Source organism: Impatiens glandulifera, chromosome 9, assembly GCF_907164915.1.
Source record: "Impatiens glandulifera chromosome 9, dImpGla2.1, whole genome shotgun sequence".
NCBI lineage: Eukaryota > Viridiplantae > Streptophyta > Magnoliopsida > Ericales > Balsaminaceae > Impatiens > Impatiens glandulifera.
Window position 1 is genome coordinate 10,576,699 of NC_061870.1, and position 72,089 is coordinate 10,648,787.

Sequence of the window (72,089 nt, forward strand, 5' to 3'; positions counted from 1 at the left end):
TAGCTTCAGAATGATTTAAGGAGGGTATTTATACTACTCCTAGGTCGGTTGGAGAAGCCTAGTGGCCTGAATCAATCAAAATCCATTAATGGCTTTTGACTATTCTTGACTTGTAGTCGTCGGAATAGGTCGTGACGAGGCCTACGGTTTTAGTTGATTCGGTGGACCAACGAGGGAGTTCTAAAAATCCAAAATCAATACGGCTTCTTCATGCTTATCCTTGCGACGTCGCGATAGAGAAGATGATCGGAGCAAAAACCGACGTCGTCTCGTCTGTTTTTGGCGTTCCGTTGGCGACTTGTTAGCGGTTGGGTGTTCCGTTAGCGTTTTGGCTAACGGGACTAACGTTCAATTAGTTGTTCCGCTGTGACCCGGAAGTGCGCTCCTTCGGTTACATCCGTCTACACGGAGCACTCTAGCACATTGGATGAAGACTGGGCGTTCATCCGTTGGTCATGAATCCTGCTGCAACGAATCTTCCGAGTTTCAGCTGCACTAGATTACTGATTTATTTTTTTATTAAAACCTTAAGGGTTAGTTTGAAATTAATTTTTCTTTCATCCTTTTGGCTTTAATTTTGATATTTTTAAATACACAAAATATTAAAATAACTATTACAAATATTATACCAGTTTATTTTTTATATTTTTAGGATTTAAATAAATAATTCTTTTAGATAAAATGGATACAACAATTCATCAAAATTATTTATTTTTGTTCTTCAATTTTTCTAAAACTATTTTGAGAAATTATGAATAAAATATTTATCCCAAATAATTTTATTTTTTATTTTAGTCTTAACTCTTAATTAATTTGATTAATTAGCCTAATAACTAATCATAATTAATTATTTAAAATATGTTTTTGACCATAAGATAATTATTTTGATCTTATTTATTTAAAAATAATTAAAATAATTATTTTAATATTATAAATTGAAATATATATTTTTAGTATATATATATATATATATTATTATTTTTATATATACATAATTATTTCAATTATTGTTTGACTTTAAAAATTATGTAATATATTTTTTCTCTTTCAAAAAGTCACTTTCTTATCTCGAAAGTGTGTCTCACTTCTCTTTCTATCATCTAAATTTAAGTTTGTGTAATGTTTTTATTCGGTATCCTAAATAGTCGGATTGAAATTTTATTGTTGAATTATTGTAATCTAAAATAGTACTCTCAAATCTCAATAGTTTGAGGTTGTTTGTTATTTGTAACATATTATTGTATTAGTGATTTTTTTATTGAGTTCATCTATGTCCTCTTTTTTAGCAGTAAAAGAGACGATTAGACGAAAAATCGAATCTAAAATTATTTTTATTTTTTTAATAAAGAGTTATTAGAATTTATAATTTACATGAAGATTTTCTTAAATGCATCCTTCCATGATTTGGATAAGTTTCTATTTATTTTAATGGTATAGGTAAATAGTCCATTTTCATTTGACAAATTCTTTCAACATTATTTATCAATTTTGGTTAAAGAAAATTTTAATTGTTGTTCATAATTTATAAAATATCATTTTATTAGTACGTTTCGGTTTGTTTTACTTCTATACTCATCGCTTAAAACTCAAATGAGTTTATTTTTTGAGTGACTCAACAAATTGTTTAATTGTTGGATTTTTTATTGGAATTTTTTTTAAAATTGTTTATATAATTTGATATATAGATTATCAATTATTCATTTTTGTATTATTTATTAATTAATTTCTTGTGTATTAAAAATTAATTCTTTATATAAAAAAAAAAAATTCAGTTGTTTGTCTAGTACTCTTATAACAAATCATTAAAGTCTAGTTAGAATTTCTAAAATCAAATTGTGTAATCTTCTTGTAACAAATCAAAACCTATTCAGATATAACTTTTTTTTCTCTCTTATTATGTGGAAATTAAAGAAAAACTAGCATTACCTTCCACAAACATGGCCCACTTGCTTAAACCTAAAATGCTTTCCAGATTGAATCGAACTCGTGACTTTTCGAAAAAAAATCATATTATATCAAGACACCAAGGTATAAAATTGTATGATTTTTCCGTAGATAATCACATTTAAAGACATTGAAGATAAAGGACCATTAAAAGTAGTTATCACAAATTTTATAAAGGGTTAACTCAATAAATTAAATAATAATTCCCAATAATATAAATTCAAATCTAGATCTTATTGTTGATGAATATCATTTTCCTTTTCATATAAAATCACACACTATAATAAGTCAATAAAATGTGCTTAATGTAATTGATTTCTCAATCTTATTGATAATTTACAACATGGAATACCAAATGTAGATCACTGTATAAATGATTTGATCACATATAAGTTTTCTCTCTAATTAATGTATAATTTTTCCTAAGACAAATTAATACAAGAAAATGCCAGAACACATTAGTTCAAATCAGGCATTGAATTTATAGGAAATAGCATTTTCAGTTATACAATTTGACAGACTTGTGAAATTACTATATCTTGTGCGTTTTCCTTTCATCCTTTATAGCCTCATAAGAGCACATCACCTCTTTGAACTTCGCTTCTGCAAAATCTGCAGTAGTAAAATCAAAACCAACAGTTTATAGCTTGTGAGAAAAGCCTAAATCAATCTTGATCCAAAGGTCCTCCACTCACCCTTGTTTTCCTGATTCTGATCTGGATGGAACTCCTTAGCCTTGACTCTGAAAGCAATCTGGAGTAAACAAAAATATTCATTTTCTTCGTTAGCTCAGAACAATAGATATAATAAAAAGAGGTGAAAAAAGCACTTAAGATGCTTCAACAACTATTTTTCAAGCCATGAACCATCATAATCAGCATACAGCATCAACATTTTCCTTCCACATATTTGGAAACACTTTTTTTTTTTTTTTTTTATATTTATGTATTTTGATCCAGATTCAGATGCGTTTCGAAACTAAACTTAGTGAGAGACAAATTAAAAGAAAGTATTGGTTGTTTCTCATTTGAATCTGGATCCGGAAACAAAAAGTGTTTCCAGGACATCATTGTCTATCCTAATAGATGAAAAACACAGGAAACTTCTAGAAGCAGCCAATAGATCCCCATGCATTTTTCATTCTCCAATTCATGATGCAGACAAATTGTATGGTAATCATGTTATAATCATACCGACATCTTTCTATAGGTTTTCAGTAAAACTACAAATTGGAAGAACTTGACTTATGAAATCAACTAATTGATAGAAAATTAACAAAAAGAAAAACCATCTGTCCAAAGCTACTTGTCGCTCATTTTGTACAACTGAACTAACATATATTATGCATATAATAAGAGTTGACTTAAAAGACCAAAAGACGGGTTCGATTCCAAATGGAAGTGCTTTGTGTTGAAACGAAGGGCCATGGCTGTGGGTGTCATGCTAGTTTCCTTAATATATATAATATATACCCACTGGGATAGCTCAAGTGATAATAGTCGACGTCTAAGAGACCAAAGATCACGGGTTCGATTCCCACTTATAATATCTTAATCTGAAGTGGGTCATGCTAGCTTCCCAAATTCAAAAACTATATATATATATATATCCAAAAGGAAAAAAAAAGGCTATTCCTATTCCTTCTCATAAACGTTGCATGGGTGCTCTAGCTTATTTCCTATCCGAAATATAGCCATTTTACAACATATGAACCTTCTAAATAAATTAATATACATGTCATCATTACATAGATTCGTTTCAATTTCCAAATCTGAAATTCAGAATCAGCTTTTGCAAGCAGGTTCTGGTTGAGTTTACTTCCATCTTTAACAGAAAACTTCTCTTATTTTCAACACTTGCATTAATCATCTCAAGCAAAGTATCGTTTACAGTTAGTATTAATTTTGAAGGTAACTAGATAAATGCAAATCTTGAGACATGGACAAAAGATATAAGTTAATGTTAGTTTCAAGAGCAACAAGAATTTTTCCAGTATAATATGAATTCTTGCTATCCATTGATTCATGAAAAGAAAATGAAGTACCATCTGTTTAGGTGCATAAAGGTGAACTTTCTGAAGTTTAACTAAATGGTTAAACAAGATATCAATCTGCATGGCTTAAGTCAATTTGCAACCAACAAGGTTAATAGAAAAGCACTCACAACAAGAAAAGGGAGAAGAGGATAAGGAGAATGTTTATGATGAGAGAAATTGTACCTTGATTTCCTCATCAGTGTACGGTTTTGTCCTCGACCTGTAGCATTCAAAGAAAACAATTTAAAGTCAAGACAGTATACATAAAACCATTAAAATAAAGTTAAGGGGAATATCATATCTTCATTTCTTCAATGTGAAATATACTAAACTATGTGTCAAACCTACAACTATAAGAATAATGGCACCTCTTAACCCAAAGCTGGCTACGAATTCAACCCAACTAAGAAAAATGATCAACAGTTAAATTTAGTCATTCCCCATTCAGATTTTGAGAACATTACGCAGCAAATTTACTCATTTTCTCACAAGACAACTATATAGACAAACCAGCCCTTACCTGTCAAGACCTAGAACTGTGTAGTGATGAGATAATAGATAGTTCCCACTTGCTTGAGGGTTTTCCCTAAACCTTGATTTGTTGTTTCCATATGAGGCCTCTGTCTTCCAATACCAATCGTCCCGTTGAAAGTGTTGATGATATTGTCCTGGACCATTTTCTCTCCAGCCTTCATAATTCTTTTTGAATTTATTTCTTTCTCTATTGAAGACACTTTGCATGCGTCTTATGCGCTCCTGGAGAAAGAACAACCAGGGCAAGTGTAATTGATTAAGATGTGGCCTATACAATTTCATAAGAACATGCTCACTATACGTGGTGAATATCAATTCCAGTGAGAGTCCATGATAAATGCTGCAGGACATTATAGTTTTGTCTATGGAAAAGAGTGGTGTACCCAAAGTTAAGCCGGGCAACAAAAATTACGAAGAAAACAAAATGAACAATGCATTTATTGAACTATAAATGTACTTAAAATTTCGATAATCGATTGACATGATTCATTCATGTTCTTTTTACATTTCAAGGGTCCAACTCATACATTTCAGAAGGAAATGAATGCATGGGGCTGTTATTATAAAAATTATTCATGTTCATCATGATCCTAGAAAATTTACATTTGTTATGTTTGCAAACAATGATCTATAACATAATATGATCATAATGGAGAAAAATATTTTACATCAAAAGAAACAAAAACTTGCACTATAATTTGAATCATGATCTAATACTGATTTGTATACCAAATGAAACAACAAAAATCACATTGTAATTTGGATCAAGATCCAAAAGATAATCTAATCATGATCTAAAAAAATCTTATATCAAAAGTAAAGATAAAAAAAAAACTATTATCAGTTTTAACTTTAGAAATTGTTACAAAATACTAGTTTCCAAATAGATTTCCTCCCTTCTATGTTTTCCATTATAACTTTATGATCTCCAATGAAAAATAGAACTGAGTAGTAGTGCTGAATTCTCATGCCAAAAAACTATTTTTGTTTCTTTTACAGTTTCAAAAATGGATTTCAGGCATTTTCAACACATCCTTTGTTCTACTGTCTGTCTTTGGGACAAAATTCCTAGTCTGTGTCCAAGTTATAACTTCATTTCCAATATGAACTATTTTTTCCTACTTAACTTAATGTGCGAAAAATGTCATTAAATGTATCAAAGATTTCTTAGTGGAGAGATCTGTATGATTAAAATGCCTTTTTTTTACTGTTGAACAGTGTTTGAAAAAGTTGTCAATCTTGAAGTAAAAGATTTTAATTTCATTGAAAAGTGATCAAACTTGTTCCATACTGAGATAAAATGAAACAAAATGAAATCAGATGTATATGATATAAAATAGGCAAGAGGGAGTAATTTGCTTTTTCTGTAGCTTGACTTCCAGGAGTAACAGAAAATGTATTCAAATGAAATGAAAGGACTTTGCATGAAATTGTACTTTTGTTGAAGATATGCAAATCCTAGCAAAACAATATCTAAGGCCTTGTTTGATGAAGGTTATTTGTTTAATCCAAAGAAACCCCTTATCTCATTATCAATCACTCCATTCATCAAATCATTTAAATCACCAATGACCAACCACAATACCAAATTACTCTTACTTTAAAAATAACGTTTTAAATATTAAAACTAAGGATATGCTAGTCATTTAAATCAAATAATCCATTTTTTTTTATCAAACATGTTTTTATTTTCCAAAACAATTGGTGTATTTAGTAGGAACAAAACCATCAAACAAGCTCTAAATTTCTGCAAATCTTCATTTCTTATAAATGAGAAAGTAGAAATGTATCTTCCTTTCAAGAGGAGTAGAGGTTGTATTATTACTTTAATCATGAAAACTGGAGAGGTTGCAACCTAGGAACAGAAGCAGATTGAGGTATCCAATTCCAATACAAACACAACTACAAGCACCACATGGTTAAGTATCCTGTATATAATTCTACTACTATCGGATGTTATACAAAGGATAAACCGGCATATAAAACAAAATGTAACAGTGATATAGTAAGGATCAGACAAAACTCACAACTCTTTCCATCTCCTCTTCGTACTCCTCCTGCATCCTGCGTTTGTATCTTTTCCATGCTTCCTCCTGGTAATTAGACCGGAAAGATCGACCAGCTGCACCTTTTGATGATGATTGTGATGTGGTAAACTATTTTCATGAATGAATACACTCATTACACATTCCAATGAAAAGGGAACATTCTCGTTAAGCAAATGGACACATGCAATGATATGCTAATTTTGACAACTTATAAATACATGACATAAGATCTTTAATTCCTCACAACAAAATGTGGAAGAAAGAACTTGCAGTTTTTGGGAAATTATAGCTTCAAATACTAATTTTCATGACCACAAGAAAATAGCAAAGCTATTATGTTTGTCAACAATCCAACCATGTCATAGAAACTTAAGCAACATGATACAAGGGGAAATAATATTAGGGCTATTACACTATGGTGGAAGTGACAGTTATTGATAGAATGGTATAAATATAATATTAGTTGTTAAGAATGGTTATGAAATGATTTAGTTAAAAATTCTTGTTAGAATTTCTCTCCCTCATCCCTATTGTATTCACCCTAGTAGTTAGGGTTCTATCTCCTTCTTTCATCAATTCTTCACTACTCATCTCAATATAATTCTTCTATCCTTTTATGTTCAAGATGTATACCTAATTCTACTACAAGGTATAACACTGGTATCAGAGCTCGATTCTGGCAAATTAATGAAGTGTGTGGTGAGTTATTAGCATATCAGTTGATCGGAAGGGAAAAAAGGAAACCTGGATTGAAATCCATCTGGAAACGAGCTAAATCCTAGTTCATGGTTGTCACTTATCGGATTAGAATCGGAAGAAGAATCAGCCGTGATTGCAATTGATCATCAACCTCGTAGCAAATCCCGGTGATCTCGACAGATAAGTTCGACAATTAGCAGTGATTTACGTATTAGAGAAGACATAATTGAGGTCAGATTTCAGTGATTTTCATTTCTGAAATACATCTGATACTTATTGAAAGGCGAGAGAGAAACAGGATGTTGTGCTATTTCAATTCGAACTATGCTGTAGAATTTGTATTTCGATTATTGAAATTCTAGAATCGATCGGTGAATTTGAAGAGAAAGCAGTCATCGAAGAATAACAAAACAGAAGAAGACGAAGCAGGAAAAGAAGTGGTGCGGTGGAAGAAGATCGTCGTGGCCCTTGCAATAATTAGTACGGTCGAGAAGTTAAGGGGAAAAGATCTGGACCAGTGAACGTTGATGGTGCATGTGTGAGTCGTAGATATACAGAAAAACATAAGAAATCGGAGTTGGAGTCGGATTTGCGTGAGGAAGGATCAAATAGGATATCGTCAACGGTGAGTGATTCTCTGAAACTTACCTGGTTCGTCAAATCTTCATCTTAGAGACAACCGAAACCGGGTGAGACAGTTGGGATTTAATGTCAGAAATTGATTTCCAATGCCAGATAGTATCCTCTCGCTACTAGAGAGGAGGGAGAAAGCATTTGTCTCTTAATTAATTGAAAGAGGAGAAAGAAGCTGTATTTACTCATTGCACAATCAGCACAGATAATCTGATAAATTTTGGAACCTGACACCTGACTATAACTAAATTGGTGAAGCTACTGGATTATATTTTGGGGTTAAGGAGTGATCATCAAGTTTTTCTTTTCAGTGGAAATGGTGGAACTCGAGACGGAATATGAACTAAAAGAGTTGTGTTTGAAGTTCCAGGAAAGTGATCAAAAATTGGATCGAAATGATCAACGACTTGACCGAATGGAAGAAATGTTGACCTCAATGCAGAAAGTGATTACGCAATTAGAGAAAAATGTGAAGGGCGAAACTCTTAAACAATCGTTGGTTGTTTTAGAGAAAAAACAGAACTATGTTGACAGAAGGAAGACCTCAAGTCTGGTTCCTCAAGTCGCCCAACAAACAAGTGTTGATGAAGAAAAAGTGGAGACTCAAGTGGAATGCGAGACGAAATGCGACAATTTTGAGTTTGGAGAAGAGATACGCGGTACTGCAAAATTGTCGATTATTTCCTTGCAAGTCCCAAAATTAGTCTCGGAAAACGAGATGCCACTAAAGGTGATTAACGAACAGGAAATGCAATCGACATACATTGATACATACGATTATGATCAAGTTGATCGAGGCATAGCTCAATTTGCATTGACAATTGGTGCATTTGAGAGTCTCGAAGACCGAATCTTGGCCAACGACCCTCTGTTTCAATCATTTCATGATTTAAGACAAAAAGTTGGATACGTTTTGTGGTTTGAAGAACCACCGGATGATAAAAGTTATATTCGAAGAACTTTTGGTCATAAGTCGTTAATGAGTTGTAAATACTTTCTATGGTTTGAGGAACCACCCGATAGTCTAATGAAGCAATTTCGGCTATTCATATGGTTCGAAGAGCCATCAGATATTTTTAGAGTTTCAACGAAACTTTCGACTATTGTCGTTCGCGGACGAACGAAGTGAAGGAGAGGGTAATGATACAAGGGGAAATAATATTAGGGCTATTACACTATGGTAGAAGTGACAGTTATTGATAGAATAGTATAAATATAATATTAGTTGTTAAGAATGGTTATGAAATGATTTAGTTGAAAATTCTTGTTAGAATTTCTCTCCCTCATCCCTATTGTATTCACCCTAGTAGTTAGGGTTCTATCTCCTTCTTTCATCAATTCTTCACTACTCATCTCAATATAATTCTTCTATCTTTTTATGTTCAAGATTTATACCTAATTCTACTACAAGGTATAACACAACACAGCACTACTTGGAGGCAATGCACATTGTGTGAATTATAACTAAGATATTTTTCAAATTCACTTCTTTTATGTGTTTTGCTATCTATATTGAAAATTTTCAATTGCAAAACGTTTCATTATGGTTGTTGTTCATGTTTGTGTGAAAACAGCTTGTGTTTTCACTTTCTTTACAAAAATTGCTTCTAAAGACTTTGGAACTTTATTTAATAAAATGGCATGAAGCCGTTTCCCAAAAAAACATTGGCAAAGTATAGGCAGCGGACATACAGTTGACATGAGACAATAAACAAATTAGAATCTTAAAAGTAACACTAAATTGTGATGGGTTGCAGTAACCAATTGTGAAAAAATTATTGATTTGTTAGTTACATGACATGAAACAATGGTTGTACTGCACATCTATTAACTAAGATGAGCACCAATGACAATATAATGCCTGGTTGAATTGAATGATACTAGATTAAATCTAAATAGCCTCTGAAATAATATTGTTCTAATCTCTAATATAATTTATTATAAAAGCTACACTAAAATTACATATTGCTTTAGACACTTCAATTTTCTTTTATATCTAATATTTTGTAAACATTTTAATATCACAAGAAACATCTCAAAATCCACACAATCCATAATCTTGTGCTTCTCAAACAAGGACTAAGGAGAGAAAACACAATTGTGAGACGACTTCATGGTATTCATAGGTGTAGTTCTCTTACATAGATATCTATGGAAGCTACTATTTCATGTTACAGCAGTTAATTTTTGGTGATCAAATATTAGGTTATCACTGAGATCTGCTAAGCAAAGTATGCCATATTAAAGAGTATTCACAGAGATATGTCTTCTTTTTGTCAATGTATTGTTGTTCTTTCACATAGTTGATAAATCCAAATTTTGTTTACTTCTTGAAAAAACCAGAAGAAAGTATGTTCAATTCTTGAATTTCTTGTAATACAATCAAAATCTCTGCAGCCGAGCTGTGGAAATTATTGAGGAAAGAGAATGATATTATTATTGAGGGTATAGACCCATATATACACCAGAGAAGATCTCTTATTAGGGATAGTGATATATCACCTGAATCCTAAAGATAATTACTGAAAATAAAAGGTGTATCTAAAGAGATAAAAGCATAACAACAATATTATCTATAAACCTAGTTTGAACTTCCAGAATAACAAACAGTCAATTAAATTGCTTCCATGTTAGAAGTGTATAGAACAAACATATAAGGCAAATGGTCATTACTTGATTATAGAACCAATCAGCACTCCTCCGCAACTGTCCAACCTGCAAGTTTGTCCACCGGTCAAATAAAGAATGCAACAGTTGATACTTATTGCCCAACAGTTATTAACCTCTTAGTCTGGACTTGTGATTAATTTCGTCAAAAAACATAAAAGACTCTTCTCTCAATAGAGTTGCCCACCTCAAGCTATCTAATAGACCTTTTCTATTGTTTGTCATGGAAGCTTTACCAGCTTCTTTAACATTCACCAAAACACTACATCCAAAATGAGAATTTCTTAAATAGGTGTCGCATTTATCAATAATCCAACAGGAGGGTGTAGATAGGTGGGATGAACATCTTCTAAAGGATCGAGCTATCAATAATCTCCTTTAGAGGATAAGTCCTCCCTGACTTTTTGTATCTCTTAATGGTGGACTCTTCTTTTGTGGTATATATGATCAGCTATGTTACAATATGAGAAGGAAAACATTTTTAAGTTCATGGACCTGCTAATGACAAGCATACACAGACCTAACAGAATCTTTATTTACCAACTCCTTTCAACCTTCATTTATTTTCTTTAATTCTTTTTCAAGGTTCAGAAAGTCCTCTTTCAACATTTCTATTTTATGTTTCTCAATCTCCATATGTATCAGTGTATAAACAACAAGAAACAAGTGCATTTTATTCTAAAATGCAAGGAAACTAATACTTTCAAATTTTCTTAAGAGCAAACTTTAGATTAATGAGGAAGTACCCATCTTTTTAACTTCCAGCATCTTGGTCTCACCTCATCAGTTTCACTAAACAATGTATCCCTTCAATTAGTGCCCAGAAAATTTACTCAATAGTTAATATACAAACATAACAGAGAGTCTTGATTTGCAGAAAGAAAAAGTTTGTCTCTTAGATACTGCATAAAGGAATCACTAATTCAGAAGGCTGGAATGAATGTTAAATAATCCACCGCAGATTCTAATTTAACATCAACCTACAATTTCAGCAAAGGTTCTTTCCAAACAAAGCAAAATCTAAAACTTCACATTTGAAGGAAGCATTGAACAATCTAAGTTGGAACTTTTGAGTTCTGTGTGGATAAAAGATGCATTAGAAATGGCGAAAAAATAACAGTACATTGACTTCGTTTAAATTGAAATTGAAATTTGTATCATACAGCATTTCATAATATTGGGAAAACGCGTAACTGAGAAGGAAAAGAGAGTTTCATACTCTTACAGCGAACGTAGTGAATGTGGCGCCAATTAGACCAAATAAGAATATCCCCCAAAGCTTAACGTCGTCCCTTCCGTTGAAAGGTATATTTGGAGGTGGCAAGCGGTTATCGGCGCTAGGGTTATCTGCGTTGTCATGACTTTCCGCTTTCTTGCCTTCGGAGGTAGAATTCATTGAACCGATGTTGCTGATGATAATCGCCCTACAAATGCAAAGATCATGCTTTCTTGAATTCGAAAAACTTAGCTACCTGCTTTAGCAAATGATGTATCTGCTTTAGATAAAGGTTCAGAGTTCAATTAAGCTGAACCGATCAAACGACCATGAACCAGCCACTTCAGGTTGTGAACATTTTTCTTAGCGTACTTATTTGGAAGACGGCCCCAAACAAAGAATATAAATTTAATAAAATAAAATTAAAACAACCCGAACTTTTGTTTAAGGATCAATTTAATCCACACAGTTTTAAAATTGCCCTTTAGAAAACAAAACAATACAGAAAAAACTCTAACTATTCTTTTTATGTTTAATTTAAATCCTGTAAATGCAATTCAGAGCTTTTATTCATGAATAAAATTTGAAATTATAAAATTATAAGAGTATTAGAAAGTATATGTAAACAAAAGCAAAAAAAAAAACTAATTTTGAGTTTGTTTATTTTATATATGGTATGATGTGCCCCAATATTTCTAACCGATTGGGAGGTCTAATCGTCTAAATTGGCCCAACCCAAGGATATTCTAGTTGGAAGACATGTGCTAGATGAGTGTCATTAATTAAGAGTTAAAAGGAATGACCTATATTATTGCATCATTAATTGAAAGTAAAAAGACATTTCCTAGATTAGTGCGTCAATAATTGACAGTTAGAAGAAATACCCTAAATTAGTATTTCACTAATTGACAATTAGAAGGAATGCCCTAAATTAGTGCGTCATTAATGTGATAGCTATAACGAGTCTTATAATAACTCAAAGGTATTATTTTGTAAATCACCGAGTATTCAAATTATAATATTATTTTTTAAGAGTTTATTCTCTCTCTCTAAAATTCTTGTGTCAATTCTAATAAGCATACGTTGAGTATTAGTGGTGAGCCTCTTTTGCTCATAGCGGATGTTAAATATGATTCATTTAATCTCATTAGTATTTCAGCTAAGATGAGACCTTGGGGGATCTTTGTTTCCTTTACGCAGATGGTAGGCTACCTCTATGATTTTAGAAAATGGTTAGTCATCCGTTAGAGTTAAGAATAAATGAGACAGTAAGACCGTGACTGTCATCATTGATGAGCCCAAGGTTAGAGGAACTTCTCCATTTCTGACTTCCATTTTATCCATTTTTGAAAGTCAATGGTAACCTTTTTATGATAGTTTCGGATGTTGTTTTGGTGTATCCGTGTTTCTTTTGTAGTATCTTTTTTAATGACATCAATTCTAAGAAAGGTTTATGGAGTAGAATGTTTTTGTTGTCAATCATTAAGATAACCCTCAATTCTTCTATGGTTGAACACATCTACCTGTCTCCCATGAAGAAAGTTTGGGCGATAGGGCTTCATCTCATTTGCATTTGCATCATGAAAATCTTGTTTATCTTGAAGTTTATAAACTTTATTATGGGATTTTGTCCGTAGATCATATGGTTCCACCCTTTTCCGTGGAAGTTGTCGATCCAAGGGATCAGAGCGATATTGCTTAACATATACAACATCTAAGATTGAAAGTTCAAAACAATTTACAAAAATGTTTTGTTTTTGTTTAGAAGAGGAAACATACTCAAGATTTTCATTATACTAGATGCATACACATAATATAGATATAGTAGTCACATAAGGGCTTGAGTGACGAGATTTTAGTTGTTTGGGCACGTCAAACAACCAGTTTGGATAGAGTATCTAGTATTTTGTGCTAAGATAAATCATAAAATAGTACATTCACCGATAGTGGAGGGAAGTTAACACTTCCATAAACTAGGGAGTAATAACTCAATCGGAAAATTTTCTCCCATCTCCACAATACATACGTCCTATTGGACAACTCATTGCCAAAGAGAGGGATCGATCTTAGGCATTCTAGTTTTCCCTCTCACAACATCATTCGGTTTGTAACAAGTTGTCGTTCCTCATCGAAAATATTTACACATGATTTGTAGATGTATCGAGTCCTATCGTTTACTATTGAAAGTAATTTAAGGTTATGTACCATGTGTAGGTCTGTACATTTATTATGATAAAAGCCTATGCATCTGTTAGGTGCTATACCATGATATTAAGTTGAAAACATAATAAAAACATTTTTCAAAAGTCAAATTTATGTTTTCAAGTTAAACAATTTAATTCTCAGTAGAGTTGTCAAACAGCTGTAACTTCCGAAAAATCCTTGTCCTAGAAAAAGCTCAATGTTTGAGAATTTTCAACCACGGTTTGAGTATCATGAATCTTTTTTAATAAAAAAATATTTTTAAAATATTTATAGAAATATGTCAATAATTAATTTTGATCAAATTTCAAATAATCTTTTAGATTTAAAATAATCAAATTAAAAATTTAATTAAAAAATCTGTATTTAAATTAATTTAAAATAATTAATTTAAAAGATTTATTCATTTGATAAGAGCTGTCAATTGATTTTTAAAATCAATAAAATTATATGTCTACAAACGTATTTTTGACTAGAGTCTCTTTTAGGTTCAGTGTTTGGTAATACTTGGGAAAGGGATCGCGTTATTTTTTCTGTACCCATTTTAAAACGGTCTCACATCATAAAGTCTTGGCCTTTAAAAAATTAGTTTTATTACGTTTTATTTTACTAATTATTCTTTAGATCCAAGACATGCACATGTTTTTTCTTATATTTAAAATTGTAAAAACAATATTTAAATGTTGGTACATGAGACTGTTGTCGACGATTAATGAGGAGAGTACCTGAAAAATATAAATTTTTAGGATATTAGGATCTAAAAATAAATCCCTAACAGGCCCTTATCAAAATATTTCTTATGAAATATTCTTAAAATATTTTGAAATCATTTTCTATTTTTCAGATTTTTAGAAAATGGTTTGGGTTTCCAAAATTATAAAAATTGTTTTGGAATTATAAAATTTAAAACAAACAAGCTCTAAGACCGACCATCTCAATCTTAGGTGCAATTTCCCTTGGTCTTGAGCTAAAACCATCGATCCTGGATCGAGATCCTTCGATCGAGGTGCGAGATTACTCGGTCGGGGTGCGGGAGTCCTCAGTTAGGGTGCGAGAGTTCTCGGTCTAGGTGCGGGAGTCCTCGATCAGGGTGTAGAAGTCCTCGTCATATGTTAGCCTTGGGCTAAATTTCTTTGGTCATGGGTGCAAAGAACGTTCGGTCTTGGGTTAGCATCGGGATAACTTTCCTCGGTCCTGGGTGCAAAGAACTCTTAGTCTTGAGTTAGCCTTGGGATAAATTTCTTCAGTCCTAGGTTAGCATTGGGCTAACCTTCCTCGGTCATCAAGAACATCAAACTAAAGGTTTAATATTTTTGACTAGTGCATTGATTCGTTAATTAAAGGGCATAGGAAGCTCTGTATAGTCCACATGATCATTTATAACATCATTCTGATACGTCATTCGATCGGGATGATATCTCCCTCAAATCAGACAATATTGATATTAAAAAAATGGGTTTTTGATTTTTAAGTTTTTATAAAGCGTAAGGAGCTTTCCAATAGTTTCCTTATGCTTCATATGGTTAAATGAAACCAAAACATGAACATTCGTTGTTTGTTTTAATCAAATCAAGAACTGAAATTTTTATTTTTATAAAAAATTAATTTTGATTAAACATGATCGGGATGGCTTGAAATTAGTTTAAATATGTTCCCAACATCCCTAGAAACATGTTGGGAAATTCTCTAGGTTAATGTTCTTGAGCAATATGAAGGAATTGTGTCCTTTAATTTAATGTGCAATGACTAAACTTGGATAGGACAAATTAACAGATATAATTTAATCCGATTATTTTAGGAGTCGTAGTGCTTTGCTAGAAGTCAACTACGATTAATGGGGTTAAACCTATAACTATTATAATCGGGTCCTATGAGGTCACACACTTAGAGTTGACAGACTAGATAAACGAGAAAGATGGTTAATTATTAATACATATTAGATATTATTAATAATAAGAAATATTATTTATTTGTGAAATAAAATAATATATAATTAATGGTTAATTATTGAGCTATGACTAATTAATAAGAGAATACAAAAGGTAATAAGGCCATACATTTTTGTTTTTTTTGTTGCCTTTTGATTCTCTCTCCTTAATTAGGTAATGAATTTTATTTAAGAAAAAAAAGATTCACTGGTTTTGCAAGAGATACAACATACATGATAATAGAGACAATTGTTCCTCTTTCAAAATGGCTTTTGCCATATTATGGTGGTAACTTGTAAGAAGAAAAGAAAGAAATCATCTTTTAAATCTAGCAATTGGATTGCTTCCCCTTTGTCTTTTTCGTCCTAACAGTCGAAATTAAAGAGATCTAGTCGGGCTCGTGTGGACCAAGTAGAGGAGCAACACGTGGGGCTCTCGATTATTCATTACTACCAGATCTGATCCAGTTCACGCATCAAAGGTATATTACTATAATCTATATATCATGATTCTATCAATTATGCATGGATCATATGATTAGATGTTTAGATTAGATCTATAAATTATTCCGCTGCGCACATCTAATTCACAACAGTGGTATCAGAGCGCCAGGTTGCATATATTCATAGGATCAATAAATTAACTGTTAATTTTGATGTGAATCTATATTGGTGATATAATTTTACATAGATTAAGATGTAAAACTATCTTAAAACTTAAGTTCCTAAAGAAAATTGGGGCAATGCCTTTCCGTGTCATGACCCATGAAGTTTATGGTTTTGGTTGGATAGGTTTCGCAAAAGCAAGGGTGTCTTTCCTCAACCTTAGGCTCTTAAGGATGAATCTATACTGGGATTCATAAACCTTGATACGGTTGTACCCAACAAGAGACCAAAAGACAAAGTTTTGGATCTTGAGGCATGGGGATGAATCCTACATTGGGTGTGGATTATCAACCAAGAATTATAAGAAGTTATAATTAGTAATTGTTACTTACCTTGAACATACAAGACCCAATGCAGTGCAAAAGTACGTTGGGGATTGTCTATAATGGGATCTTGGAATCATTTTATTCATAAGGGACTATAAAAACATGAATAAAATGTGCATTCACTTATTTTAAATTGTTTAATTATAAGTATTTTGCAATTTTCAAACATAAACTGATTTGTATATCATTTATATTTTGAAGAATATGTCGAATGTTAATTTGAAATTCTCTCTGTGCTCAATTGTTGAGAAAAACAAACTAAATGAAACGAACTTCCTTGATTGGGAAAGGAATCTGAGAATTATTCTCAGGTCTGAGGGACGTGAGGACGTCCTAACTACCCCTATCCCTACTGTGACCGAAACCTCATCAAATGAGGAGAAGGCAACATCAACTCGGGTGAAAACTGAAGCATTACCTGTTACTTGCCTCATGCTAGCTGCAATGGAGCCTGAATTGCAAAAGAGGTTTTTGCATTATGATGCTTATACTATCATAACTGAACTGAAAACGTTGTTTCAGGATCAGGCAAGGATAGAGCGATATGAGACTCACAAGGCTATACTTGATAGCAAGCTTGTGAAGGGAAAACCAGTGAGTCCTCATGTGATTAGCCTGACTGGGCTTTTCAAGAGGATGGAAAATCTGGGGACCCCATATGACCAAGAGTTGGCCACTGATATTGTTCTTAGATCCTTACATGATGGTTTTGCACCATTTAGAATGCAATACCATATGAATGGTCTAAAGCATGATCTGAATGAGCTCCATAACATGCTTAAAAATACTGAAGACAATATTATTGATGACAAGAAGAAGGAAGTTCTAAATGTAAACAATGGGAAGGGGTTTAAGAAGGTGGCTAAGAAAAATAACAATAACCAAGGGAAAGGCAAGCAAGTTGCCAAACCCAAGGGTGGTGAGAAGCCAAAGGTGGCTGCTGATCATGATTGTTTTTACTGCAAGGCCAAGGGACACTGGAAAAGAAATTGTCCCAAGTACCTAGAAGACAAGAAGAACGGGACTGTGAGTTCCACTTCAGGGACTTAGAAATAAAAGACAAGTGAAGAAAGGGGAGATAGACCTACGCGTTGGAAATGGAGCAAGTGTTGCTGCACTTACTGTAGGAGATTTAAGTCTATCTTTACCTTCTGGTTTAATATTAGAACTGAATAGTTGTTATTATGTTCCTTGCATTACTAAGAACCTTGTTTCGGTTTCTGTATTACATTCTGAAGGTTTTGAATTTAACATTAAAAATGGAAGCATTTCTATTTTTAAGAGTGATATTTTCTATGCGATTGCTCCAATGAGTAATGGACTCTTTGTATTGGATCTCAAATCAGAATTGTATAACATAAATAACAAAAGACAAAAATTAAATAGTTTGAGTGAGGCCTACCTATGGCATTGTCGATTGGGTCACATTAGTGCGAATCGCATGAAGAAGATCCACAAAGATGGGCTTCTAAAAGACATGGATTTTGAATCCATTGATACATGTGAATCATGTCTGATGAACAAGATGACAAGGTCACCTTTCAAAGGAACGTTTGAAAGGGCTACTGAACTACTAGGCGTAATACATACTGATGTATGTGGTCTAATGAGCACTGAAGCTAGAGGTGGCTATAGATACTTCATCACATTTACTGATGACATGAGTAGATATGAGTATATTTACCTTATGTCACATAAATTAGAGTCCTTTGAAAAGTTCAAGGAATTTCAAAACGAAGTAGAGACTCAAAGTGGTAAGAAAATAAAAGCACTTCGATCTGATCGTGGTGGTGAGTACTTGAGCCACGAATTTGATCATCATTTGAAAAAATATGGGATAGTAACATAGTTGTCTACCCCAGGAACACCTCAGCTAAATGGTGTGTCTGAAAGGAGAAACAGGACTTTGTTAGACATGGTCCGATCAATGATGAGTTTTGTTAATCTTCCGGTATCCTTCTGGGGATATGCCCTCACTACCGCTGTACTTACACTAAATAGGACTCCGTCAAGAACTATAGACAAAACTCCATATGAGATATGGACTGGAAAGGTTCCAAAGTTGTCTTTTCTGAAAATATGGGGATGTGAAGCTTATGTAAAGCGTTTATAAACAGAGAAGCTTGCCCCAAAATCAGATAAATGCTTTTTTATAGGGTATCCAAAAAGAAGTTTTGGATATTACTTCTACAATCCAACTCAGCAAAAGGTGTTTGTTGCAAGGGATAATGTCTTTTTGGAAAGAGGGTTTCTTTCCAACAAGTCAAGTGGAAGAAATATTCATCTTGAAACAGTTCAAGATAATGAAGAGCAACAAACTCAACAACAAAATGACATGGATGATGTCGATGCAAAGATGATTACTTTTGAAGGCTTAGGGCCTCAAATCATCCAAGAACCGGAACAAGAGGATCTACAAACAATTGTAGATCATGTTCCGAATTTAGTTGTTGAACAAGTTGAACCCACTCGTAGATCGGAAAGGCCAAGGGTACAACCAAGACGTTATGATGATTTCATCTTAAATGTAAGCCTTGATGTTATTATGCTAGAACATAGTGAGCCTTCGACCTATAAGCAAGCAGTGACGGGTCCAGACTCCAATAAATGGGTTGACGCCATAAGGTCTGAAATGGATTCGATGTTTGAAAATCAAGTATGGGACTTGATAGATTTTCCAGATGGGGTAAAACCCATAGGAAGCAAATGGATTTTCAAACTAAAAAATGACAAGGATGGAAATGCATCTGTTTACAAGTCAAGACAAGTTGCCAAAGGTTTTAGACAAATTCATGGTATAGACTATGACGAGACATTTTCACCAGTTGTCATCATTAGATCCATTAGGATAATCCTAGCTATTGCTGCATATTATGACTATGAGATATGGCAAATGAATGTCAAAACCGCTTTTCTAAATGGTTTTTTGGAAGAGGATGTGTACATGACACAACCTGAAGGTTTTGAAGATCCAAATCATGTTGGGAAGGTATGCAAGCTTAAGAAGTCCATTTATGGACTTAAGCAAGCATCCAGGAGTTGGAACTTTCGATTTGATGAAGAGATCAAAGAGTTTGAATTCATTAGATGCGAAGAGGATCCTTGTGTTTACAAGAAGTTTAGTGGGAATAAGGCAGCCTTCTTAGTCTTGTATGTGGATGACATACTACTTATTAGGAATGACATTCCGATGCTAGAGTCCGTAAAAGAATGACTGAAGAAATGTTTCTCAATGAAAGACTTAGGAAAGGCCGAGTACATACTTGAAATTAAGATCTATAGAGATTGATCTAAGAGGCTTCTTGGATTAAGTCAAAGAACTTATATTGATAAGATTCTTAATAGATTCAAGATGCAAGATTCCAAGAAGGGATTTTTACCCATTCAACAAGGTGTATATCTCAGAAAGACGTAGTGTCCTAAAATACCTGATGAGCTTGAGAAGATGAACAAGATCCCATATGCTTCTACTATAGGATCTATCATGTATGTCATGGTATGTACACGTCCAGATGTTGCATATTCTTTGAGCATGTGTAGCAGATACCAATCAAGTCCTGGAGAAGCACACTGGAGTGCAGCTAAGAATATCCTGAAGTACTGAAGAAGAACAAAGGATGATTTCTTAGTATATGGGGGAGATGAAAAATTGATCGTACAAGGCTATACTGATGCGAGCTTTCAGATTGACCGAGATGGCTTTGAGTCTCAATCGGGTTATGTCTTTATCCTTAACGGAGGAGATGTGAGCTGGAAGAGCTCCAAGAAAGGTACTATAGAAGATTCTACAATAGAGGCTGAGTACATTGCTGCTAGTGAAGCAGCAAAGGAGGTCGTTTGGATGAGGAAGTTCCTAGATGAACTCAGTGTTGTTCCTAGCATTTCAATGCCTATCGACATCTATTGTGACAACAATAGTGCCATAGCTCAGGCAAAGGAACCGAGTTTGAGCTCCAAATCCAGACACATTATGAGAATGTATCACCTTATTCGACACATCATCACTATGGGTGACATTAGGATGTGTAAGGTGCATATTGATGACAACATTGCAGATCCATTGACCAAACCTATGCCTAGGCCCAAGCATGAGAGTCACACTAAGGTTAAGGGTCTCAAGCACATTGGAGAATGACTTTGAGTTTGCTTTTATATTACATTATGTATTTATGAGTGTTAGACACCAGTTTTATGTTTGACTTGATGATTTTATGATATATGATATTTCATCCTTATTTATATTGTTTTATCGATATTGAATAATATGTCCAAATAATTCATTATTAACAAATGAGATCACCTTAAGTGTTCTGGTGAATGAAACCCCATTAAGTGAAATGAAGTTTTGAATTATTAAAAGTCTATAGTTTGAAATCATCAAATGGACATAGATGATTTTATAAGTTACTATATTGTAAGCTGACTGATAGCGTCATGTTTCATGGGCTATAAGGACATGGAGATGTCTAGTCAATTACATATATGTGTATGGATGATACATGTAAGACTGACCCACATTAAGACTCTCTAAAAGAGATTGTAGAGTTTTAAGTTAAACCATGTTTAGTAGATTCCTCAGACATGAGTATGTTGTGGCCTCACTTGATGATTGGTATTTCTTTGACACTGTTAAACACTTTCCGTAAAAGGGAGTTATAAAGGCAGTAGTCGGGATTGCTAAAAATTGAGTGGGAGCCATAGTCCTACAAGAATGAAGAAGTCCTCCTACTTCATGTATACTGTGATACATTGAACAGGAATGGTGTCTCGGCCACTTAAAGAGCGAGAACTGAAAATGCATGGCCATGCTCGGATGGATTAATATGAATCATCCGTTTAATTGACAGTTCAAACTCAGAGTTCAAGAAACATATTTGATAAAAGGTATGAATGTCACCATATCATCAAATAAGACATTAAGAGACAAAGATATCTTATATTGCACACTTGTTTAAGGACAAGTGGGAGATTGAAGGAATTGTGTCCTTTAATTTAATGTGCAATACTAAACTTGGATAGGACAAATTAACAGATATAATTTAATCCGATTATTTTAGGAGTCGTAGTGCTTTGCTAGAAGTCAACTACGATTAATGGGGTTAAACCTATAACTATTATAATCGGGTCCTATGAGGTCACACACTTAGAGTTGACAGACTAGATAAACGAGAAAGATGGTTAATTATTAATACATATTAGATATTATTAATAATAAGAAATATTATTTATTTGTGAAATAAAATAATATATAATTAATGGTTAATTATGGAGCTAAGACTTATTAATAAGAGAATACAAAAGGTAATAAGGCCATACGTTTTTGTTTTTTATGTTGCCTTTTGATTCGCTCTCCTTAATTAGGTAATGAATTTTATTTAAGAAAAAAAAAGATTCACTGGTTTTGCAAGAGATACAACATACGTGATAATGGAGAGAATTGTTCCTCTTTCAAAATGGCTTTTGCCATATTACGGTGGTAACTTGTAAGAAGAAAAGAAAGAAATCATCTTTTAAATCTAGCAATTGGATTGCTTCCCCTTTGTCTTTTTCGTTCTATCAGTCGAAATTAAAGAGATCTAGTCGGGCTCGTGTGGACCAAGTAGAAAAGCAACACGTGGGGCTCTCGATTATTCATTACTACCAGATCTGATCTGGTTCACGCATCAAAGGTATATTACTATAATCTATATATCATGATTCTATCAATTATGCATGAATCATATGATTAAATGTTTAGATTAGATCTATAAATTATTCCGCTGCGCACATCTAATTAACCACACAATAAACCAATAACAAAAACCCAATTTTGGAAATTTTTAAAATCAAATTTAGGTGTTTCTAATTTAGATTGTCGGATTCAGTTTTATTTCAATAGAAAACTTATAAATGATCCTAAGATCGATTTCCAATTCAGAAATTAGTTAATCAAACAGTATATGAAATTGGTCAAACTGAAATATAAAAATTTCAATTTAAAATGGTAATTTGAATAGTTTGATTGAAAGATACTTGAAGTTGGAGAACACTTCCTAACTCTTTTAAAAGCTTCATGAATGCCTGAATCAAAACTTACTGTCTTATACGAAATTTTTAAAATTTCAGAAAAGCTTGAAGACCTTTATTGACAGATTTTTGTTCGGGCTTGATTGAAAGTTTGAGAGTGGATCTCTTACCTTCGATTTGCCTAGAGGAGGATATTTACAGCCTTCCAATGTCGATTCATCGATAAAGTGGATCGAATTTAGTCAAAAGACCATTAATGGTCTTTTGTTTGATCTTCGGCTAGTTGCTCGTATATGCAATGTTGTTGCATCGATGTGTAGGGGAAATGATCACCGGAGTAAGGTGATCATTTCACCTTTTGAACGGAGTCAAATGTGGAGAAACGACAAAGTTCCATCTTTGAAAAATAAAAGATAGAGATTTTTTCTTATATGGTTCGTCGTCACGAGGAAGAAGACAAATCAAGTGAAACAATGTCATTTCAAGCCAAAGCGCGGACGCATGATGCTTCGTTCGCGTTCCGTCCGCGTTCTGTTGGAGATGAGCGATCTGCGCGCCTCTTGGTTGACGTCGTTGGAGGCGTTTGTCGTCTGATCTGCTGTTGTGTGTAAGCATCTTACTTTCGTTGCAGCGAGTGACGCGGTAAAGTGCTAGGCATTGGATGATAATCCAACGCTCATCCAATGGTTGTGAGGTCTACTGCACTGATTTTTTCGGATTTCGTCTATAAAAGATTCCAGCCCTTCTCCAGCCTTAGAGTTTGTTTGAAATTGATTTTTTTTCAATCTCTTTTTGCTTCATTTTTTACCTACAAAATAAACAAAATATTTTAATAAATATGACATTTATTTTGCCCATTTATTTTATTTTTTATTTTGTATATTTTGAGGGTTTAATAAATAATTTATTTAGGATAAAATAAATACAACATTTATCCTAATTTTTTTATTTTAAATTCCTTTCATTTTCTTAAAATTATTTTGAGATAAAATGAGTATAATATTTATTTCAAATTATTTATTTTCTTGGCAATTATCTTAATTAATTGGGAATTAATTATTATAATAATGAGTCCAATTAATAATGCTTTGGCCTTAATTTAAATTATTTTAATTTTATTTATTCAAACTAATTTATAAATTGAGTAAATTATTAATAAAAATTTAAATTCTAATAAATCAAATATTTAAATAAATTACAAATATATACCAGAATTATTTAACTTTTCAAAATAGGCCCGTGAAGAATTTTGGATTAAGGAAAGAAGTTATCAAGCCACCATCTTATTCTTTCTTTCTATTATTGTATCAGAACAAACAATAATTATATAATTCCTCTGTAACTGCACATGTATAAGAGAAAAATCTACCTGCACAGGTCAAGCTTGTGCACAGGTATAAGTTAGAAAAATAAATAATTAAAATTTGTAATGTTACTTGAGAAACGAAAGAGATTGCATATTTCTCATCAATAGAAGGGAAGAGATTCCTTATATTGACCTATAGACAATTGATCAACATGACAACATGTGTGACCCAAAAAATTTAAGTAGAGGAAGATAAATGTTTGTCTTACTTCCTCTCCACATGTTCAAAAATAAACACTCACTCATTAGTTTTATCATTTAGAGAATAATATCAAGATTTTTTTGTGTGATAAAGACACTATTCAATATTTCATATTTGCATAAATGACATTAGTGTAATAATATAATACAATAAATGGTACAGCTACCTCTATTGCTCTATTAGTATCCCAAAGATTTTTCTACAACACACAAATGAATATGAGTGAAAGTGTAATCAACTTTTTACCCTTCACTTGCTCTATTTTTCTTATTATTTGATTTGTTATATCATCTGACAGAAAAACTTTTTTTACTAAACAAAATTTATCCAACTTTTCAACCTATGACAGCATTGTTAAAGAAAGTGAGTTTAAAGGTGTGGTATTGCTCTTCATATTTGAACACCAAGTCCCTATTTGAAAAGGGTTTAATAAGAATCCTACTTTAAAATCAGTTTAAAAATTATATAAAGGTGAATCATCAATGTCTATAGGGTCGGAGTCGGCCCTAAGGTAAGGTCGATCGCTATAGCCACACACTCCCCGACAAGAAAAAACTTTAAAACCTACACTATTAAGGTTTGAACCTAAAATCAAACTAAATATTATCATAATATTTAACTTACTAAAACTACATCACTTAATTATAATACAAAACTATTATATATTTATAAGAACAAAACTTTTTTAACTTAGGGCACCCTAAACTTAGGGCCGGTATTGAATGCCTATAATCTCCTCATTAAATTGATCTTTTGCCAAACAATTATTTTAATAATAAATGAAAAATATACTACAAAATTATGAGTTTTTCAATTGCACAAAGATAAATATATCTAATAATTTATTTCCTACAGAGGTGGATATGAAGATGATGGTGGGATTTTTTTTTTTTAAAATCAGATTAGTGTCATTTCATTAAAAAAATCCAAAGGAGGAAAAAAATACAAAAGTTTAATATCAGATTTAGAAATTTCTAGATTTGACAATGAAACAATAATTGAATTACAGACAACAACAAATTAGCGCCTATAGCATTTTTACTTTTATTCTACTTGTGACATTTTTAAACGAAATATCCCATATCTAGCAGAGAGCTTTCTATTCTCTTCATTCCTTTCGATTCCTCTCCATGATTGAATGAGTGAATTTCCATCTGAAGTTATATCTCTCCAAATATTTTCAGCAGTTCTACTTCTTCCACTATGAGTTCTTGAATTTTTTTCTTTTCAAATATTGTAGATTACTTCTCCAAAGTAGCATTTCAACATATATCTTCCTTTTACTTTATTTTTCATCCATTCTTGAATTTCTTCCCATATTTCTGGAAAGTTGATGATGTTTATGTTTGCAGCATACCTCCTCCAGATTTGTATTACAAAAGAACATTCCCCAAATAAATGATTTATGCTTTCCTCAACTTCCGAACATAGGACACAATTGATATTAGGAATGTTTATGTATTTTTAAATTCTGTCTTTTGTTGTCAACCTTTTCCTGTATACCAGCTAGAGAATAAATTGGTGACGAGGAATAATCTTTGGAGACCATACCACATTATGTCAATCTACCTCCTGTCCTCTTGTTCTAACCATTTCCTGTAATAAACTTCTCATTTCTTTCTATTTTCCAGCATATTTAATCATTTCTTTCATTGAGTTGTTTCTGCCTCATTAGGTTTAGGATTCTATCACCTTCTGGAATACGCCTCAAAAGTGAATCACATTTACCTTCATAGACGTCTCTAAATGAGTACTTTATGTATTCTCTTCTAACTCTGTTTCCTTGCATTTTTTCTTTGAATATAATGAGAATATTATCCAGCCAAGGATCATGCCAGAATAGTACCCCTTTTCCATTTCCAATTGTGGTTTTCACCATTTGAAAAACATCTTTTCTTGTTTTTAGAATTTTCTTCAATGACCATGCCATTCTTTCATTGATGCTTTGTGTCCAGATACTCTGCTCTTCTTTCATAAATTTTGTATGCACCCATAAATAGAACAACGGATTAAGTAAGTATCCCGCAAATCCATAAACGAATCAACGGATGATGGTGGAATATTAAGTTGTCTCGAATGACAATCTAATTTGGACCTAATTTGTATGACGTTATAGGTTTGTAATTGTATTCATATTTCTTTAAGGATTTTTTTTACAACATTGATAGTGATAATGAGAGGATATAAAATGACAAATGTGAATATGCATATTAGATTTAGGCCCGATTTTCATGAATTTTATTGATTTTGACTATCCATATCATTATTATCATTATTGTTTATTTTTTTTTCTCATTAAGATCCCAGTTTAGTAACAATATCATTTTTTTAGTTAATAAATAATTTTAACCTTAGTTTTATTTTGATAGATTAGGTTCTATTAATTATTTATTGCTAGGTTGGAGTTTGCATTTACTCTCTTTCTTTGATGACAATACCTTCTAAGAATTATGGGTTTATCGTTTCTTTCTTTTAACCTCTAATACAAAATTTGTGACTTTCTTTAATAAGCTTCACTATTCAGATGCAACATATCCTCAACAAAATATTTGTGACTATAATTACATATTGCTAGATTATATGTGTATACTTGTGTTGCATATTGCTAGATTATATGGGTATACTTATGTAGTTGTGTTAATAGAAAATTGGCTACTCAATGTTCATATTTCAAGTAATAGTGAAACTTATAATAAGAGGCCTAAAACATGACTATAATTGTTGTTTTATGTGCATATTGTTAATTCATTGTTTGGGGTATCTTAATATTTTCTTATCAATTTAGTTCTCCAATATTCATATTCTAAATAATAATGAAGTTTATATTAATGTGTCTAGAAAACTTGACAATATTGGTTGGTATATCATATATGTGCACTTTGTTGATTCACACTACAACAAATTATACATTTGTGTGCTTACAAAGATGTTTGCCGGCGTTTAAAAGCGTCGTCAGAAGATATCACCGACGCTTAATTATGCATCGCCGAACGCAGGGTCGTCGTGGATGTCAGCGACGCTTAAATAAGCGTTGGTGAAATTAAAATAAGCGTCGCCAGAACTATATATTTTGAATTATTTATTAGCCCATTATTTTTTGATTTTTTTTGTTTTTTTTATTCGTTTATATTTTTTTTCAGGTTTTCTTTTATGTTTTTTAAGTAATTATATATTCATTTTTTACAGTTATTATTAAAATATTTTAATAATTATTTTCAAATTTAAACAAAAATTATAAATACATAAAAATACTAAATATTAAGATACAAAAGTTTTAATCAAAAATATAAAAACCATAAAAATACATCCTAAAATTGTGTCCATTAGTTGGATATACACAATCTATAGTTATAATATTGAAAGCATTAACACTTTTATATTCTTCTACAAATCAAAAATAAAATAATACTAATAAAATTAATCACCGTATTTTTCTTTATCCAATCAAATACAAAATACCAACAAAATTATATAAAAATGTCCCAAAAAGTGTTTGGGGCGTTCTTGACAAAAACATTGTCCTACAATAAAATATAACTCATATATTAATATGTAATAGGACAACGACAAAACAAAATTTTTAATTTAATACATATTATAATTCTCAGTTACCTAAACTGAGGAAGGGATGTTTGAAACGTGAACATACTTAACGGAAGACACTAACATATGTAGAAGCATTTTATCATTTACAAAGAATTTGTGCTAAAAATTTCGGTCTTTTATAAACAAGATATAGTCCTTTACTTATAAAAATATGGTCTTTCAGTTTTAGACCTTACAAAGTACTCGGTCTTCAATTTTATCGGTTGTCCCCGTCTTCCAGTTTTTGAGAAAAGCTTTGATAACGTACTTACTCAAAATCATTCTTTAAATCTTATTGAGATTATTCTTTTTGTTTCTAAAACCTTTTGGCCTCTTCAACCTACATAAATATTCCTAATACAAACTTGTATTATTAAATTAAAATTGATGGATAGTTCTTTGCCTAGGGCCAGCGAATGGAACAAGGTCAGTACTTAGATGATAAGTGGTATACTTTGATCGTGGGTTATAGTCATTCGTTAAACGGATCTTCACAACCTTCAAATCTCACATGAGTATAGTGGTAACGATCAAGTTTGGGTTGGTAGTGAATTAGGGTACCCAATCGCCATGATGCCTTGTTAGCATTATGTCTACTGATTCGTGTCTCTAATCCGTTGAGGGACGGCCCTACCACTCGGCACCGTCGGATCACTAAGACCGACTTTCGTCTCTACTCGAAATCTGCATTTTAAGAAACAATCATGTTAATGTAATGAGTTTCGTTTTAGTCATGATCAATACATTAGTTGTTTGCCCACCTAGAAAGTTGAAAATAACATATAACCTTATGTTAGTGGTCTGGGTTGAAGGAATATGCCTTTCTCTTTGCCTTAGCTTAGCACACAAAGAAAGTAAATGCACAGAATGAGGCGAGAAAGAAAAACTGTGTTATAGTAGGGTTAGACTGAAGGGTATTGAACCGAAAGTAGTAGGGATCGAAGAGAAGTTTGTTGCTCTAAGTTCCTGAGATGTTAAAGGGGGCTGACTGCTCCGTTATATGCATGCTAATAGGGCAAGTATGTTTTTCATTGTGATTCATGTTGCCTTGGAGATAATCCATTTTTCTCTTAACTGCACAAGAATATGAAAAAAACACGTGCATCATGCACACTCGAAAATGGATTGTAGCATTTCCTTTGTTTAGGGGAGAGAAACTCTTTCAATAATCTATTCAATGCTCCTCTTCTCTTCCAAAGCTAAGACGCTCTCTGGTTCCGATAAGATATTCGCTAAAGATGTGGATATTTTTCGGAAAAGGGGGAGAATCTTCCAAAAAATAGAGGACTGGATAGGGGTAAAGGTTGGCTTTCTGGCGAGGCTAAGTTCATAAGGTTTCGAATGGGCATTTCCGCCAGATCAAGTTAATTAAAAAATCAGACAATAACATAGCAAAAAGGTTTCCAACTATTGCAACAAACATTGCCAGCTATTCGAAGTTGCACTGAGATACTTATAATTACGCGAACTCTCCGATTTAAGTCCTCTAGATATTAAAGTTGGTAGCTCTTCTTATTTTAATGCATTATAGGCTGTCGAAAGGAACATTACCGGATGTTAGATACGAAGCGAATAAGCTAAAGAAGATGGCTGAAAGGTATATCGTGAATGATGGTAAGCTATTCAAAATAGGCTTATCGGGAATTCTCTTAAAGTGTCTATCAGGTGAGGACCCAATTTGTCCCTTAACAAGGAGACATGAAAGATGGGGTGAATCTTACTTCCATATAGCAAATTGAGGCGATATGCAACTTCTCCAATCTGTTGCAAAATATAAAATGTGTGGTTTAAGGTTATGGCATTTCAAATCCATGCTTAGACGTTGATACCCGTGCCTACTTCACCATAGTTACCATGATCATAAATGTCCCCACTAGAATCAAAATCTTTAAATGGATTGCTACCATATGGGAGGTTCAATACAATACAAAACACTACTCAAGAGACAGTCCTGGATGTGAACCCATGCTGAAACTTTGGTGATAACATCCTCTACCGGATTGTTGTTAGGCCGCCAACCACCTCCGAAGCCTTCGGTAATGATCTATAATTGGCCAAGGGCCACTTGTAAGAGCATAATCATAGTTTTCTTTCAGGTGGCCGAAGGGCGAAGTAACCATGTTGGGAAAAATTAAGAGTTAATTAACTTAGAAAAAATTGTTTGGAAAAACTAAGTAAAGAGTTAATTAACAGAAAAATGCTAAATATTAATCAATTGAGTTTTGATGATGTTTAGATATAAACGAAGCTAAGTCGTCTAATTGTTTCTATGCAGGTGCATCAGATCTGAATAACTTAGACGTGGTCTAAGCAGGCTAATTAGACGTGTTGGCAGTTAGACGTGCTAGTCTAACAGATACGTAGTTAGACGTGTTAGTCTAATAGATACGTAGTTAGACGTGTCAGTCTAACAGATACGTAGTTAGACGTGCAAGTCTAACAGATACGTAGTTAGACGTGCAAGTGTAACATGTACGTAGTTAGACGTGCAAGTCTAACAGATTCGTAGTTAGATGTGATAGTCTAATAGATACGTAGTTAGACGTGCCAGTCTAACATATACATAGTTAGACGTGCCAGTCTAATAGATACGTAATTAGACGTGTCAGTCTAACAGATATGTAGATAGACATGCTAGTCTAATAGATATGTAGATAGACATGTCAGTCTAATAGATACGTAGTTAGACGTGCAAGTCTAACAGATACGTAGTTAGACGTGCAAGTCTAACAGACACGTAGTTAGACGTTGACGTCTAACTCCTTCAGATTAATCTAAAGTGATATGAAGTTAGACGTTGCGGTCTAAATCCATTAGACTCGGTGGTCTAATGGAACTCGTTGTTAGACGTTGACGTCTAACTCCCTTAGACTTGGTAGTCTAATGGAGCACGTCTAATGTCTCGCTTCAGCAGCCGTTTGAAGTTAGTATACGTCTACCCACGATCAACTAGTTGTACGTTACTCCTGATCCACTTCTTATTGTAGTCCAGTACGCCAGCTATTTGCATCAAATGAATGAACGCCACGTGCGTAAATATCCCTCCCACTACTTGTTCAGTGCATGACAGTTCTAGAAGGTTATCCGATGCACTACCGTTCAGTACGACCACGTTCCATGAGCACATAGTTTGTTGTACTCTGTCCTTTAGGAAACCATCCTATGGGCGCGTGCCACGTGTCTATGAAGAATATTCGACCGTTGATGCCCTTCTCCTACAAATAGATGTTCAAGGACAACAACTGAATATCTCGGTCTACTAGTTATAAAATTGAATTCCTCTTACTCATCACTCTTGCACTTACTAATTGTACATCATTTTCAAGTTGAAGAGAGAGAATCAAACACTATCTATCTGAGAGATATTATTGATCATATTGTAATTTTAACAAAGTGTGTTCTATTCAATAGAGTGTTAGTTATTTAGTGAGTTATATTTGATTCAAAGAAGTTTTATTGAATTCCTTCCGGTTGTTTGGAAGAAGGATGACATAGGAGAGTTTGCTCCGAACATCCATAAACAACTTGTTGTCTTCTTTCCTTCTGTCTATCATTATTCATTGGTTCAAAGTTTCAAACCCAAACAAACAGTTCCGCACTTGAAACCGTTTCAAGAGTTTGTGAAGGTTTGCAAAGAATAGAAAGTGAAATTAATCCCTAACAGGATTTCTATCAATCCGTTTATCCGAAGTTGCTAACAATAGTCAGACCCCATCTCTATTGATTGCACTGATCCTATCAATTGGTATAAGAGCTCTGTTTTCTATTCTCAAGCAACAAGAACCCGAATCATGTCTATGGTTAACCAAATTCCCATGTTCTCGAAAGAAAACTACGAATGTTGGAGATAAGGATGCAAACGCATTTGGCTGCTATCGATTATGACATGTTGTATGTCATCTCTAATGGTCCTATAAAAATTGAAAAGCCAAGATGTGAATGGATGACTGAAGAAAAGATGATGAACAACTTAGATAATATTGCCAAAGACATCTTATACAAGTCGTTCAACATGGATGTGTTCAGCAAGATCAAGTCATGCTCCTCCGCTAAAGAAAAATCTGGGAGAAGCTCATCCAAATCTATGGTTGTAATGTTCAAACAAAGAAGAACCCAACTGAGTAGAATGCTCTTATAAGTTTTGAAAGCAAGTCTAAATGGGCCGATAGCGATTCAGAAGACTCATCTGGCGAAATCGATAACAAAGCTGTCACATTCCTAATGGTAGACAACAAATCAAAGGTACTAGACTCTTCCTCAAAAGATTTTACAAAAGATGAACTAACTACTGCACTCCATGACATGGTTAGTGAGTACAAGAAGCTATCAGACTCATTTAACAAAATGAAATTAAAATATGAATCTAATAACTCTTATTCATCTCAAGTTTCTGAACCAAAACTTTTCGAAAAGAAGGAAGATGAGGTCTCATCTGAGAATGAGATGCTCAAAGTAATGATTCAAACCCTCTCTTCTGAAAACCAACGTTTAACCTATATTGTAATTTCTTGAACAAGGTCTGGAGAAGCTTGCAAATATCAGATTAGTCTGTTGAAGCTTGCCAGATGTAAATCTGGTCTAGGATTTGACAGCAATGACTTAGACAAGTCCTATAAGAAGTTAAACTCATCAATTGATAAGCTTAAGACAATAAGCTTTGTCAAAGAGAGTTTAAATGATACTGCAACTGATTCAATCTGCGAGGATCAAACTTTAAAGGATGAGATAACTTATATTCCACCAACAGTTAGCTAGTTGAAACTTAAGTTAGATGCATCTAGCAAGTCTGACAAACTAAAACCTGATAAGAAGTCAATGAGTTTTAAAAGAAAATCATCCTCTAAAGTTAAGGGACCAGTGGCTAGCAGGAAGACGTTTGTTAAGTCAAAATCATACGCACTTATTACTACACAAAATGGAATATCCATAAGAATAACTCAAATATGGATTCCCAAGAGACTGATTGATCGACGACTCAAGTGAATGTGGGTACCAAAAGTTGTAAATATTTTCTTGTATAGGTGATACAGGAAAGTTGTAGGAAGGAATATTGGAGCATAATCTTCTGAAGACATCCTCTAGAAGATCAACAGTGGCTCACACCACTTCAAAGTGTTTTATTCCTTAAAAATATTTTTGGTCTTGAGGACCTCAAAACATTTGTTTATTCTTTTTATACATGCATAAATTGAAGGGAAATCTTTTGTGTAAATAAAGATGCACGCAGACGAAAGCTTTAACCGGTCTATTAAACGAGGAAGTCTAAAAGAAAAGCAAGTACTTAGACGCATACTTACCTTACACAATTTAATGTGAAATGTCTTGGTTTATAACCTACGCCGTTAGACGTTAAAGTCTAATAGACGTTCATACGTTTATAAGACATTATAAGTTGGACGCTCACGTCTAACCAAACACACGTCTAATACGTGTTGTTCATGCATAATTAGACGTCTACGTCTAATAGACAGTTAGACATCTATAAGACATGTGATTAGACGCCTGTGTCTAACAGACGCTCAGTCCACACAGATTGTAAAAGTAAATGAGATGTCTAACTACATGTGATATTAGACGCTTCATCTTCAGAACTAATTTAGGACAACTGTCCTTTATGCTTTGTCATCTAATTTTCCCGCTCAAAATATTGAATATTAATTTTCTAGTAACTTGAAGACATGTGTCTCTCAAGATTAAGGAAAATAACTAATATACCCTCAAAATTAATAATGACTACCTTTGGGAAAATGTGTCTAACATTAAATTACTGGGGCCCCTTATGTTAAATATGACGGTTAAGACTTGCGACTATTGGGGTTCTATTTAAGGACATCGTGCATGCGTCGGAAGTCTTTTTCGATCCCTAATTTCTTAAGAACCCTAGTTTTCTCTAACTTCTCTCTAAGAAATCATTTCATCTTCTTCTACTTTTCTCAAATGGCTAACAAGAAGATTACTCTTGGTCACTACACTCTATAGGTGGATTTCGCCTCGGTTTACACTTTCGATCAACATGATGTGGTTGATATGTTCCGTTCATTGGAATATTCCGGTCTCGGGAAGTATCTCGGCGGTTCGTTTATATTCTATGAGAAGGAAGTTCGGGAGATTTTCAAGTCTGCGGTCTTGGTCGGAGAATCCATTACGATGACTATGAACGAATCGCCTATATCTTTTAACGAATCTACCTATGTGGAGTTCTTTGAACTTCCAACGGAGGGCCATAACTTTTTAATCTTGCATTTCCAGTAGAAACTATCACGGAGATGAAGACGGTTTTCTCAAATGACGGTTCTGAAATAAGGCTGAACGAAAAGAAGAAGGCTCTAAAGCCACATTTTATTCTCTTAAACGACATCGTAGTGAAGGCTCTCCAGGAAGAGCAAGCTCGTTTGATTCATATAGCCAGGATCGCTTCGATTATATGGCGGCCATTTCAAAAGGTATTCAAGTTAATTGGGCTTCTACACTCTTTTCTAATCTATGTGAGTCGATTTACTCTAAGAACAAGGAGAGTGTGGGTTTCGCAACCCAATCAGTCGATTCTTACATCAGTTGGGTATTCCTATGGGCGAGGGTGAGGCTATTAACCCGAGTCGCATATACACAAATTTCTCTATGAAGAGTGCTCTTGCGAGAATGAAGCTCTCAAAGGAGATGGGTTCTGATTCTTCCAGCCAACAGATAGGTGGACAGTCGGTCACTCAATCAAAACGAGAGGCGGCTTCCGTGCTGTCTACGGGGGAAACCGAACCAAATCTGTAATGGAGTCCGTGTCGAGCACGAATAGCCAGAAGAGCTCCTTGAAGAAGGATTCTGGAGTAGTTGACTCTAGGGAAAGAAGAAATCTTCCTCCTATTGCCGACGTTCCTATCTATTCACTCTCTCCATCCCCCAGCCTGTTGAAGAAATAGGCTAAGCCATCTGGTCCTGTTGTAGATCAGAAGAAGGCGCCAAGGCGCCTAAGGCGTCTAAGGCATCTAAGGCTTCTAAGAATTCCAATAAGGTACCCCCCTCTCCTTTGGCCTTTGTGCCCGCTTGTGATGTTCGTGTGATGGAACAAGCTGTAGGGCCGACTGTTGAGCCAGTCGGTTCAATTATTGAAAATATTGACAAGGTCTCTTCGCCTGTCCGCTCCGAAGTGCCATCAGTTGTTGAGACTGCTAGTATTATTGAAACAAATATTGAAACAGAGCAGGTCATTGCTCCAACGTCTGTTGTTGTTGTTGTATTATCTGAGTAGGGGTCTCACTATTTCGGTTGTCGAGCCTCTTGCTTCCAAGATTGTTTAAAAGCAATATGCTTTTATAGGGAAGGGTGTTCTGTCCGTTCTTCTAGAAGGGGTGTTTACTAAGCCTAAAACCCCTTTCGAAATTATGAGATGAATAAGGGGAAGTGTCGGCATAACTATTTGCGAACCTTTGCCTACTCCTAAACCTAAACCTGCTGAGATTCCTGGAAAGGGAAAGGGGATTGCTTCTGAATCTCCATAGAAGGTGTCTGAGTCTAACTGCATTGTCAACCTTGTGATGGAGCAAGTTGAAATGAAGGCTGCTGAGAAAATCAACGTTTTTGACACTTAGATGAATTACAGAATGGAAACTCAATTCGATGAAATGTTCTCAAAGAAGGAGATCGTAAAAGAATGGAAGAATGTAATAAAGAATGAGAAGAACATATTGAGATGGGCTAGGACTGATGCAGTTTCTGAGGGCCTTAATATAAAAGAACTGGTGGTAGCCAACATCATAGGACATATCCTTCTTCCCAAGATCGAAAAAAGAAAAGCTAATTTTAACCCTCTTGACAGAGATGCTCGTACAGAGAAGAATGCCCTGAAGAGGTTGGATCTCATCATGCAAAGCTATTGCACAATTGTTCTTCAACAGGCTCTCGGTACAGAGTCTTCTAGGTTAAGCTTATTTCATGATTCATTTGATGAAGTCGAGCCAATGGAAATTGTTGATGTTGATCAATCCGAGTTAGAAGAAGATGAGCAGGCTGCTGCCGATCTTGTTGAAATAGAAAACATCTCTTTTGAAGAGACGCGTCTATCGGCCCTAAAGACTGCTGTTCAGACCCATGTCTTGGGTCAGGCTAAAATAATTCTATAAGAAGAAGAGGTTTTTGTTGAAGCTCTTCTATTCAATATTCAACCGAAGGAGACATCTGAGGTGGCTCCTAATACTATTATTGAAGAAGAACCTCCAACGAGAGAAGAAGGATTAATAGAGATTGCTGATAAGTCTCCTGAGTCAGACGCTGAGGGGGAACCATTGAAAGAGATAGACTAAGAGAAGATTCCCTCTTCTAAGAGGGAACAAAATGATAAAGAAGATTCTTCAAAAGGTATTCATTTGGAAGAATGCTTAATTCCGGGATCTCCTGTTCCTTAATCATCCCCTATCAGGAAAGCGACAAACATTGCTAACCACGTTAATGAATTACCTCTACATCTTGAAGATATTTCAGGAGGAATTCACCAAGTATGTTCTGATATCATTAATGAAGAAGACAAATCCAAGGATGCGTCTAAGGTCCCCACTTCTCATTCCCATGATAAAGAACCTAAGTGCTCTTTACAAGTGAATACGCATATATGTCCAATTTGGACTACTCCAGCTCACTCTCAAGGTGTGTCCTCAGCTGCTCACTCTTCTGAAGAGGCGTTTCACAGAGATGCAAACTTCTATACAACAATGCTGGATGCAATAAATTCTATCAAGCTGAATATGGTGGATATGCAGTCCAGATTGGTAAATCTTGAAAAGGGCTCAGTGTCTAGCTAGAAAGAGATGTCTTCCTTCCTCGCTATTTAGAAAGAATTGGAGAAGATTATGCACAAAAACATGTACGAAGTCAATATTACAAATTCTATGTACAACTAGTTTGAGAAAAGTTTCATAAATCGTCAAACAGAGCAGCATGCCGAGACAAAGGATCTTTCCTTGGAACTTCATCAGGTCCTCGTATCTTCAATAGATCTCCTTCAAGCTCAAATGGTGGAAGTGACCAAATCAATGAGTAGAGCAGAAGCAGAAAGAATGGAGCAGGCTGACTCCCTTGCAAGATCCATTCAAGCTATTGAAGTGGCTGGGGCTGTTAAAGAAAGAACCCGCGTTGTAATCCCTGATGATGCTGAAATTGATAATGTTAAAAAGGGGGAAGGAATCTCTAGAGGAGGTAATTCAAGAGGTGGAGCTGCCAGAGGAACCCAATCTAAACGAAAAGCTGCAAAAGAGAATGAAGAAGGCCCAAGACCACGAAAGAAAGGCTCGGGTCGTGGATGCAACAGAGGAGGTGGAAGTAGTGGATGCTGAGATGCTATAACTCGATTTGAGGACCTTCTAACGGGCAATCCTCTTCCAGGAGAAGAAGCTAATCCAAACGTGAAAAGGGAAGGACTATAAATCTCATTCTTTACTTTTCATACTTTAAAACTCATGTTGGGATATTTTTGTGAACTACTCTTGAATTCAATCGTATTTGATAGGTGTTTACACTACTTTATTTAAGATTGCATGGTTTTAACATCATCAAAAAGAGAAATTTTTCGGTAGTAGATGAACTCAACTGATTTTGATTATTTAGTTTAAATCATCAACAAGGGGGAAATTGTTGGGAAAAATTAAGAGTTAATTAACTTAGAAGAAATTGTTTGGAAAAACTAAGTAAAGAGTTAATTAACAGAAAAATGCTAAATATTAATCAATTGAGTTTTGATGATATTTAGATATAAACGAAGCTAAGTCGTTTAATTGTTTCTATGCAGGTGCATCAGATCTGACTAACTTAGACGTGGTCTAACTAGGCTAATTAGACGTGCTAGTCTAACAGATACGTAGTTAGACGTGCTAGCCTAATAGATACGTAGTTAGACGTGTCAGTCTAACAGATATGTAGTTAGACGTGCAAGTCTAACAAATACGTAGTTAGACGAGCAAGTCTAATAGACACGTAGTTAGACGTGCAAGTCTAATAGATACGTAGTTAGACATGCAAGTCTAACGGATACGTAGTTAGACGTGTCATTCTAACAGATACGTAGTTAGACGTGTTAGTCTAACAGATACGTAGTTAGACATGCAAGTCTAATAGATACATAGTTAGACGTGCTAGTCTAATAGATACGTAGTTAGACGTGTCAGTCTAACAGGTACGTAGTTAGACGTACCAGTCTAATAGATACGTAATTAGACGTGTCAGTCTAACAGATACATAATTAGACGTGCCACTCTAACAGATAGGTAGTTAGATGTGTCAGTCTAACAGATACGTAGTTAGACGTGCAAGTCTAACATTCACGTAGTTAGACGTTGGCGTCTAACTCCTTCAGATTAGTCTAAAGTAATATGAAGTTAGATGTTGCAGTCTAACCCCATTAGGCTCGGTGGTCTAATGGAACTCGCTGTTAGACATTGACGTTAACTCCCTTAGACTTGGTAGTCTAATGGAGCACGTCTAATGCCTCGCTTCAGCAGTCGTCTACCCACGATCAACTAGTTGTACGCTACTCCTACTCCACTTCTTATTGTAGCCCAGTATGCCAGCTATTTGCATCAAGTAAATGAACGCCACGTACGCAAATATCCCTCCCACTACTTGTTTAGTACGGGACAGGTCCAGAAGGATATTCGGCGCACTACCGTTCAATACGGCCACGTTCCATGAGAACAAATTCTGTTGTACTTTGTCCTTTAGGCGGCCATCCTATGGGCGTATGCCACGTGTCTATGAAGAAGATTTGACCGTTGGTTCCCTTCTCCTACAAATAGATGCTCAAGGACAACGACCGAATCTCTTAGTCTACTAGTTATCAAATTAAATTACTCATACTCATCACTCTTGCACTTACTAATTGTACATCATTTTCAAGTTCAAGAGAGAGAATTCAATACTGTCTAGCTGAGAGATATTATTGATCATATTGTAAGTTGAACAGAGTGTGTTCTATTCAACAGAGTGGTAGCTATTTAGTGAGAAATATTTGATTAAAAGAAATTTTAGTGAAATCCTTCCGGTTGTTTGGAAGAAGGGGTGACGTAGGAGAGTTTGTTCCGAACATCCATAAAAAACTTGTTGTATTCTTTCTTTTGTCTGTCATTATTGATTGATTCAAAGCTTCAAACCTAAACAAACAGTTCCGCACTTGAAATCGTTTCAAGAGTTTGTGAAGGTTTGCAAAACTTTGCGAAGAATAAAAAGTGATATTAATCCCTAACAAGATTTCTATCAATCAGTTTATCCAAAGTTGCTAACAATAGTCAGACCCCGTCTCTATTGATTGCACAGATCCTATCAAACCAAGTTTTAGAGAAATCTTGTCTGTCCGTTTTGGAGAAAGCTTCTTCTGTGTAACTCGGACGTGGTCACCAATCTTGACCAAAACTATAGACCAAGCGCAAGTATTGCCTCCACGTCCTCTAGAAATGCACCATGGACCTTTTAGTTAGAAATGGAGTTTAGTTGCCCATGGATCTCATTAGGGTCTATACTCTGAATCTCCCTCCTCGCAGCATGCCCACGATCTGTCCTTTTGCTATCCTCTATCTAACTAATCATCGCGGACTAAATAGTGATAGTGAAAGTCCATCTCCTTACTAAATATATACATAATCTATCAAATGTTGATTAAGTGTGGAAGATATAGGCTCTTTAAGAAGTGAAAATCTTTAGTTTCTTATAGCCATTTCTCTTTTATATTATGTCTTCTTTCTGCATCGACTTTTTTCGCTATGTTCTTTGCTTATGAGCGTAATAAGTAAGTCATGGTCTCTTAACACTTTTCGAGAAAATGATCATTCAATATCAAGGTAGCCACTTTCTTTGGACGGCAAGCCAGAACCGAGCTCTAAGACTAGAACTCAACTTCCCAAAAAATCCATAATTTTGTTTCGATTACTTATCTACTCCACGAGAGCGATCTGGTCGACATCAATGGCATAGGTCGCATTTGGATAACAATGAGCATAAGAAGATTCATTAGTAGGGGTAGGGGAACTTCCCCTTTCTCATACTAAAATGTAGGGTGGTTGGGCTCACATTGAAGATTGCAGATCGTTTAGCATCGATGCGATTTACTTCACTTACAAAGACACCTTAGTGTATCAAGCTTCAAATAATATCCTAAAAAAAGAATCCTATTATACGAAAGAAAAGCGAAGTCAATTAGCCAATTCCAGTTTTGAACTACCGCAGACTTGTTTCATAGCTTTCAATTGAGCGGTAGACCCGACGCGATTCACAGATAAACCGACGTTAATGGCAGGTCTAACCCCGCGAAAAAAGAGCTCTATTTCCAAATCTAGTTTTTGAATGCAGCAACACTATAAAGATTAGACAAACGGATAATTTGATTAAAATTCAATGTGTATTGCAATATCGATTGAAACGAATCCAAGACGTAATCGACTCGAGGAGAAATGATCTAACCTATTCTATATAATATCTCTTTCCGCTATCAGAGTTTGATTCTCTTTTTATGATTACCATGAAAGTATTAAATATCTCCGCCTCCGACGGATCAGCCGTAATTGGTAGGTAAAATGAGACTTTAACTGAGTTAATGGATGGAACTACTTTGAAGTTGCGATCTCTAAGCGGGATTTTCAGTCTCTAGTTTCAATCATCTGATTTCAAAATCAACCAAAGCCAAAGACTAGCACCCCTCCCGTGCAATTGATAACGAATCAAGATAACCATTTGTTCTGGTATAAATAGCCATTATTTGTTCTTCTACCATAGAACTCTTGCAAGGAAGGAGGTAAGTGTCCATGCTTGACTTGGATTCTATTACTCAAATAAAAATAAATATAGAATGTCAGTGAGAGAAATTTGTCTATCCCCCACCTTCTTTTGTACATAGAATCTTCAATGGGTGGAAAGAAGAAACCTTAAGTTGAAAGTTTCTTGTTGAGCCTTACTCAAGTGCCATGACTTAGTAAATTACCGCACCTATGTGAGAGAGAGGGAAACCCTAGCATATTGAAGAAGGTGAAGATATGATTCTTTTAAATATTAGACGAGCAAAGTGCCATGTGTTGGTCACGACTACTACCAAAAAGTGAGCATAAAAATGAATATCTCTGCCACATTCACTAGTGAAAGTTCGAGAGAAGAAGGAAAAACCTCTAACAACTTGACGTGAATAGGGGGCTTTCCTTGTGTAACCTATGAATTTTCCTCTTGTATAGATTGGGTCAGTATTTAGTAATAAGAGAAGCAGTCAACCGATTAATGCTTCTGTACGCAATATAAGAGTTTTCCCCAAGAGAAGGTAGCTATTCTCCTTGTTGTAAACAAAGATGCATCTCATCCCTAATGACCAATGTTGGAGTTCAGTGCAAGATTTATTATCCCTTCAATTTCTTTTTAATCAATTAGGATTAGTTTCTTGACTTCGGATTTAGTCATATGTCCTACTAATAGGTAGTAGACTGGCATGTAACTACCCCCTATCTCACAGACTCGCTCCTTGCTGCTAATCTGGCGGATGGAACTACTACCTCCCTTATGTGAGAGGCTAGAGTGCTCTTTTATTTTTTAACCCACGATCGAGAAAGAGAATGTCCTTAGTTTCATCTCTTAAAGTGACGGTTGTGGTTGTATTAGCTACAAGTGGAACATAGGTGCTTTAGGTGTGAGTTGATCATGCACTCTCGCGTCGTCTAATGTCCATTGGGGCCCCCGGGACTCAGACAATGGTTGTAAGGGCTTCAGACTTCTGGAACTGCCTTACAACAAATAAAGGTAAGAGGAAAGATGTTAGTATAAGCACACATGTACCTAGGCAATATGCAGATAGAGAAAAGAAGAGTTAGAAATAGGTGGCAATTTCATTATGTTGGTATACCAAATGCTTGTTCTTCCACTTCCAGTTCCAATCAAATGTAAATGGAAGAAATTTGCAAATAAAAACCTCATTCTTAGTCAAATAAGCGATAAAATATCAACCTACTTCTTATTCTGTATTATAATAAGTATAAGCTTACAACCTAAGGTTATTCAATTGAATCTCTTCTCTCATGGTCCTTTGATGAAAGAGAAAAGGTGGGTTATCTTGCTACTCTTGGATATCAGAATAGCCTCACCGGAAACTGGTAGATACACTAAGCCACCGGGAATATCCTACCCCTAGGAACCGGGTCTTGGCCATCCTTCGTTTGTGGTCGACGTTCTTCTAAAGTTTGTTCGTCGACTACTTCATCTTTCGATCTGGTTCGATTCATGGTCACATATTCCACCGTATGACCTTTTTAAGGTATTAAGAAGAACCTTTATATCCTTATCTCTAGATCCAGGATCATCTGGGCCATACAATCCATTTATGGTTTCCTTCCAAGCTACGACTTTAGAGATTAACTGTTAAGTTAGCAAGACTAACCGAGAGTAGTGTGAGGGAATCCCAAAAACTAAATAGTAACTTCTTATCAAGATATATCGATAACTCGAATAGCTTATGGTCCTTACATAGTTCCACTACTGCTATCCAACTCCAAGATGGAGGACCTAGCCGATGAACCATCATTCCAGCCTGAACGGTCTTGATGATCAACCTCTTATTTTGGAACTATCGGGGTGCAGGCAACGACATGTTTTTGATCATTCTACGAGAACATATGCGCTATTCAATCCTCTTTCTATGGCTTAAGAAGAGCAAGGGGACAAGCTAGCCTTAGATTCAATCTTTGGAAGATCCAAGGCACCGGAGCTGGCACTGACCTACAAGTTCCAAGAAGTGGTCTCTCAAAACTAATCTTGGTGTATAGATACCCCAAAGGGAGCCGGCAGAGGAAGTAGAGCCTTCTTTAGGATGGTCACGACGTTCATTGTCCTTAGTTTATCTCTTTAAACCCGGTGGGAACAACCGACTTTCTTTTTTAGTGGAGCCATTACGCTGTCAACCTGCAACCTTTGAGGTCACATAAGTTCACCTCTTTCAAGCTTCGAATCACATTGGCATGCTTTTTCAGTTCAATTATCATATATTTTTCTTCTTCATATCAAGCTCTTGAGAAATCTTTCTTTCGAGTAGTTGAAGAGACTAAGCCATTCCTTGACCTTAGGACCTTGAAGTCAAAGTAGAGGAAGAATGAAAGGTGTCTTCTCCTTATTAGTCGGATCTCTCTTTCGAGCAAGTTAGAAAGGAACGTACCTCCTCTCTCGCTAAAATTCAATTGTGGGGTTGGTTTTGGAGATATTCCGAAATGATAAAGGAAAAGGCGACCTCGAAGGCTCCTCTCTTATTGTTTTATTTGAACCGACTCTAGGAAGTTCAGTAAGGTATAGTAAAGTGCGGCCTAAATATCTATGTTAGGATCTAGATCGGGGATGGCGGACCGGGGTCTGACCGGTTAGTACTTTCACTCAACGGTTGGCGCTAATCCGGTTAGAGATTAACACCGAGTTTCAATACTACACAAACTGTCACAAACCCTTGAAACAAGTTCAAGTACGGAAGTGGTTTGTTTCAGGTTGAAGCAACACACACACATGATGGAATCTGGATAATATCGGTTTGGAGATTAGGATGTCAGTTTAAGGTATAGTGAGTCGGTTAGAACGGTGCAAGTCGGTTAGTATGAGTCGGTTAGAACGTAAAGCTGGCAGAAAGTAAAGAACAAGACAGGTTTTTATGGATGTTTGGAGATAAAACTCCTACGTCACCCCTTCTTCTCGAAACCGCGAGAAGGATATTCACTAAGGAATACACAAACACAATATCCGATCGAGACTTATTTGCTGCTCGATAAACACTCGTACAATTCTCACCGAAATTGTAATCTTACTTCAAATGCACACTTAAGCTTTTTAATCTTAGAGAGATAAACACAACTTGTAACTTGGGTTGTTGGAACTCTTAATTGTTGTCTGTTGTAACTGGTAGAACTCTCAGAAATTGTATTTACTCCTCTTCAGCTCCTTCTTTTATAGGTGAAATGTGCCAACGGTCACATTTCTTCAACGGATACCTTCAGGGTCATCCTTGAATCTGATTGGTTGAGCAGAGGTTCAGTGTTGCAGTACTGGCGGTTTAAGCTTCCAAGGCATAGGTCAAACCGGCTAGGTTTGTCTTTTACTTAATATAGAAACTGTCGGTTGGACAGTTGCCTGCACCTAGAAGGTTGTGCCTCCGACTTATCCTAGAGTGGAAAGATCTCTTCTGGCAATCTTTTACAGCCTGCAGAGTATCATCAGACTTGTATGGATGTTGCAATGTCACAGTCTGGTCCTTTGATATCATCTTCTGCATATACCCGAAGTGTCTGTTTACACCGATTTGTAGATTGTACTTAGTTTGATAGTTCTAGCTTCTTTCTCTAAGTAGTTCTCTTCATCGATTTTCCGGTTGGGTACTACATTTCGGTTTGTGATGTCTACCGGTTATTCATAGCTTCAGGTTAACCGGATGACATTCCAGTTTTGGATACACCATTTGCTTCTTCTTCTAACCGGTTAGATTCTTTGGTCGGTTGGATTCTTGACCGGTCAAATTCTTGACCGTTCCTGGTTCTTGACCGTTCTTGGTTTTTGACCATTCCTGGTTTTTGACCGTTCCTGCACAGGAAGTTTGTTTTTGTTAAGTTCTTATTTTTAACCGGTCTAATTTATCTAACAATTTCTCCCTTTTTGATTATTTTATTTAAAATATTCAAAATCATGTAGGAAGTAAGAAGTAGGCCGGTTGTTTTAAAAGTTTGTTTGACCGGTTTTGAAAAAGACTTAGAAAAAAAATTTTAGAGAAATTTTGGAAAAATTTGAGAAAAATTTTGTCTTTGAAGAAAAATTTTATCTTATCAATTTCTCCCTTTTTGATTATTTTATTTAAAATATTCAAAACCATGTAAGAAGTAAATTGTAGGCCGGTTTCCAAAAATACTTTATATATATAAAAGTAGGAAATATAATAAAGTTAACATAAGTAATAGATAATTAAAAGTTCTATTCCCTCTTCTTAGGCATATATCTATTCAGCAGGTATTCAGCCATCACTCCCTTTCCCGGATTGCAGGGATCGACGCCAACTCCGGAGGAAGATGCTTGACCGCCCGAGGTTCCGATGAATGGTGAAACCTGTGAGGGAACCGATCTGAGTGGAACCGCTTCGATACCCCGCGCTCTTTTGTTCAGCGGTATATCCTCTTCCTCGACCTCTTCAACTTCTGGTGAAACCGGGTTGGGTGGAGGAGCAGCAATCGGTTCAGCAATGTCGGCCAACAGTTGTTGAGTCCGTTTAGCCGCTGCCTTTTTGGAGGTCTTTCTCTTTATGGTTGTCGGTCCGGTTGATGGAGCAGTCGCCTTTGATTTCTTATTTGTGTCGACGATCTCTTCTAATATCAGATGTTGTTGGAATAGTCGAGCCGACTCCTCATTTGCTTGAACCGCTTGTTCCGGTGCGGCATTTCCACGACTTGAACATGTTGGTCCAGGTCTGCATCCTTCTGTTCCCTTTCCTTTTGAAGCCGAACGTTCTCGTCTTCAGCTTCTTGGATCTTCTGAGCCGCGATCTCATTCGCTTTCTCAAGCGCTTCGTCGGCCGCTAGCTTGGCCGCAATCATCTCTGCCATCTGTTCGGAGACCGCTTTTAGCTCTGCTTCGGTCTGGGCATGCTTTTCTTCAAGCGCTGCCATTCTTTCAAGTATTGAACCGGCTTGGATACCGGATTGAAGCAGACCCTCTTCAACCATTGCCAACTTTTAATCCGTTGTCGAAATCGTTGGGCGGTATTGTTGTGACCCTCTTCAAGAGTCATTAGCCTTTGATCCATTAAACCGAGCCGCTGGTCGGTTTGAGGAAGACCGTTCTCCAGATTTGTAGTTCTCTGTGTCGTGGAGCTGAACAGTTGGTCGATCAGGCCATAGTTATCTTCAACGGCTGTAAGCCGTTGAACCGTAGAGTTCAATTTTTCACCGGTAGACTCAATCAACCGGTTGGATTTCTTCGCTTTTTCCTTCATTTTCTTATGCCACAGCATGATTGCATCTTGACAAAATTCCTCGATTAAATCCATGACCTTGTCCTCGGTTAGAGCAGGCACCGGTGCTTTGCCGGTTTGTGGAGACCCGGACCGATCGGTGAGCTGAGGATCCGTTTCGGTTTCAATTCTGTTGACCGTGGGTTCCGGTGGAGGAGGAGCATTCTCGGCCTCATTCGGATTTGGACCGTCGTTGGATTCAGAACTGTCATGATCTTCATGATGAGATCTGGAAAAGTGTGAGGCTTCTTGGTGACCGGGTTCCGATTCTAACCGTGCCATCTCATCGGTTAGCTCCCGTTCCTTAGCCGTTAGTATGTCCAGCACGATTACATCAAGCTGGTTTTCTCCTCTTCAGAGACACTTTGTTCATGAAGGTAACACATATGGCTGGTGAGTTCTATCTACCGGGCGTGCGGTTCAACCATCCTTCCTCTTCTAAGAGCGGTGACCACGCTCTTCGTTTTTGTAAGGTCGAACACCGTCCTTTCCATCTCCACCAGTTTTTCATATCTCTGATGAGCGGGATGCTCTGGTAACATGTCGGCATAACCGACTTCCTACCGTTCCAGAGCCCATTGATAGTAGACATCGCTTGCAACATGGGTCTGCTTGAAAAGTTGCTCTATTATTTGGGAAACAAGTTCTTCTCCCATTTGTCGAACGTTGTCGTCCGCGGTTTCAAATACCTCTGGTTGCCTGGCCGAGCCGGTTTCATCATTAACATTTCTGGCCGGTTGTTCTTCATTGATGGCCTTCCCTTTTCCTTTGTCTAACTGATTCTCCTCGGTGTCGTTAGAGTTAGTCCGGCTAGAGCTAGACGCGGAGTTCTCCGGATTGGGAGTGTCGGCTTGAATATTCGCCGATCCGGATGCGTGGGGAACCACCTTGCTTCCAGACTGTTCACCCGCCGGAGCCTTTTTCTTTCTAGGTTGCGGTTTCCTAGGTCGAGAGGTTGATTGTTTACCGGCTGAGACCTTCACTCTGTCCGGTTGAGTCGTTGTTCCCAAGAAATGAGAAGATCTTATTATCTTGTTGGAGGGTATAAAAACACCCGGGCCGGTTTCGATATTTGAGTGGCGCATCAGCTTGCCGAGTGGAACGGCATATCCTTGAGACTGTTTGGAGGTCGGATCCACCATCTCACATAGATTTGAGAAAATAACCTTGTCCCAGTTTATATTAATGCCTTTGACCAAGCCGGCCATCATCTCAATTTTCGAACGTGTTAGGCTATCGTAGTTGCCTCCTCTTCCTTGAACTGACTTTGAGAGAATCTCGCAAAGTGGCCTGTATGCCGGTTTGAGGTCAGTTTTCTTACCAGACACCATTATCGGTTGGTTAGTATCTGATACATCACAGCGAACCGCAAGGAGTGCGTCCTCGTCTATTTCCACGGAGAAGTCACTTCCTTATGTTGGTAATTGGAGAACTTCAGCAACCGATTTTTTGTAATCTTAAACGGTTTGCCACCGACCGTTGCAGATATAATTCCTTCATTGAGTACGGCGGTTTGGAAAAACTCTGTGACCGCGTCTTGATACAAGACGAACGGTCCATTCAGAAAATGCTCCAGACCCGAGGCTGATATGAGTTCCAGCGCTTGTTTAGCCTTCGTCGATCCGTTTGTTCGAATTTCTTCGAAGTCCACTTGAAAGATGTGAGTGAAGAGTACAGAATCGCGACCCATTTTTCTTAGAGAGACCGGAAGTTGGAAAGATCGAGAGTTTAAGGATAAGTTGAAAGCTAGAGAGAGAATCCAGATTCGCGGAAGAAGGAAATAAAAATGCGAATGAAAGTATTTATAGGCCGCGACCTGGAATGCGAACCGACGCAAACCGTCACATCAAGAAAGGGCGCCAATTTTCCCTCCAAAACGTGTTGGTGGTAAGCCTTTGGGCGGCAACTTTTTGGCGGGAGGCCTTTTGGCGGGAAGTTATTAAGGCGGTTAATGTTTTAACCGATTATTAAGGAGGCGGTGATTTAATCGGTGATTAATGAAGCGGTAAGCGATTTTAACCGGATGAGAATTTAAACCGATATTTGAACTTTGTAATTTTGAACCGATTTTTGAAATTTAAATTCATCTTCGATTAACGAAGAAGAAGACATAATAATGATAGAATCGATATTAAGATCGGTTGGAAATACAAATACAAGGGTAAGATTAACCGTCCTAGAACCTAAATCATTCTAGAGATTTTGTCGTCCGCCACTTCCTCGTTGAGGACATTTGAGAGATTCACCGGTGTACCTGGTCCAAGATTTGGAACGCAGGACCGAATGACCCGGCTCAGTTAAGGAGCATAGCCGAACCGTTTCTTCGTTTCGACCATGGTCTTCAAGTTGTTAAAGATGATCGATGCCCAATTGATGGGGGTATTGCTGACGATATAGGTCATCATGTCGAAAGCTCTTCTGGAGTAGTTTTGATTTGGAGATTGGCAGATGATCGACCGGTTAACGATCTCATGCAGGAGTTGGATGTGGGGAGCAAGATTAGCGTTAAGGTCGTGATTTTCCACCGGTGTTTCGAATCCGGAGAACAGTTCAACGTAATCAACTGATGCACTGCCCACCCAGGATGGGAAGTCTGAAAACCCTTCAGTTGGGAGGTTAAACATCCCGGAGAGTCCGCTGTCAGGGAGAACGATGACATTGTTTTTCACGGTGGAGACAATGGCACCGTTGAACATATATGCATTGTTGAAAAATTCCAGTACCTCTGGAATAAATAGAGGTCCGGATTCTTCTAGGAAATCACGAAGTCCGGTTTCGTCTATGGATTCAAAGATTAACTCCCTAGTTTCAACGTCTTCCATGTTGAGTACCGAATCGAAATCGATACACAGATAGTTTCTGAGAGTGCGATGAGACATTTTTCAGATCTTGCGAAGAGAGATAGAGATTTAAAAAATATTGTTCTGAAGTGTGTTGGGATAAGAGGGAGAGGTTTCTTAAATAGATTTGAAATGGGAGGGAAGGTAAGAGCATTTAATGTTAATATTCCTTTTTGTCACATTAATGTTGGGGAATATTTATGTTTTCAAAACGCCTTGGGAAGGGGTACTTTTTGACCGATTACGGAGACCGAGACTGAGAATCTAGTTGGGAACTAACTAAGTTTGTGTAATTTCCCATGCAGTTGGAATTTAAACTTACTAGATTTTCATTAAAGAAAAGTGGATTACATTGAACCGAAGGAAACATAGATTTTACCGAAAGAAAACATAATCGAGTAGGATAAAAATACAACCGGTGCTTGAAGAAAAATGACCGGTTGTCCGAAGGAGTGAGTTTTTAATGACCGGAGGAGGTAAGGTGTTTGTTCTTCTTCTTCCAAGCTTTCTCAAACCGCTCATAGAAGGAATCGGCGGAATCCCTGGTCAGGACCTGGGATTGGTTCAGCCCTTCACCTGGAAAGAGCGGAACCCCGAGTTTAATAAGTAGAGAGCTGATTTAGGGAATGAAGCCGGTATGACGGGTAGTGATTATCCAGATCAGGATGTCAAACAGCAGCCTAGACCAATTGACCGGAGTGTCAGTTGTGATGGCGGTCATGATGTTGAAGAAGGTGGTGTAGTAGGTGTTTGTGACATCCTTTCCCAGGATGGCCCTTCTGATGATGTCGTTGAGGAGCTAATATTCAGCCCTCAACGATGACCGAGCTCCGTGGTCATCGACCGGAGAGTTGGAGCGAGAAAAGTTCAAAGAGGTTTCGGCTTTTAGTTCAGCTGAAACATTTAGGTTAGTAAGACCTTCCTTTGGAAGGTCGAAGCACCGAGCGAAATCTCGCTCGGAGAAGTCAAACACCGTTCCTCTTACCCTTGATTGGATAAGAGTATCAAAGAATGGAGTACCACGGAAGACTCTAGCATTATGGAAAAATTCAGTAACGGTTTCGGGAAAGATGACATGTTTGTCATCTAGGAAAGGCTTCAGACCGATACTTTCCAGAGATTTAATCATTTTGAAGATCTCATAGTGTTGTGTCCCATGTGTGGAGTCAAAATCAACTTGGAGAATGTTTTGAAACTAAGACATTTTTGTCTTAGTGAGATGATAAGTTGATATTGTAGATATTTGTCTGATGTTCATCTAACTTATATATTAGTTGAAGGGTGATATAGGTGAATAGTATTATCTAGTGGGTAGTAGGTAATTTAGTTCATTAACCGTAGGATAAAACATCTTGCATGAATTAGGTATGTTTACAGCCTAAGGGTGTGAGTCATAGGCCTGGACGGTGAGAGATATCATATCTTCACGTCTTTTGAGGCATGACTTCTTTGTTTTGAAAAGGTATCTTTTCAGAACAGATACGTCTAAACACAGACAATTATTCCATTTTTGTTAAGAAGCCAAATATTCCAGAATATATTATATTCAAACCGGTTGGTTTTCAGTCATTGGTCCCGATGCAGTTAATTAGTGTAGGTACTAAGTAACTGGTCGGTTTACTGTAACTGATAATCAAAGCGGTTCTTCAATAAATACGATGGTGAATTCGATTTCCGACATTTTAGGAAGAACTTCCGGTTTTGTCTGTCCGAACCGATTTTCCTTTTAGAGGTTTGATAGAAAAATTAAGTAAGTTAATTTTCTTAAAACCGGCCACACACTACAATTTTTGAATATTTATTCTAAATAATCAAAAAGGGAGAAATTGATAGAAAAATTAAGTAGATTAATTTTGGAACCGGCCAGACAAACTAAACAGAAATTAAACTTCATGTGCAGGTACTGAACAAACCGGAACCGGAAATCGTGCATCAATAACCAGCTGCTATTACATCAAAGAAACCGGCTTCAAGTGATCAATACAAATGATCACAGGAACCGGCTTCACTTTTTCAAGCAACCGGTAAGCAAAGAATAGAAGAATACACTTCAACCGGATCATAATGCACAAAGACACAGAAACCGGAAAGTACAGATCAAAAGTCGGAAGATTCAAATCTCAAGAGTGACGTACTGTGACGGAGGAAACGTGTCTCGAAAAGATAAAAGAAGATCGGATCCGATCAGAAGCATGGGAGGAAAGCAATGATGCCTTGGTGATCCGATGCTGACGACCGGAAGCGGATGATCAACACGTGTATCAATCTGAAAACCGGTTATGTCATCATCTGCTCAGAGTCACCTGCATGAATGCCAGGTGTTGAGGAAGTTGAAGCGTGCAAGAAATCCTCCTGCAGATAGGCGTGCTAATGATCAACCAATCCGCAAGAGAGAGAAGAAAGTAGCCGTTAGCTACTTTCAGCTATAAAAGGAAGATCAAACGTCGTCATTCAATGCAGCAGTGAATACGAGAAATTGAGTAGTTGAAATTGTGAAAGTCATAAAGCATTCAATTCTAGAGAGATAAAGCTCTACATTCTAAAGTCGGTTTGCCTAAAACCTGAAATCCTTGTGTGTGATTATTGTGTTGTGTTGTATTACATCAAAGTGTGAGTTTGGTGTAACCGGCGAGTAGCGAAGTTGGGCTCGACCGGAAGTGTAAATTGTAACTCTAAAGAGTTAGTGGAGATCCTTCTCATAACCTGAGAAGAAGGGGTGACGTAGGAGGGTTTGCTCCGAACATCCATAAACAAATTCCGTGTCTTGTGTTCTTTCATTTCGCTTTCATTTCCCGCTATCTTTCCATAAAACCGCAAACAAATCATACTTCCAAAACCGGTCACTTATTCTCATTAAACATCTTCCTCCTTAAACATCATCTAATAGTCGCAAACGTTGCTTCAACCTGAAACAGACACTTCCGCCCTTGAACACCGGTTCAAGAGTCTGTGACAGGTTGTGCAGTGCTGAGAACGGTTTTAGTCTTTAACCGGACTATCACCAAGTTGTGTGTGTTGTTGTAAGCGGCCTCCCTTACTTAAAACCGGAAAAACACCCCGGTCCTCCAAGGGCGTCCCCGATCCTAACAAGTGGTATCAGAGCGAGGTTCTTAGCACTCAAGTAACCAAAATGGTGGGAAGCATGACTCACAGCGACAAGCCGCCAATGCTAAACAGCGAAGCATTTAGCAGTTGGAAGAAGCAGATGTATCTACATCTGATAACACTAGATGATGAGATGAGCCGAGTCCTGAAAGAAGGACCGATCAAGATTAACAAGGAGGAAAGCCAGTGGACAAGTGAAGATCGGAGAAGAAGCAACTTGGACAACCATTGCATGAGGCACATCTACAAAGCCATAGATAACAACACTTTGAATAAAATATCAGAGTGCGAAAATGCAAAGGAAGCCTGGGAAACGATCATCCAGATCCACGAGGGAAACGAAAGAACCAAGGAAAATAAAATCTTGGTGGCTACGCAGAAGTATGAGAACATAAGGATGAAACCGGGAGAAAATATGAAAGAATTTAGCAACCGGTTCACCAGCGTAGTAAGCGAGCTTCAGACACTCGGAAAGAAGTATGACAACCGAGAAGTGATCATTAAAGCTCTAAGATCCTTGCCGAGCACGTGGGACATCAAGACCATGGTGATGAGGGAGTCAAGCACCCTTGGGCAGATGAAGTTGCATGATGTATTTGAGGACTTGAAAGCCTACGAATTCGAGATCAACTCTCGGATTGAAGATGAAACATCTACATCAACCGCAACAAGAGCTTTAGTCACATCGGTGGAACCGGCGGCTCCAGTATCAACCGCACCGGCTCCAGTCAAAAATACCGATCAAATAACCGATGATGTGATGGCAATGCTAGCCCAGAAATTCGGAAAATTCATGAAGAAGAGCCAGCCACCATCTAACAATGACTTTAATTATAACTATGTAGATAAATCAAACAAAAGATGCTATAACTGTGATGGTTTTGGACATTTCAGGTCGGAATGCAGAAAACCAAGAAGAGATGATAGAAAACCGGAAGGAAACTATCAAGGGAATAACTATCAAGGCAACCGGTATCAGGGAAACAACTATCAAGGAAACAACTATCGGGGAAACAACAATAATCAACGAAACGACTACCGAAGAAATGATGACCAACGTGCTGATGAAGGAAAGGAGATTCAAAAGGCTCTCATTGCATCAGACGGTGGAAGTGAATGGGCATATTCTGACAATGAAGAAGGTGAAGTAACCTGCTTCATGGCAAACGACGAAGAGGTATTTGATTTCTCTTCTGATGAATTTACTAAGGAAGATCTAGTTTCTGCACTCAACCAAATGGTTGCTGAGTTCAGAAATATATCTGCGTATATACCAACACCTGTAGAAGCTAAAAGCGAACAAATAAATGATAAAAACAATGAAACATATGAAAACAAAACACATGAACCGGATGAATTATTCTCGGATGATGAGAAGACAGTTCAACCGGAAATAGAAACTGATGAACGAGCAATGTATGTTACGGCTGCGTGGGAGAGATCACGTCAAGCAGTAAAACAAATGTGCAATTATAAACGACATCCGAAATGTAGATATGGTATCGGCTATGATCCAAGTAAACAAAACGAAACGAAACAAACTAACGGGATGAAACTAACGAAAAATAACCTTCCGTTTATAAAATTTGTCAAGAGTTCACAAACAGAAAATGAACTAAAACCAGAAGAAACGCTTAAGTACGTAGGTCCCAACGAATCTGAAAAATGGCTTCATCCTGAGAGAAAGAAAGCCAACCGGAAACCGAATAAAAATAATAAAAATCGATATCGAAGAAGTCCATCACCACATAAGGCATTCTTGAGCAACGGCCAAGAAGTTAAGCCAAACACTATCAAAACTGTAACCGGGAAAGTGATCCGACTAATCCAAGTCTGGATCCCAAAGGGACTAATCAACCATGGACCCAACTAAATGTGGGTACCAAAAAGTTGTAAATAATTGTTTGATGCAGGTTAGGAGGAGCAACCGGTTGAAGAATTCTGAATGGTACTTGGACAGTGGATGCTCAAGGCACATGACCGGAAACAAGGAGCTACTGACCGACATCAAGTACGAAACCGGAGCATTCATCACATTTGGGGATAACTCAAAAGGTAAAACCGTGGGCAAGGGTAAGATTGTCCATGGTGAACTTTCCATAAATAATGTGCTATTGGTAGAAAAGCTAAGTTTTAACTTATTAAGCATAAGCCAGATGTGTGATGTGGGCTATAAAGTTGAATTTCATAAAAACTCATGCTTAGTCAGGAATCAAAATGATGAAACCTTGTTAACCGGTAACCGGATAGGAAACATTTACAAAGTAAACTGGAAAACGAATTTCGAAAAACCTGTGTGTATGATAGCCGGAAATGATCCAAACTGGCTTTGGCATAAACGGTTAAACCACTTGAATTTCAAAACGATTAACTTTATCTGTTCCAAGGAACTAGTTCATGGTTTTCCAAATGTTAAATTTTCAAAAGATAAAGTATGTGCTGCATGTCAAATGGGAAAACAAGTGAAATCATCTTTTAAAAGTAAAGGAAACTATCAATCTGAAAGATGTCTGGAACTGCTGCATATGGACTTGTTCGGTCCGGTTAGAGTAACAAGCTTAGGAGGCATGCAGTACACTATGGTAGTTATTGATGATTACTCTAAATTTACTTGGGTTACTTTTCTAGCTTCTAAAAATCAAGCTGCTTCAAACTTGATTAAACTGATTTTGAGAATACAAAATGAAAAGTCTATTCGAGTAAACAAAATTAGAAGTGATAGAGGAACTGAATTCATTAATAGCAACTTAACTACTTTCCTTGATGATTCCGGTATTAGGCACGAGTTGTCTAGTGCCAGAACTCCTCAACAAAACGGCCTGGCTGAGAGAAGAAACCGAACTCTCAAGGAAGCCGCAAGGTCAATGATAGCCGATTCGGGTATAGCTCAAAAGTTTTGGGCTGAAGCTATCAACACTGCGTGTTATACACAAAATCGATCTCTTGTGACTAAACGGTTTTCGAAAACTCCTTTTGAAATCTATTTTGATAAAATTCCAAATGTACGGTACTTTCGAATTTTCGGTAGTAAATGCTTTGTTCACAATAACGGCAAGAAGTACTTGACCGCTTTTGATGCTAAATCCGATGAGGGAATAATGTTGGGATATTCAGTTGTAAGTAAAGCATACCGAGTATATAATACTAGGACTTTAACAGTTGAAGAAACCGCACACGTTGTTTTCGATGAATCGGTTGAGCGAAACACTGCATTACCCTTCGACCTTCACAACAGAATGGAAAATTTCAATATCTATTCTGATGATGAAGACGAGGTTCCGGTTTTTAGACGTTTTGTCAAGGACCAAGCGGTTGATGTTGAAATTCAACCTGATCAAGCTGCCTTACCGCAGAAAGTTGACACTTCAGTTTCTACTGAAGAAATCGGTCGGTCTGACTCTGTTCAATCTACCGATCTGTCTAACCTTGATCAGCCAGCCGAAAGCTTGGTAGACACGTCTCGGATTAACCTCAGAAGGAACAGAAATCATCCTCTTGAACTAGTAATAGGTAACATATCCTCACCCGTCCGAACTAGGCAACAAAATTTGGATCACTATGGAAACTCTGCTTTCATATCACAAATTGAGCCGAAAAAGGTGGATGAGCACTGTCAGATCCAGATTGGATCTTGGCAATGCAAGAGGAATTAAACGAGTTTGAGAGAAATAAAGTCTGGTATCTAGTTCCTAGACCGAAAAATAAACCGGTTATAGGCACACGATGGGTATTCAGAAATAAACTCGATGAAAACGGTTTAGTTACGAGGAACAAAGCCCGGTTAGTGGCTCAAGGCTATAAACAGGAAGAAGGCATTGATTTTGAAGAATCATTCGCACCTGTAGCTAGACTTGAGGCCATTAGAATATTTTTAGCATATGCAGCTTTCAAAAAGTTTAAAGTTTATCTAATAATCAAAAGGGAGAATTGATAGAAAATTAGTAAGTTATTTCTTAAAACGGCCAACACTACAATTTTTGAATATTATTCTAAATATCAAAAGGGAAATTGATAGAAAATTAGTAGATTAATTTGGAACCGGCCAGACAAACTAAACAGAAATTAAACTTCAGTGCAGGTATGACAACCGGAACCGAAATCGTGCATCACTAACCCAGCTGCTATTACCTCAAAGAAACCGGCTTCAATGATCAATACAAATGATCCAGGAACCGCTTCACTTTTTCAAGCAACCGGTTAGCAAAGAATAGAATAAACTTCAACGATCATATGCACAAAGACACAGAAACGAAAGTACAGATCAAAGTCGGAAGATTCCATCTCAAGAGTGACGTGACTGTGACGGAGGAAACGTGTCTCGAAAAGATAAAAGAAGATCGGATCCGATCAAAGCATGGGAGGAAAGCAATGATGCCTTGGTGATACGATGTGACGAACGGAAGCGGATATTCAACACGTGTATCAATCTGAAAACCGTTTATGTCATCCATCTGCTAAGAGTCCTGCATGAATGCCAGGTGTGAGGAAGTGAAGCGTGCAAGAATCCTCCTGCAGATAGGCGTGCTAATGATCAACCAATCCGCAAGAGAGAGAAGAAAGTAGCGTTAGCTACTTTAGCTATAAAAGGAAGATCAAACGTCGTCATCAATGCAGCAGTGAATACGAGAAATTGAGTAGTTTGAAATTTGAAAGTCATAAAGATTCAATTCTAGAGAGATAACGCTAACTTCTAAAGTCGCGTTTGCCTAAAACCTGAAATCCTTGTGTGTGATATTGTGTTGTTTGTATTACACAAAGTGTGAGTTTGGTGTAACCGCGAGTAGCGAATTGGGCACGACGGAAGTGTAAATTGTCACTCTAAGAGTTATGGAGATCCCTCATAACTGAGAAGAAGGGGTGACGTAGGAGGGTTGGCTCCGAACTCCATAAACAATTTCCGTGTCTTGTGGTCTTTCAGTGCGCTTGATTTCCCGCTATTTATTCCATTAAAACCGCAACAAATCATACTTCCAAAACGGTCACTTATTCTCATTAAACACTTCCTCCTTAAACATCATCTATAGTCGCAAACGTTCTTCACCTGAAACAGACACTTCCGCTTGAAACCGGTTCAAGAGTCGTGACAGGTTGTGCAGTGCTGAGAACGGTTTTAGTCTTTAACCGGACTATCACCAAGTTGTGTGTGTTGTTGTAAGCGGCCTCCCTTACTTAAAACCGGAAAAACACCCCGGTCCTCCAAGGGCGTCCCCGATCCTAACAAGGTTAAAGGTTTAAGAAATGAGTTGATTAATATCGGTTAAACCGAGGATATTTCTGAAGTAAGAGAACTTAGCTTCCTACAAGGGCTTTGTGAAGATATCGGCTACTTGTTGATCTGTTGCTACATATTCCAGCCGGATATGCTTCTGCATGACATGTTCCTGGATGAAGTGATGCCTTATGTCGATGTGCTTGGTTCTAGAGTGTAAAACCAGATTGTATGTGATTGCTATAGCACTTGTGTTGTCACAGAAAATAGGAGACTCTTCAGCGATGACACCGAAGTCCTTTAGTTGCTGTTGAATCCATAGGAGTTGTGAACAACAACTTCCGACTGCCAGATATTCAGCCTCTGCAGTTGACGTAGCAACCGACATTTGCTTCTTGTTGTGCCATGAAACAAGCCGATCACCTAAGAATTGGCATGTTCCGTTGGTACTTTTTCAATCAACCTTACAACCTGCATAGTCTGCGTCAGATTAACTTGTGAGGTTAAAAGATGAGTCCTTTGGTTACCACAGACCGACTTCAGGGGTTCCCTTTAGATATTTCAGGATTCATTTAGCAGCTGTATAGTGAGATTGTTTGGGGTTGGTCTGAAATCTTCCACACACTCCGACCGCAAATAGTATGTCCGGTCTACTTACTGTCAGGTACAGAAGTGAACCGATGATTCCACGATAGACGGTCAGGTCTACTCCCTGACTGTCATCATCCTTATCCAACTTGATTGATGAACTCATTGGAGTAGCGGTAGAGGAACATGTGTCCATCCCAAATTTCTTTAGAAGTTCCTTTGTATATTTGGGTTGTCTGATGAACGTTCCTCCTTCGAGTTGTTTAACCTGAAGACCTAGGAAGAAGCTTAATTCTCCCATCATACTTATTTCAAATTTGTTAGTCATCAGGGTTGAAAATTTATCACACAGCTTATGATCGGTTGATCCGAAAATGATATCATCCACATATATTTGAACAAGTAGAATTTCCCCCTTTTCTCAAATTTAAATAGGGTTTTATCCACTAAACCTATGGTAAAATCATGATGTATCAGAAATGTCGTTAGTGTATCATACCAAGCTCTAGGAGCTTGTTTTAAACCGTACAGTGCTTTATTTAGACGATATACATGATTAGGTAGGTCAGCATTTTTAAAACCGGGTGCTTGCTCAACGTATACTTCTTCACGTAGGTCACTATTTAAAAATGCACTTTTAACATCCATTTGGAAAACTTTAAAATTTTTGAAAGCAGCAAAGGCTAGAAAGATCCTAATGACTTCAATTCTAGCTATAGGAGCAAATGATTCTTCAAAATCAATGCCTTCTTCCTGTTTGTATCCTTGTGCTACTAATCTAGCTTTGTTCCTCGTAACCAAACCGTCTTCATTGAGTTTATTTCTGAATACCCATCTTGTTCCTATGACCGGTTGATCTTTCGGTCTAGGGACTAGGTACCAGACTTTATTACTCTCAAACTGGTTTAACTCTTCTTGCATTCCCAAGATCCAATCCGGATCCGACAATGCTTCATCCACCTTTTTCGTCTCAATCTGGGATATGAAAGCGGAATTAAAGTATTCCTCCAGTTTTTTTCGCCTAGTTTGGACGGGTTTTGAATGGTAACCTATAATAAGCTTAGGAGGATGATTTGTATTCCTTTTGAGATTCGGTTCAGGAGTGTCTACCAAATCACCGTTTGTTTAATCAAGGCTAGACATATCGGTAGGCTGATCAATAGTGTCAGACCGACCGATTTCCTCAGTTTGGACCGAGGTGTCAGCTTCCTTCTGTGTCGAAGCTTGATCCGGCTGGGTTTCCACAACACCCATTTGGTCATGGACAAACCGTCAGAAAACCGGAACCTCATCTTCACTATCAGAATGGATATTGTTATTTTCCAATCTGTTGTGTAGATCAAAGGATGATGCAGTGTTACTTTCAACTGATTCATCGAATACAACATGAAGAGATTCTTCCACGGTTAAAGTTCTAGTATTATATACTCTATATGTTTTACTAACTGCTGAGTAACCTAGCATGATCCCAATATCGGATTTTGCATCAAAATCAGATAAGTAGTTTTTGCCATTAATGTGAATGTAACATTTACAACCGAAAATTTTAAGATACCGAATATTAAGAATTCTATCAAAATACACTTCATACGGTGTTTTATTGTGAAACTTGTTAATCAAAGACCAATTTTGTGTATAACATGCAGTACTGATAGCTTCAGCCCAAAGTTTTTGAGCAACACCCGAATCGGCTATCATAGACATTGCGGCTTCCTTGAGAGTTCAATTTCTTCTATTGGCCAGGCCGTTCTAGCACTAGACAACTCGTGTCTAATGCCGGATTCATCAAGAAATGCATTTAGAGTACTATTTGTAAATTCGGTTCCTCTATCACTCCTAATGCTATTTATGCGTGTTGATTTTTCATTTTGTAAATGCTTAAGTAATGTAATTAAATTAGATGCGGTTTCACGTTTAGATGCCAAAAATGTGACCCATGTATATCTAGAATAATCATCAATAACCACCATAGTGTAAATCATATCACCTAGGCTGGTGACCCTAATCGGTCCAAATAAATAAATGTGAAGAAGATCTAAGCATCGGTTAGACTAAATGTGTCCTTTACTCTTAAAGATTGATTTAGTCTGTTTACCTATTTGACATGCTGAACACACCTTTTCCCTATTAAATACTATATCAGGAATTCTTTCGACTAGCTTTTTACCGCGGATATAGTTTAAGATTTTGAGGTTTAGATGGTTTAGCCTTTTATGCCATAGCCAGGTTTGATCAGTTTTAACTACCATGCAAACAGGATGCTCCACTTCATTTTTCCAGTCAATCTTGTATATATTTCCTAACCTATTTCCGGTTAGTAAAGTGCTACCCTGAGAGTTTTTAACTAAGCATGCATGCCTAAGAAATTCTACAGTATATCCAGCATCACACATCTGGATAATACTCAGCAGGTTAAAATGTAGATTTTCAACTAGAAGTACATTGTCAATTGTTAAATTACCATGGACAATCTTACCCTTGCCCATAGTTCTACCTCTTGAGTTGTCACCGAAGACAATCATTGCACCGTTTCTATTTTGATGTCGGTCAGAAGATTGTTGTTTCCAGTCATATGTCTAGAGCAACCTCTGTCCAGGTACCACTGAGAGTTTCCTAGCCGTTTCTTCATATCCTGCAAAATATACATATTTATAACTATTTGGTACCCACATTTACTTGGGTCCACAATTGATTAGTCCATTGGGTATCCAGACTTTAATAAGTCGGACAACTTTCCCAGTTATGGTTCTAACTAGTTTTCCTGTACTCGGTCTGACATCTTTTTGTTGTCCTAAGAGTGCCTTATTTTGTGGTGGTCTTTGGTTTATTCTATGTGGTCGTGGATCGGTTTGTTTACCTTTTGGCCGGTTGGCTTTCCTTCTCTCAGGATGAAGCCATTTTTCGGAGTCAGTTGGACTTACATAGGTTATTTCTTCTTCTAGTTTTGAGTCACTTTGTTCCTCATCGTCGGTTGAAGAGCTCTTGACAAATCTTACAAAGGGAAGATTGTCTTTTGTGAGCTTCATCTCGTTGGAACGGTTTTGGTTGGAGGATTTGTTGTTTTTGTATCCAAGACCAAATTTGCATTTGGGATGTCTTTTATACTTAGACAATTGCTTCACCATATCACTGGATCTTTTCCATGCGGCTATTCGATACCGGGTTCGTGCATCTTCCTCTTCGGTCAGCTCTTGAACTAACTCCTTGAGCTGTTCAGTCTCAGAGGATAGTTCAGGTGCTGCCTCGGTTTCTAAGATTTCATCAGGTTGGATGGTTTCAGGTTCGGACCGGGTTGGTGCTATGGGTTCGGTTCTAAAGTTGAGTCGGGTTGGTATTATGGTTAATAGATTCTTGTACTCTACTACTATGTCATTTAGTGCATTAAATAACTCATCTTTAGTAAATTCTTCACAAGGAGAATCAAATACCTGTTCCTCGTTTGCCATAAGACAAGTAAGTTCATCATCTCTGTCACTATGAGCCCATAAGCTTCCTCCATCATCGGCTATCAATGCTTTCTGAACTTCCCTTCCTTCACCGGTTTGTGAGTGGTTGTTTCTTTGGTTTTGATCATCCGGTTTCCGGTCATCCCATCTTGGTTTTCTGCATTCCCACCTGAAATGTCCCAAACAATTGCAATTATAACATCTAATATTAGATTTATCACCGTAGTTATAGTTGTTGTTTGTCGGTTGGCTTTTCTTCATGAATCTGCCAAATTTCTGTGCAAGCATTGCCAAAACATCCTCAGTGAAATGTTCAGCGGTTTTGATCGGTGCAGGAGCAACCAGTTCTATAGATGTGACTAAGGCCTTAGTAGCGGTTGAGGCTGATGCTTCATCTTCGATCCTAGATGTCATTTCAAACTCACATGCCTTAAGATCTTCGAATACATCGTGTAACTTTATCTTTCTTAGGCAGTTTGATTCCCTCATCACCATCGTCTTTATGTCCCATGCACTTGGAAGAGATCTTAAAGCTTTGATGATAGTTTCCTTGTTGTCATAATTCTTTCCAAGAGTTGAGAGCTCATTTATCACATTTGTAAACCGGTCACTGTATTCCCTCATGGTTTCTCCTGGCTTCATCTTGACGTTTTCAAATTTCTGGGTAGCCACCATTATCTTGTTTTCCCTAGTTCTTTCATTTCCCTCGTGAAATTGAATCACTGTTTCCCATACTTCCTTTGAGGTTTTGCAATCTCTGACCTAATAGAAGGTGTTTCTGTCCAAACCTTTGAAGATATGGCTTCTGGCGTGGTTATCCAGATTGGCTCTCCTTCTATCCTCAGCTGTCCAATCCTTTCTATCTTTATCAATCGTTACCGGTCCTTCAAACAGGATGAGCGGCATCTCATTATCCATGGTGATTAGGTGCAAGTGCATGCATATCTTCCAGTTGGCGAAATCATCACCTTCTAGCATCGGAGGCTTCTCGAAAGTCATGCTTGCTTGCTTCGGGTTGCTTGAGTATTGAAACTAACTGCTCTGATACCAATTGTTAGGATCTAGATCGGGGATGGCGGACCGGGGTCTGACCGGTTAGTACTTTCACTCAACGGTTGGCGCTAATCCGGTTAGAGATTAACACCGGGTTTCAATACTACACAAACTGTCACAAACCCTTGAACCGAGTTCAAGTGCGGAAGTGGTTTGTTTCATGTTGAAGCGACACACACACAGGATGAATAAAGATGGAATCTGGATAATATCGGTTTGGAGATTAGGAGGTCGGTTTAAGGTATAGTGAGTCGGTTCATTCGATGCAAGTCGGTTAGTATGAGTCGGTTAGAACGTAGAGCCGGCAGAAAATAAAGAGCAAGACAGATTTTTATGGATGTTCGGAGATAAAACTCCTACGTCACCCCTTCTTTTCGAAACCGCGTGAAGGATATTCACTAAGGAATACACAAACACAATATCCGATCGAGACTTATTTGCTGCTCGATAAACACTCGTACAATTCTCACCGAAATTGTAATCTTACTTCAAATGCACACTTAAGCTTTTTAATCTTAGAGAGATAAACACAACTTGTAACTTGGGTTGTTGGAACTCTTAATTGTTGTCTGTTGTAACTGGTAGAACTCTCAGAAATTGTATTTACTCCTCTTCAGCTCCTCTTTTATAGGTGAAATGTGCCAACGGTCACATTTCTTCAACGGATACCTTCAGGGTCATCCTTGAATATGATTGGTTGAGCAGAGGTTCAGTGTTGCAGTACTGGCGGTTTAAGCTTCCAAGGCATAGGTCAAACCGGCTAGGTTTGTCTTTTACTTAATATAGCAACTTTCGGTTGGACAGTTGCCTGCACCTGGAAGGTTGCGCCTCCGACTTATCCCAGAGTGGAAAGATCTCTTCTGGCAATCTTCTGCAGCATGCAGAGTATCATCAGACTTGTATGGATGTGGCAATGTCACAGTCTAATCCTTTGATATCATCTTCTGCATATACCTGAAGTGTCTGTTTACACCGATTTGTAGATTGTACTTAGTTTGATAGTTCTGGCTTCTTTCTCTAAGTAGTTCTCTTTATCGGTTTTCCGGTTGGGTACTACATTTCGGTTTGGGATGTGTACCGGTTGTTCATAGCTTTAGGTTAACCGGATAATATTCCGGTTTTGGATACACCCTTCGCTTCTTTTTCTAACAGGTTAGATTCTTTGGTCGGTTGGATTCTTGACCGGTCAGATTCTTGATCGTTCCTGGTTCTTGACCGTTCCTGGTTTTTGACCATTCCTAGTTTTTGATCGTTCCTGCATAGGAAGTTTATTTTTGTTAAGTTACTTATTTTTAACCGGTCTAATTTATTTAACAATCTATTTGAGGAACGTGCTACCCTATTGTTATATAACATGGGTAGGATAAAGGTGCTTTTGGTCTATTTTTCTTATATAGTTCTTAGTCTAGCATTGGCAGAATCTGTTTCGCATTACATTCGCTCTCTTCTCCTATGTGTGGTAGAGAGTTTTCTACAATTCTCGGATGAATCGATCCAATCCATTCTTGGAGTCAAATAAAGACAAAGGATGATGTACTCGCGTCCTAGACTAGATCCTGAGCATAAAGTCCGGCATTGGAAGGCCCCGCTACCCCAATCAGTTGACATTCATCATTGGGGGTCGAAGATCCCCCTCCAGATTAATCCATTTTTTGAGACAGGAATCACTCTAGGAGGATGATTGTTCATGTGTCCCTACACTCAATATCAGAAATAAGTTCCTATAGTGACAAGTGTATCTTTGGTCTACCCTGTGTCTTTAACGAATGCTGGGAATTCTTCTCGTTAATGCGGTTACTAAGACCGATTAATGCATTTAGTGATGTCATTAATTGCTTGTAAATAGTTTAGAAGAATCTGCCTTGATTACGAAGGTGTAGTAAGAAAATAAGTTCTTCTGATATTAGGGATGTGGTTTTTCTGAGGGATCGGGAGAAGGCCTATCAATATACGGCAATGGAAAGACTAGAAAAGACAATAGCGTCGGTAAAGAGAGAGGGGAAATCCTCCCACGGATGAGGTGTTCTCAATAGAAAATAGGCCGCTAAAAAAGAAGAGGAAGGCTAAGCAAGGGATGAATGGAGAGGAGGATTTTCCAACCCAACATCGGAATGAAGATGAAAGAACGACGGAAGAAGTGGTTGACGTAGAGGTGACGGGAGTAGTTCCTGTATCCGTCTCAGGATAAGCAGGAGATCAACAACATGATAAATGATACGTATTTTTACATGGAATTGCCGAGGAGCTGGAAATCCTCGCTTTCTACGTATTCTGAGAAGCTATGTGTCTACTAATAAACCTGACATTCTAGTCTTGGTAGAGACCAAATGAAGGTCTCCACACCAAGGTCCTTCATTATATCCTGGGTATGGAGTTCTCGCGTTCGCTTGATCGCTTAGTTCTAACTCAAACCAAGTATACTTTAGATCTACTCCAGCGTGCCAACATGCTACGACCAAGCCCATTTCTACTTCAGTTTCATTTGGCTCCAAGCTCTCTGTAGGTGGAAACATTTCTTTGGCCCCTAAAAAAGGAAATGCGGATAGGGTAGAGCTCAAAAAAGGGTTCGAGAATAGAAATGGGTTTTGCCCTTAAGATGAAGTTAAGAAAAGATTTTAGAACCTTTATGCATGCACCTTCGTACAAGTCCTAACCCTTCATCTCCTTGATAGATGGAAGTTCTATGATGCCACCACCTCTTTTATCTTGCCCTCACTAGGAGAATATCTCTTTCTCTCTACCTAGATGCAGCCTCTTTATCTAGATCGAAGAAGCGCCATTCCTAGACCTAGCATCATACGGTTGGCTGACCATGCCTGAATGAAGATTGGACCTGACTCTATCATGATTGATCCCCATCCTCCACAGGGTAGATCTCCCCCATCCTATATGGTGTTGGAGACATATGTTATGGTGAAGTATGTAAGTCATTGGCCTAGGAAAGCGTCCAACTCAACATGTCTAATGCAAGATAATATTGGTCCCCTACTATAGGTGTATTACTTCTCGTATGATTTAATCCCCATCGGATATATTGCTAATAATTCGATAAAAAGGCATAGAAAATGGGGTAGCTATTCCTCTTTTCTTTTTTAGAAAGCTTGACCAACGAGAAAAAGTGTTAGGCTGAAGCAGAAAAAGAGGTTGACCCACTTCATTCTCCAAGCGAATGATCTTCGCTTCATAGGAAAATGACTCGTGGTAAATATAGGATAGACTTTGACCAGACGTGCTCGGAATCGTTTTATTTTTTTCTTTCGATCCAGGGGAAGTTCTCACTCCTAAACATAGTAAAGTTAGTAAAGTTATATCTCCTCACTTTTATTCGCCTCTTCTTTGATCTAGAAATCCAAGCAAATCCTCGACTCCTCGAATACAATGGGATTTCACACCTATAAAATCTTTTAGAGAGGTGGGTCGATTCTTTATTTCTTCTCGCCTTGAGGATGAACCAACACCCGTTCGCCACTTTTTTCTCAACTCTTCCCACTGGCGAGACAAGCTACCTTTAGCTAGGAGCCTCTTTTCCTTCTACCCAGCTCCCTGAAAGCCATGCCAGCCAAAGAAGAATGAAAACCTGAACTAGCGGATTCGTAACTAACCTTTCCTAAGAAAAAGAGGGTGAATCACCTTCAACGGTGGCCTCTCTTTATAATTCGCATCTCTTACCTTGAGTAAGGCTCTTTCGGTCTCACTATCGCTGGTGTCGAGTTGGGTCTGAACTACCTTTGAAAGAGGAACTACTACTTGTTACCCCCTCCCCCTTAACTAAAGGAGAGAAAGATGGGGGCAAGAGGAAAGATCCATGAGGGAAACTCTCCTCTTACATCGTTTCTCTCCCATTTGACCTCCTATTGATAAAAAAATTATTTGCTTGTATCCAAACCGCCTAGGGGAAACCTTCTATAAAAATCTAATTAGTGCAACTCTAGAGGCCTATGAAACAAGCTTGGTTATACCTAGATAGTCGCGTTAGCTGGCTCCCTAATCCGCGTAGACCAAGGAAGAACACTCATTGTTTACGGCATGGACTACTAGGGTATCTAATCCCATTCGCTCCTCATGTTTTCGCACCTCAGCATCGGTAGGGACCTAGAGAGCTGTCTTCGCTTTTGGCCTCTAAAGAAATGGAATCTATCCGCTTTCAACTCAACCCTTTATAAGTGTGCTACTGACCTGATGGATAAAGTCAAGGATCGGAAACACGCTCGAGACTGAGGATTTGAGAGACTCCTTTGCTTCAATAGAATGATTTCTTGCTTGTCGGGAATGGCTGACCGAAGTTGCCTTGTTTCTTAGTAGTGCTTGGATTTGGTCTTAATCAATTTCCATTTCTTAGCCTCTCTTTGAGACCTTTCTCGTACTAAAGAAGGATTTGATTGATTATTGTTTGTCGAATTTATAGAAAGAAAAAGGTAACACCGAAGAAAGGAAAAAGTTAGATTGTGGTTTTTGTTGTTCCCGTGAAGCGAAGATCATTCACTTGGAAAATGAAGCAGATCAACCTCTCTTTGGCTTCGGCCAAACACGTTTTCACTTTGGTCAAGCTTTCTAAAAAAAACAAGCATTATTATACCATTATCATTATTCTCAAAAACATGCTTCAATAGGGAATCTATCATCTCAACCTTAGGTGACTACGTGCGGACACAACAAAATAATGGGAGCAGCTTGAGAATTATTTGATTGTTTGGGCTTATGACTTGATCATTCGGAGCAGCTCAATCTCTTTTGCTTCGTTGGTGCTATTGGTGAAGAAGAAGAACATGGCTTCTATCCCTTGCTCGTCTATTGATGATGATGGCCCCTTATTTCACTTTTCAAGACTTGATCGATATGAGAAAGATGCGCTCAAGCACTCAACCTATACAAGGGGCCTTACCAGTAGTCGGTGCAGTATTCGTTTGAGTACTAGAGCCAATATGCCTTTCTCAATTTCGATTGACTGGACAAATGAAAGGAAATGACATCACCTAATTGTTTAGTTCTAACTAACGTTTCCACCAACTCCAACCAATGGAAGGTTGGTTTTCACCCTGTCCCCGACATTGTTCTCTGACGATGTCCCCTGGGCTTAAGGGGCCTTCTCTTGGACGGAAGTCTAAGGTACTATATCAAGGATTGGCTTCCCTTTTGTCCCTCATTTTTAAATATTGTGAGAACTGTAAGGAAAGAAACTGATATTGAATTCCCTAAGGCAAAACTCTTGATTAGATTATAGGGTTGGACCCCTTGAAAGAAAGAGCGTGAAGGTTCCCATCTTTAAATTTCTAACAAATGTCACATTCGCGAACCCACTACTCCACTTCTCGAGCCCCGACCACTAAAATAGAGCTTTCATCCTCTAGTAAGTGATTTTTTATTAGTTATTTGATTACTTCTTTTAGTTTTGTCTTCCTTTACTAGCCTTACTTTCTTTCCAGAATGAGACTGTGAAAGAATCTATCTCTGATTCTCCAAAAGGCCTCTCGCATCAGAAAGAAGAGACTCAATCAGCCACAACCGCATTAGTTGGTGAAACAAAATATCGCACATTTCTCGCTCGAATAGATTTTTCTTTTTGGTTTCCAAAGGATATTATTTAAAAAGGATTTTTGTTGGCTTCGTTGGGAGGCTCGAGTAATTTGTTACGTTAGCTCCAAAGTGATAAATTGCGTTGGAATAGGTCCTCAACCCTATGATCCAACGATTTTGAAAGAATGAGGGCCGAAATATGCCTTTCTAGGAGCATTATAATCTGCAGCTGAAATGGTCTCTTATGAAGTCTATTGGTCTTATACTTATTGTGCGCCTTGTGAGTGTGTTTGTATCCGCAAAGACAATTGTTCGGATGTTCCCCCATACAACCCCCCAAGTTACATCATTTATTGATATGCTTGTCCACCAACTTACTTAGTTATAGGCCTTTCAGGATTGTTGAATCCTTTCAGTTGAAGAGGGAAAACCCACCCATTCTCGTGATAGAGTGAGCGATTAACCAAATCATGTTGACTCAGAGTTATTTATTTGCTTAAGCTCGGGAAAGGTAAGCAAAAGAGCGCGCTAAATAGGAATAGCCAATCAAAGGGAGGTAGGGAAGGAACAAATTCGATACTAAAGAGCAATAGGGCACTCCTAAGTGAAGAAGGCAGTGAACTCGATTCAAGAACCAATAGAAGAGTTTTCCTTTCTCTTTATTACATTACGCACGAAGCAGAATAGCTACCCCATTTGTTATGCCCTTAAATTGAATTATTAGCATCGAGTACTTCATCTTTAGGAAATGAGCTGAGCTTCGTACTTGGAGTGATAGAGAGGGAAGCACAACGATAGAGAGGGAAGCGCTTCGGGAATTGGAATCCCTGGACTGAAGAAGAAAAAAGTTCTGAGTTGTTAGGTTAGCCAAGTAAAGATAAATTGTCCAGGCCAAGAGTTGGGGAGGCATAGATTAGCACGTGATGGTTTGTACTTAGAATTAGAATATAATACAATTTTCATATCATTGTTTATCAACATCTGCAAAGGCCCTAAACATTTCTAATACTTTTTCTATATATTATTATTAACAAACAACAAACAAATCATCATCCCAAAATCATGGCTCATTTATAGTAAATGCAATAACATTTGTTTTTCCATCTTCAAGCCCATTTATAATGACATGGATATTGATTGACTTGGTGCAAAATATTGGCAATAATTACACATATAACTTGTATATCCGCCATGTCCATGTCAACACAAATTAAAAGAATACAAAGAACAAGTCAATGAGGCGATCCATAAATTTCTTTTTTTAGTTTTAGACAAAGGTTTTTAATTGAGAAGCTAGCATAACTCCCTACTTCAATAAGTGGAAATGAAACTTGAGATCTCAATCACTTGAACTATCAAACACACTAACTGTTAGAGCCCTTATAATTGTTGAATTTAATTTAGAATTATATATATATATATATATATTGGAATTATCTAATTCATAAAACATATTTTATGCTCTTGATCTTCTTTTCTTCTAATTCCTCTTACGGTTATCTCAAATCCAGCGTAAATTTCACACCACCTCATTCTCCAGGTTAATTTATTGGTCTCTTAGATATTACATCACCTACCACCATATCTATAGTTGTAGATATGCAGATCTTGCTGTCTCTGTATGACCTAAATTTGGTGCCCGCTCAACGTCCATTCGTTGATCTCGAACTGCCCTTCGCACTCCGCCAACTCCGTCTTCTTCGTAAATACCACCAACCTAAAAGATTCTTTTATCGCGGTTCTTTTTGGTTCATAAGTTGTTTTTTTCTTATTGTTGTTGTTCTCCATGTAGGTACATGGACTCCCTTACATGCTGATATGTTAAGATCTTACAGCTGATATCAAGAACTGTGTTATTTATTACCTACAAGTCAGTCTCATCTAGCGTTTGATATGTAATATTCTTGTTAGTGTTCAACTATTAATCATCAATAAATCATTTATTTTTTTTACATATATAATTTTCTTATTCAAATGTACATATCTAATTTTCTTTTTTTTATGAAGAAATATGAAAATTCTAGTTTGCAATCTTTCAAAGGAAACAGATGAGGTAAAATAAAACTAATTAAAGTGTTCTTTTGTCTACTGTTATTTCTATTTATTCAAGTTTTTCCTTTTTCTTCATATTATGTTTTAAAGCCATCTAGTTGGAATGTACTCAAGTTAAAGAAAAATAATTTGTCCTAGTGGTTGGTATCATCAAGTTCATAATCTGGTACATCTTCTTGTTAAGATGAAGTAGATTTGTTAAACTTGATAATTTACTTATTTAATCATCGGATATAAAGTCTTCTTAGTTGCATTAGCGTATGTCTTCATTCATTCAACTTGAATATCCTTAACATATTAACCTATATTCTTGGTAATATGCATCAGGAAAAGAGTCTAATGAAGATACACTCATGGATCAACCAATATTTTATTATTGTTACTTGAAAACTCTACTCCTAGTCAACCGATAACTCACGAATGGTATACTACACTAATGGATCAAACCATTAACCTTCTATGATCATTGGAGGGGAATGAGACTACACTCACTCATGGTTAAACATTAACTTTCAATGGCAGTTTGTAAATGGAAGATGAGAGTTTACTATCACGTCCCATTCAAATGGGAATAAGATTCCAAGCCCACAAGGTTCATTCTCTAGAAGTTTTTGAATTTTGGTATGTTTTTCCATTTTGTATAACTCTCTAGAAGTATCTAGGAGTTTCTTTTTCATGTAGGTTGTAGAACTTACTATAATTCCCTAGGAGTTCTTATTTTTGGTAAGGTCATGGAACTCTCCAGAACTCTCTAAGAGTTCCTAAAGTATGTAGATATGAGAACTCTCTAGGAGTTCTCAATAGTAGGTAGTTAGTATAATACTCTAGAATTCTCTAGAAACTCTTGGGTCCAGGTTAGGTTATAGAAGTGTCTATAATAATCTAGGTTGAGGAGGATCTAAAAAGATCCATTCACTTATATATAAACAAGTCTTGGCCATAAACCAAGCACCTCACAATCTTGTACCCCACACTTGTAATAAACAAGATATTCTCCAAGCTCTTTCTCTCTCAAAGTATTTCATCTTCTTGTATCTTTAGAAAGGTTGACTAGCTAGTATTGTGGCAATCTAGACTAGTGTCGCATGGGACTAGGAAATATTCGATGACCGAGTTTAGCACGTGACAAGTGGTATCAGAGCAAAATTGGTATCGTATCCAAATTGTGCTTCCGCATCTAAAAGAAGATCGTGCAAAAAAGAGAAGGATTCAGAATTCAAATTCAGAAAGGTTTCGTCCAGTAAATAGTAGGAGAAGAGGTCCAAGAGGGACAAGTCCGTGGAGAGGAGCGTCGGCATGGAAGTACGGGTGACCCAGTTTGAGAAAGGCATGTTCAAGCATGAGGAGGCTCTCGAGTTCTTTAGCTTGGTGGTTGAGAGGGTGACGGTGTTGGATGAGGCTGGTGAAAAGTTGGAGAACGAGGTTATGGGGATCATTAACAATTCAAATCGAAGCATTCGGGAGGAAGTGTTGGGATCAATTCGAGAGGAGGTTAATGACATCCGGAATGAATTTCTCGAGACAATCTGAGAAGAAGTCATGGGGAGGCTAGAATCGATGGAAGGTCGTATTAACTAGAATGGAGGGGAACTTAAAGATACGGCACCTCATAGGATAGAAGTTCCCAACCCAACTCCATTCAAAGGCTCGAGGAGTGCAAGGAAGAGGATGACTTCCTTTTGAATATGGAGAGGTGTTTTTAGGCATCAAACATACTAAATGATCATACCAAGATGAAAACAACACCATTCTTCCTGCAAGATATGGCACTACTATGGTGGAGGAGGCGAGAAGTAGATATTGAAAGAGGTACGTTACAAATGAAGACGTGGGAAGAGTTCAAGACCGAGTTCAAGCGTTAATTCTTCCCGAATAACGCTAATTTTGAGGCACGGAAGCGGCTTAGCCAACTTTTGCACACTAGGACCATCGAGGAGTATGTGAAGGAGTTCTAAGAGTTGATGCTTGAGTTACCTAATCTAACGGAATAGGAGGCTTTGTTCGCGTTTGTTAATGGCCTAAAGACATGGGCATAGTTAGAGCTGTAAAGGGCTAAGATGCAGAACATCTTCGATGCAATTGCAGTTGTGGAGAGGCTAATCGAGCTCAGGGTATCCGTGGATAGGCCGAAACTCATTCGTGATGATGAAGATAATGGTGGGGGAGACCGCCCACATGATAAGGAGAAAGGTGGGGGAGACCACCCACCATAGAAGGGGCATGCACACAACAACTCAAAGAGGCAAGTCGAT

General features: G+C 37.0%; 1 protein-coding gene across 2 annotated transcripts; it reads right to left on the minus strand.

Moving 5' to 3' along the window:
- Positions 1 to 2,123: 2,123 nt before the first annotated feature.
- LOC124915417 lies at positions 2,124 to 12,145 on the minus strand. Of its 2 annotated transcripts, none has more exons than XM_047456130.1 (7): positions 11,786 to 12,145; positions 10,567 to 10,608; positions 6,541 to 6,669; positions 4,500 to 4,735; positions 4,163 to 4,199; positions 2,640 to 2,697; positions 2,124 to 2,556 (listed from the first exon to the last, which is right to left on the minus strand). In XM_047456130.1, the coding sequence occupies exons 1-7, from the start codon at positions 11,954 to 11,956 to the stop codon at positions 2,477 to 2,479; spliced, it is 753 nt and encodes a 250-aa protein (XP_047312086.1). In that variant the 5' UTR covers positions 11,957 to 12,145; the 3' UTR covers positions 2,124 to 2,476. The 2 variants fall into 2 exon arrangements, with proteins under 2 accessions (XP_047312086.1, XP_047312085.1); XM_047456129.1 differs by having other exon boundaries at positions 11,780 to 12,145.
- Between the last annotated feature and the right edge of the window lie 59,944 nt (positions 12,146 to 72,089).

Excerpts from the sequence above, each read along its gene's own strand:
- LOC124915417 (XM_047456129.1), bottom strand. The coding sequence starts at position 11,956 with ATGAATTCTACCTCCGAAGGCAAGAAAGCGGAAAGTCATGACAACGCA. Across the intron at positions 6,670-10,566 it reads CTGATTGGTTCTATAATCAA|TTTACCACATCACAATCATC; the intron begins GTAATGACCATT and ends TCATGAAAATAG. Across the intron at positions 2,698-4,162 it reads ACACTGATGAGGAAATCAAG|ATTGCTTTCAGAGTCAAGGC; the intron begins GTACAATTTCTC and ends TGTTTACTCCAG.